We start from the raw sequence: 69867 nt of genomic DNA, 5'->3' as shown, positions 1-69867 counted from the left end.
TGCTTTTGCGCTCCCACTAAACTTCTTGTAAACACAAGATTCTTCGTCATTCCTGATGAAGCCAAACTCTTTGACCACTTCATCAAAACGAATGTTCCAGCTCCTTGATGCTTGCTTCAGACCATAAATGGCTTTCTGAAGTTTGCATACCTTTCCAGCATCCTCATGAATGACAAAACCTTCTGGTTGTATCATGTATACATCCTCTTTGAGGTTTCCATTTAGGAAAGCCGTTTTGACATCCATCTGCCATATTTCATAGTCGAAATAAGCAGCAATTGCTAGCAATATCCGAACAGACCTAAGCATAGCTACGGGCAAGAAAGTCTCGTCGTAGTCCACTCCTGGAACTTGCGTGAACCCTTTCGCGACAAGTCTAGCTTTGTGGATAGTAATGTTACCATCCGCGTCCGTCTTTCTTTTGAAAATCCATTTACAATCAATCGGCTTTACGCCTTCTGGAAGTTCCTCCAAGTTCCAAACTTGGTTTTCGTACATGGATTCCATTTCAGATCTCATGGCTTTGTGCCATTCTTTTGAGCTGGGCCCCGCCATCGCTTCCTTGTAGTGCGCAGGTTCATCGTCTTCAAGAATGAAGATTTCGTTATGAAACCACTCAGGTGGCTGGATAGCCCTACCTGATCTGCGCGGTTCAGTTACAACATTGTCTGAAGTCTCCGCATCACATGCGACAACTTCCGGATCGGTTGTAGGGATAATTAGCGGAATTTCTTCCGGTTCCTTAGCCATATCAACGGTTGCCGAAGATTCACTAATCTCATTAAGTTGTACTGTCCTCCCACTCACTTCTTTAGTGAGAAACTCTTTCTCAAGAAAGACTCCATGTTTTGCAACAAACACTTTGTTCTCGGAGGCGTGGTAAAAAGAATACCCAACTGTCTCCTTGGGATAACCTACAAAGTAACATTTGTCTGATCTGGGATCAAGTTTGCTTGGCTGTAAACGCTTTACATAAGCTTCACAACCCCAAATTTTGAAAAACGACAGGTCGGGTTTCTTCCCGTGCCACATCTCATGTGGTGTCGTCTCAACAGATTTAGACGGTGCTTTGTTTAGTGTGTGAGCAGCAGTAAGTAGTGCGTGACCCCAAAAAGATATCGGAAGATTTGTAAGAGACATCATCGACCTTACCATGTCCAACAAGGTTCGGTTACGTCGTTCCGATACTCCGTTTCTCTGTGGAGTTCCGGGAGGCGTAAGTTGTGAAACGATTCCACGGTCACTCAGATGTTGGCCAAACTCATGACTAAGATACTCGCCTCCGCGATCAGACCGCAGAAACTTAATCTTTTTGTCACGATGATTTTCTACCTCATTCTGAAATTCTTTAAACTTTTCAAAGGTTTCTGACTTATGCTTCATTAAGTAGATATATCCATACCGACTTAAATCATCAGTAAAAGTCACGAAGTAGAAATACCCACCCCGTGCGGCTGTGTTCATTGGACCACATACATCACTATGTATTATTCCCAATAATTCATCCGCCCGTTCAGGATGACCCGTGAACGGCGTCTTGGTCATTTTCCCCATCAAGCAAGCTTTACATGTGTCAAATGATTCAAAATCAAAGGACGGTAAAACTCCATTTTTATGGAGTCTTTGCATGCGTTTCTTTCCGATGTGGCCAAGCCGACAGTGCCACAAGAAAGTGGTGGTGGTATCAGCCTTCTTAAGGCGTTTAGCATTCACGTTAAAGACATCATTTCCACATTCAAGATTTAGTATGAAAAGGCCCCCAACAATGGGTGCAAATCCATAAAACATATCCTTACAATAAAGTGAACAACCATTGTTCTCAGACTTGTACGAATACCCATCGTGTACTAAACATGATCCGGAGATAATGTTTCTACACAACAGTGGAACAAAATAACAGTTACTTAGTTCTAAGATAAATCCTGAAGGGAGACGTAGAGGCATAGTGCCGACGGCTTGAGCGGCGATCCCAGCGCCGTTCCCGACGCGCATCACGACTTCATTCTTTGCCAGCTTGCGCACCTTCTGAAGCCCCTGTATCGAGTTGCAAATGTGAGCAACCGATCCGGTATCAAATACCCAAGACTTAGAATTTTCGCTAGCAAGCAAAACGTCAATGACATTAACTTGTATAACAATTATACCTTTTCCGGTTTTCCCGGTCTTCTTATCTTCCAGATACTTCTTGCAGTTTCTCTTCCAGTGTCCTATGCCCTTGCAGTAGAAGCACTCAGTTTCATTCTTGGCTCCGCCCTTAGAGTTGCTTTGGGAGCCGGTCTTACCGGCGCCGTTGCCCTTCTTTGGCTTGCCTTTCTTTTTGAAACTAGCGGTTTTATTCACAAGCAACACTTGCTTGCGATTTTTCCGCAGTCCTCCTTCTGTAGTTTTCAGCATGGCGAGCACCTCTTCCGGTGTCTTCTCCATCCCTGTCATGTTGTAGTTCATGACAAAACCGTCGTAAGACGGGGGGAGTGAAGAAAGCAACATGTCCATCATATGGCCAGGTGGAAGTGGAAATTCCAGGGCTTTAAGCCTTTCAGAATAGCCAATCATTTTGACCACGTGTTCGCCAACTGAACTACCCTCAGCCATCTTGCATTCCATCAAAGCCTTCATGATATCAAATTGTTCAGACTTTGCGGTTTCCTTGTACAGAGCATCCAATTCCCGGACCATATCACGGGGTTTGTGGAATTCAAAACGTTTTTGAAGCCCTGGACTCATGCAAGCTAGCATGAGGCACTGCACTAAGTTGTGATCATCATCCTTAGTGGCCCAGACATTTTGTTCATCTTCCGGGGCCTCTGCCGCCGGTTTAGCTGGAAGAGCAGTTTCAAGCACGTACAATTTCTTAGCGCTCCTGAGGACAATCCTCAGGTTACGGACCCAGTCCGCATAGTTGTTTCCAGTCGTAGCTAACTTCTCTTTCTCTAACATCGAGCCTAAGTTGAACGCGGTGTTGCGAGCCATTTGATCTACAACGGAAAACACAAGTTTCACTTAGACTTTGTTTATAATGAAATTTGCACTAGTGAATAAACATTTTTATTCTAAAATGCACTCCCACTCAAATCAATATCTCTCAAAATTGATTATGAGTGATTCAAGATCCATGTCTTGATTGTTCGCCATTGGTGTAACACCACTGATGACAAAAATCTTAACCGGTAGGACAACTTGCCAATCACATCACTATATGACTCTTGTTCATCTTTCGATGCGTGTGTGCCGAGCTCATGACGGTCATGCCTAAACGTCAAGACAACCAAGTGATCTCGCTGCGAGGTCTCAACTCACCCGCCTCACACTTCTCTAATCGTTCGTACCCGTGTGACACGGCGCACCCCGAAAAGATAGGTGCCGTGACGGTGCTATACTTGGGAGAACACTATCTACTTGATATCTTTAAGTGAGAGATCACCCTAATAAAAGCGACTATCGCGCAATCAAGAAGGGTGCATCATAGGGGATAAACATCTCAGGCAATTCATAATTAGCATGATATGGTATAGCCCTTTCTGACGGAGAAGTCTTTCAATTCTTTGTCTTCGACATTTGCGTCGGTGTTCACCTTCGTGAAGATTGCCACCACCTTGTCGATGCACCAGATAATATTGCTATCTCTATAGCTAATAAAATAAGTGCATTACTTAAGGTTGACACGCAGGTCATTAAAGTGCAATCATATGGCTCCAGCCATCATGCCGAATCATGACACGCAGGTCATGTTAATTACATCATATAGTCATCTCATACATAATCAAATTGAATATGAGCATTGCTATACCACATCATATGCACATCCTGCAAAACCAAGTTAGACGCCTCTAATCAGTTTATGCAAAATTTTATTTTACGTGGCTTCTAAGGTTTTGACTTAAACCGCAGCTACCAACGTTTTATCATCAAGTATGATTATTCAAGTTGCTATATTAACATCTCGGGGTGTATGAAACACGAGATAATTAAATCTCGAGCCCCATACTAAACTTCGTCATACGCATGACCCCCGTGCAGATCATATCTGCAATGCCCTTTCATCTGTGAATTTCATCTTTCTTTTGACTATGGCAGAACCCAAAGAACTGATAGCACTTCCATGATAATCAGGATCACGGATTGCCAGAACTTTGTCAAATCCTACCATGTTGTCTCGAGATTGAGCAAACGCAAATTCTAGGGAAGCAACAAGAACGTCGGGTAACTGATTTCATCTGTCACCCGCATAAATAATTTTCGGCAATATATCTCATCTATTCCAAAATTATATTATGCAATACCCATACATCTCCATGTATTCTAGATCGTAACCTGCATCTACGTATAGCACGGCTCTTGATGCCACTGTTGGGGAACGCGACAGAAAACGAAAATTCGGTATAGCGAGCACGCCCAGGACCACTATGGAGACTGCATACAAGGTTTGATCTGTTCCGTACCGACTCGAAGCGCAGCAGAAGAAGAGTCGGTGGAGATCGTTGGTGCAGATCCCCGCAGCTAGGATTTACAACCTCCCAACCGCAAGGATGTACTCCCTCGCCGGACAGCCCTTCGGGAGGCGGTCGGACAGTCCCCCGGACGATGTCGCGGACAGCCCTTCGGGAGGACCCTCGAAACTCGAACGGAGACTCGGACAGCCCTTCGGGAGGACACTCGAACAGCCCCTCGGGCAAAAGACTGAAACTACAACCTCTCTACGGGGTTGCACACATACGGTGCCAGCTATCCGGCAGGGCTTCGCCGTCCAGAACTAGTTCCTGCCGAAACCCAGACAGCCTTACGGCTCTACGAAACTCTTTTCGTGGGAGGGAGAGAAGAAGCCAGATAATGCATGGCATGTGTATGAGAGCAAGGGGATGAGCTTTGGGCTGCCCACTCCTCCTCTATTTATAGGAAAGCCAAGGGGTAGGGATGGCCCACAAAAACCCAAAATGCCCATGCAAATGTCACACATGAAGGGCATAATGGGGAGGGAAGTGGAGCTCCATGGAGCCCCACACATGTGGCCGGTCAACCCCCTTGGGGGCCCCCATGAGGAGCATGCTTGGCCCCCAAGCCCTTCTAGAAGCCTTTTGGAAATATCCCAAAAGGTGACTCACCATAAAATATCCCAAAAAGCATTTTCACTATTCACGACGACATTTTTCAGCGTCCGTTCGAACTGAAAATATTTATGTGGGCTTAGAACATTTCCAGTACCCACCATAATAATTTTCAACGCGTTCCGAAACAATTCCGGTTTTAGTGATTTTCATCTGCGAAACGCATCTGAAGTGGCTCCGGCAGCTCCGGAACATTTCCGGTTTTTATCTCAGAAAATTCCAAAAAGCTTCCAGAATGATTCTGGCACCCTCCAAGAATTATCAGGCATTTGCCGAAACCAATTTGACTTAATGGTATATCCCGAAACAACTTTTCGGTATCATTGAAACTCATCCGATGACCTCTCTCTGCGGTACGATTCCGCTGTCCGAAACTTTTCCGGTGTCCAAAACTTTTTCGGTGATTTTCTCTCAGACTCCCTGTCTAGTATTCAGCAGATAGATGACCCTTAAGTGTGTGACCCTATAGGTTCGGTGAAGTATAGACATGACCTGGAACCTCTTTCGATCAATGATCAACATCGGAGCCGTGGACACCCGTATTGACCCCTATACCCACACGAATGAATATTCGAGTGAACCTCCAGTTGCCTTAAGCTATTCCTGTTGCTTCGCGATATGTCACAAACACCCGAGGTGAGATTTATTGCATTCCTGTGGATCAACAATTTGTCCACCATGCAAGTTACCTCGTTACCGGTTTTGTTCTCTTTTCTCCTTTCCGTGTTCCGGCATCCCAGTGATCAAATCACAATGTGTCTGGCCAGACGATGATGGACACCGTTACACCGAGAGGGCCCGAGTATATCTCTCCATCGTCGGAGGAGAAAATCCCAATCTTGAGCTATCTCGTTACTTGCCATACTTTTCCGTGAACCCGTAAGCCGTCGTAATAGCCACCCAGTTACGGATGATGTTTAACATACCCCAAAGTTCACGAAGCAAGTATGAAGGAACTCGATACTCTCATGGTCTAAGGAATTATGCAAACATTGACTTCTTTGTGTTATTAACCATTAACTTGTGACGAATGTATCTCATAGCATAACATCAAATTGGGTCGATACAACACAAGTGTTCTACTAATAATTGTGCCCTCAAAATTACCGGCATAGTCATGCCCATGATCAGGAAAACAGGATCATCATGCAATACTTGAGCCAGTCATAGAGGCTTGACTAGGAATACATTTTACCGTTTATTATCCCACACGTGCACATGAGTTTCCCTCCAAGCCTCGTTTTATTTGCAGACTCGAGAATCATTGCAGTTATAGCATGGAACATAAACCTTCATTACAAACCAGGAGATACAAAATAACTGATATTACTGCCTCTAGGGCATATCTCCTACAATCTATTCACAGGGTCTGCTGTCAGTGTTTGCATTATGTCAGATCAGAGTGACAGTCAGAACAAGTTAGAGGAGCAGGTTCACTTGAGTGAGGGCACTAGTCCCTCTAGTAGCTAAGATGATGGCAGCAGGAGCACACCCAGCAATCTGCTAAAGGCTACCACAAGGGCCAGCAAGAAAAGAACCTTAGAGTCAGAGGATGAGGACTATGTGGCTGAGGAGGAAGAAACCATCTCAAAGAGGAAAGTCCTGAAGAAGGAATATGGCACAGCTGCTGCCACAAGCCAGGGATGAAGCAAAAGGTTCCTGCCAAGAGAGCTCCGATGCCTAAAGCCAGAGCATCCACTCAAGAGACTTTGGGATCTGCACCCAAAGAGCAGGTTGTGGCAGAAAATAAAAGGAAAGAGAGGGTCAAGAAGACCACTGCCAGAGTGCTTGGGAGATCTTCAATCATGAGAGACTCTGAAGAAGAAGAAGAGGAAGAGGATGCTGCACCAGCACCTAAAGCTCAAAAGCTTATGGGAGATGCCATAAGATCAGGGGCTGCTCCATCTAAGCCCAAAGGAACTCCTAAGCCAGCTGCTCCAAAACCCAAAACTACACCCAAGAGGAGCACCAGGAACATCCCAGCAGCAGAGAAGAACAAGACCCCAATGCCTGAAGCTGCAATGGAAGAAGAAGATGATTCTGTTGTCTTGAGGAAATTGAAGCCAAAAATTCCAGATCACAATGATGCTCATCCAGTTGCAAAGAACATGAAAGTCAAGAAGGACTTTGGTCTAAGGCTATGGAGAGAGTCTGATACATATGCCACCAGGAGAAGGACTGCTGTGGACTACAGGTTCCATACAAAGGAACATCAGGACTTCTATGAGACCATCTTGCTTGACAAGAAGCCCATAGTGTGTGACATGAGATGGGTCGATTGGTCATTCATTGAGGAAAATGAGGATCACTTCCCTGGTGTATATGACAGCTTCAAGACTTGTGGAGTTGATGAGTTTGTGGCTCAGAAGCTCGCAAAATGGAATGATGAGCTCATCATGCAGTTCTACTCCACGACTCACTTCTACCCAGATGGAAGTATTGTCTGGATGTCTGAAGGTACGAGGTACCAGTCCACAATTGCAGAATAGGCTAAGTTGATCAATGCCCCAAAAGAGAGTGAAGATGACTTGGATGTCTATGCCAACAAGAAGAAGGATCACAACACCATGGCACACATGTACAAGGAGATCCCAGATGCTGCTCTTGAGACACACAAGTTTGGATCTGTACATTACCTTCTGTCAGGCTTGCTAACTATCAACTGGATCCTCAGGCACACTCTCTTGCCAAAGTCAGGTGATCACAAGATGATCAGAGGCCATGCAATTAACTTGCTTCACATCTTTGATGTCCCACAAAAGTTCAAAGTCATGAGCCTAATAGTGGAAACCATAAAGAGGACAACTGCAGATCAGAAGAGGAGTTGTGGGTATGCCCCACAGATCCAGGAGCTGATCAACTCCAAGATGGGCACTGGCACATATCTGCTGGACAAGGAGCATCTGCCCATCTACCCAGACTTTGAGGACAACATTATGGTGATGGATGAAAATGAACCATCTTCTGTGCACGCACAAGCCAAGCAGGAGAAGGCAAAGGCTAAAAAGGCTGCAAGGATGCCAACTATTGAAGAAGCATCTCACTACCTTCTGAAGAGCAAGCAATATCAGCTTGGCTACTTGATTGCCTCCACTCTAAGGATTGAGAAGGGACTGGCCACCTTGACTCAAAATCAGGAGAGTTTGGAGAGGATCGTGGAGCAGAAGTTCTATGACTTAGATGTGAAGGTCACTGAGATCCAGTCAGTCATTGAGAAACTTCAGGATGAAGTGGAGGAGAAGAAGGGCAAGACAACCACTGATGCTTTTGCTAGAGTGCCCAGAGGTCAGAGGTCTGCTGCAGTGCCTATTCTAGACACCAGAGCTACTTCATCTGCACCAGCTACAGCTTCAGTGCCACCGGCTCCAGCATCTACTCCACCAGCTCCATCTACATCGACTGATGCCTTCGTTCTTGGAGTTTTGTCTACACCACCACCTAAAGACCAAGCCTGAGTGTCGATCTAGCACTATGCATTTTTATGAACTTTTTGGTAACTTGTTGCCAAAGGGGGGGGGGATGTATAGATCATAGGCTTCGAGAGAGAGAGAGCGTTGCTTTTTATTCTCTTTTTTTGTTTGGTGGTTAAACTTCGTTTATTTGCTTGGTTGAGATACTTCGTACTTTGTGCTTGCTTAGATGATCATGTGTTTGATCATATGCTACCTTAATGCTTGTTGGATGACATTATCCTTTTATATGATCATTCATTTTGCTTGGTGATGAGTGCATGTATTTTAATTATTATCATTTTGAGCACTCCACCAAGATGTATGTGACATGGAAGAGTAACCCATGATCCTAACTCTTTGTGCATTTGCAGTCCAAATCAAATCTTAAACTATGCACAAATTTAGGGGGAGCTCTTGCTTTTCACATACTTCTCAAAGCGACAATGTTTTTCACTCTTATTATCATTTGTCGAAGCTTTGATCTATATGTTGTCATCAATTACCAGAAAGGGGGAGATTGAAAGTGCAACTATCCTTGGTAATTCCTAACACACATAGCTCACTGAGCTAATGCTATTTCAAGATTAATATCTCAGGAAAGCTCAATGATTGGCATGGCATGGATGAGAAAAAGTGGACCCCTCAAAATGCTAAGGACAAAGGATTGGCTCAAGATCAAAGCTCAAGACTCTACATTTTCTATTTTAGTGATCCAAGATCACATTGAGTCTATAGAAAAAGCCAATACTATCAAGGAGGGATGAGGTGTTGCTTAATGAGGTTCTTGCTCAAATGCTTAGTGATATGCTCCAAAACCCTCAACTACTTTCTCACATCCACATATGACCTAAACCAAAATTCAAACTCGGCCCCGCCGATTCTTTTTATCCGGCGCCACCGAGTTTCAAATGTCATAGCCACTGCCACAAACCCTAGGCAAATCGGTCTCATTGATAGGGATCTCGGTCTCACCGAGATGGGATTGTAATCTCTTTGTTTTCCTTCGTAACATTTCGGTCTCACCGAGATGAGCGATCGATCCCACCGAAATTGCAATGTAAACTCTCTGTTTTCCCTTCATAACGTTTCGGTCTCACCGAAATGAGCGATCGGTCCCACCGAGTTTACCTGACCAACTCTCTGGTTAGCTTATTACCAAAATCGGTCTCACCGAGTTTGTGTAATCGGTCTTATTGAGATTACATTATGCCCTAACCCTAATCATATCGGTCCTACCGAGTTGCATGTCGGTCCCACTGAAAACCCTAACGGTCACTAGCTTTGCTGAATCGGTCCGATCGAGTTTAACCATTCGGTCCCACCGAGTTTGGAAAGTTATGTGTAACGGTTATATTTTGTGTGGAGGCTATATATACCCCTCCACCTCCTCTTCATTCGTGGAGAGAGCCATCAGAACAAACCTACACTTCCAACCTATATTTTCTGCGAGAACCACCTACACTTGTGTTGAGACCAAGACATTCCATTCCTACCATATGAATCTTGATCTCTAGCCTTCCCCAAGTTGCTTTCCACTCAAATCTTCTTTCTACCAAATCCAATCCTATAAGAGAGAGTTGAGTGTTGGGGAGACTATCATTTGAAGCACAAGAGCAAGGAGTTCATCATCAACACACCATTTGTTACTTCTTGGAGAATGGTGTCTCCTAGATTGACTAGGTGTTACTTGGGAGCCTCCGACAAGATTGTGGAGTTGAACCAAGGAGTTTGTAAGGGCAAGGAGATCGCCTACTTCGTGAAAATATACCGCTAGTGAGGCAAGTCCTTCGTGGGCGATGGCCATGGTGGGATAGACAAGGTTGCTTCTTCATGGACCCTTCATGGGTGGAGCCCTCCGTGGACTCAGGCAACCGTTACCCTTCGTGGGTTGAAGTCCCCATCAACATGGATGTATGATAGCACCACCTATCGGAACCACGACAAAATATCCGTGTCTCCAATTGCGTTTGAAGCCTCCAAACCCTTTCCTTTACATTCTTGCAAGTTGCATGCTTTACTTTCCGCTGCTCATATACTCTTTGCATGCTTGCTTGAATTGTGTTAAGATCGCTTAACTTGTTCAAAGTTGCTAAAATCTGCCAAGAACTAAAATTGGGAAAAGGCTAGATTTTTATTTGGTCAAGTAGTCTAATCACCCCCCTTTAGACATACTTTCGATCCTACAGCTATCTTCCGCGCCTCAACCACCTGGAGCGTTGGCAATGGCGACAAGTGCAAGTTCTGGACCGACTACTGGATCGACGGACGACCGGTGGCCGAGATCGCTCCTCAACTATTTCAAATGATCCCGAAGAGGCGACGGAAGATTCGCACGGTCAGAGACGGCCTATCCCAGTGTTCCTGGGTGCAGGACATCCATGGCGCTCTTGGCCCTGCCGCCATGGTGCAATACATGCAGCTCTAGCGGGCGGTGCGCCACATTCAGCTCATCGACTCCTCGAACACCATCTGATGGCGCTGGACTACCTCGGGCATCTACTCTGCCATCATGCTACCAGGCCCTCTTCCTTGGAGCTTGCGAGGAACCACATTGAAAGCTCACATGGAAATCTTGGGCACCACTTCGCGTCAAGTTCTTCATCTGGCTCGCTCTGCAAAACCGGCGCTGGACGGCGGAGCGTCTTGCTAGACACGACCTGCCTCATGAACCCGCGTGTGCCCTCTACGATCAAGAAGACAAAACGATGCAGCACTTGCTGGCTGTCTGCTCCTTCTCCCGCCAGGTGGGGCATGGTATTCTTGCTTGGGCTAGATCTCCTACGGACCTGCCGACCGTAGACACCGACTTCCTTGCGTGGTGGGCATCTTCTTGAGCCCTCGCGCCCGCTGCCGCGCGTAAAGGATTGTCCTTCCTCATCATCCTCACCGCTTGGTGGATTTGGAAGCACCGGAACGGCTGCACCTTCGACGGTGACCGACCCTCCGTCTCTCACCTATGCTCCACGCTCAAAGACGAAGCGCGTCTGTGGGCTCGGGCTCGCGCCACCGCAATTGGTAACATCATCCCACAGACCTAGGATAGGATGTTGAGGGGATGAGCAACACCATCTGTTTGCTTGACGACCACTTACATGCCTTCTTTGTGTACATGGCATAGTGTGTCGTCTTAATCTCATGCTGTAAACACTCTCCTTCTATCAATGAAAAGGTACGCATCCTTAGCGTATTCGCGAAAAAAAAATCGCTTTTGACTCTTCTACCCGGGGGCAAAACCGTAAAGTTGTCCACTCCGCTCCTGATTCTCTTTCCGGTCTCCTAGGGTTTAAAGAACTCGCCGAGCCCACCCCACGCGGCCCAGAGCCCACTAACTCCGTCTCGATCTCCTCGTCCCTTTATCCCCGGCTCCCCGCGCCGCCCTCGCCGGAGAGGAGCCCCTCCGCCATCCGCGGCAATGGCGTTCTCCTTCTCCTCGCCGGCGCAGCAGAACCCTTTCCAGACGCCAACGCAGCAGAATCCGTTCCAAACCCCAGCGCCGCAGAACCCATTTCAGACTCCGTCGCCGGCGCAGACTCAGGCGCCGGCGCAGTCGCCTTCGCCGTTCCAGTTTAACTTCCAGCAACCCCAGCAGCAGCAGCAGCAGCAACAACAACAGCAGCAGCAGCAGCAACAGGCCGCGCCGACGGCGCAGCCTCAGCAGCAGCTGATGCTGTATACAAAGGAGGGGAAGCCCGCAGGGTACAACACGAAGTGGGATGAGCTCCACGCCGACTCGCAGAAGGCGCTGCTTCAGATCGAGTATGGCTTCCCTAATTTTTCTTTCTATTTTCCGGTAAAAAAAAGTATGCTTCTTTTCTGTGTGATGAGTTGGGGCGTCATTGGTTACAATTTTTTTTGGTTAATCTCTTGGTTTGCTCCAATTGATTGGAATCTCACCCCTTGTTGTTTACCCAATTGTGCCATACCTCTATACTAGGTCAGCTTAGTGAAATGCACTGTCGTTGGGTTGGATGAGTGGAGTAGTTTTTATGTGCGCGTGTGATTCAAATTAAGACATTGCGCGATAAGATTGCGTTTTTCAAGTTTCCCAGGCATCAATTTTCTTAATTTGCTGAATTATTGTACTACTATTGTTGAGGGTTTCTGTTTGAGGTGGTTTAGTAGTGTCCATTATTGTTGATTTGAGGTATTGGGCGAAAGACAAGTGCTTTTGATGTTCTATATGATCTTATTTGCCAGTTAAGCTGGGTTGTTAAGCTGCTGCTTCTATTGGCATGGAGGTGGCAATTTTATGAGCTTAGGGTTACAGGAGTTTGTATCCTTCCATTATCTGTTTAGCAATTGGTGTCATACTGCTGCAGTCTACACTCTGAATTACCTGGAAGATTTTTGTGCTGAAAATACCTAGAATGTGGTTTGCTAACAATCAATCTTGTAGGGATAAAATACGGGAGTACAAGGACGAGAGTGAAAGGTTGGATCAGTGCAGTCGCCTTCATGACTCCTCAATCTCGAATGTCAATTTTGAGCTCGATGCAAGTCACATTGCTCAGGTTCGACTATTTCCCTTGCTCAAGTTTCTCATTGCATGGAGTGTATGTATCTTTGTTTTTGTCTTGTTCCATTGCTGAAACAATGAACTTTCACACATACTCCCTCCGTCCGCGAATAAGTGTACTTCTAGCTTTTGTCCTAAGTCAAAGTTTTAAAATTTTAATCAACTATATACAAAAGAATAGTAACATATATGACACCAAATTGATATATTATGAAAGTATAATTCAAAACGGACTAATACTAATTTAGTGCCATAAATGCTGCTACTTTTCCCTCTAAAGTTGGTCAAAGTTTTAAAACTTTGACTTAAGACAAAAGCTAGAAGTACACTTATTCGCGGACGGAGGAAGTATCCATTTGACCACTGGAAGATCAATGAGCTAGTGAAGTGCAATGGAGACAAATAGCATTGTGCTTATTCACCTTCAACTCTCAATTGGAAAAGATATTCGTCTGCATATTTGATATCATAAACTTGACCCAAGAAGAGAATTGTGTGTTTTGTCACTGCCTAGCGCCTATCTCACTTAAGCGCATGCATAGCATGATTAAGCGCTAGGCGGTATGTGTCACCTAGTAGTAGGACCTAGGCATTCCTTTTTTTCCCCACTGGAACAGAGTAGCCTGAATGTTGCGTATTATTTTGTACTAGTTCCCTGAATGATGGACATGTATCGTCTTAGCACAGAGTATTCTGTAATGGAATTTTCCCAGTAAGCAATATTAGCAAGACTGTAAGATATGCAATTTAATCGTTAGATGGTAAAGCTTAGTTCACAATCAGAAATTCCTCTGTCAGGAATAGTGACTAAACTGTCTCTTGTAAAAGAAAAAAGAACGTTTATATAGCTAAATTAATATATTGGCACAGAAATGTAAATAAGTTTGTGAAACAGTGCAGGCTAAGGGTTATACCTTAAGATTGGGCCAGCCATTATATTTTTGGAGTTCTGCAAAAGAAAAAAAGAGAGAAGAAAATTTGAAGTTAATATCCCATGTAGCATTGAATATTTTATTTCGAAGTAATGGTCCTTGTATTCCCTATGAAAGCAGTCCTCTTGGACACTGGCATGGTCTCCAAATGCAACTTCTGCCACTGTTTTTTTATCGTAATATAGTTGTAATACCCCACAGAATTACATATTATGGAAGTACCTTTTCATGACAAAATTCACACATACGATTTTCATCAAGTATCTAAGCAATTTAGAAGATATTGGAAGTTCTGTCTCGGCCTCTGTCCTCCAGAATGACATCTGTTTTAGTCCATAACTGTAAGCATATTTGTGGCAATAGGGAGTGTTATCTATTCCTAATTGGGTAATACATACGTTCATAAAGCACATGCTACCTATTCCTAGAACATCCCTCCTTGGGCAGATAATTATTCATTTGCTTTAACAGGAACTCGCAGGGACTGCAACCGTAATTGAGAGAGAGAAGGTATCTGTTCAGGAGTTGATGACTGTTGTCAATGAAATGATGTGGAACACAGAATTTGCTATTCGCTCATATATGATGTTGAGACCAAGGTTCCTCAAATCAGCCACAGGTTCTTCAAATCCTTCTGGACCTGCTGGAGCTCTGCCCAATCAGCCTGGACCAACCAATGATTTCTATAGTGGCGTCCCAAAGAGGCCTTCCCTTTTTATGCTGCAAACTGTCAACAAGTTTGAGAAGTATCTTGACGAATGCTGCAAGTGGATTACTGAACTAGAGCAGCTGGTTCAAATCGAGAGCAATAAAAGATCATCTTCTTCTGTGGAATCTCTACCAAAAGTTATGTCGAATGTGCATGACTATTTCATCTATGTCGCTTCAAAGGTAACATCTTATTATTCATCTATGTTACTTCTATGGTGACACCTTGTTTATACGGAAATGAGAAATCTAACATGTACTGTTCAAATTAGTATTTTTGAAGTTGCGAACATGATATCTGTCATTTATTGTTGATTATTAGTGCCTATATATAAGGCAGTTAACTGATGAATTTTCTAGTAAAATCAAATAGTATATGGACAATATAAGAGGGGGAAAAGTTTTTGTTATTGTGTCGATGGAAACTGAATATCTGATGTTACTTTCTGTACAGGTGGAAAATCTTCATCAGTATGTTGTGTCGATGAAAACTGAATATCTACATGGTCAGCGCCGTCTGGGCAATGCAAATGATCCATTTCTAGAGGCAAATAGAAGAGAAGCAGCCAAAGAAGAAGCAGCTGCCAAAAGGGTCCATCCGACATTGCACTTGCCTGCTCCTGTACAGCCCACAACACAAGTTGCTTCACCAGCAACAAGCCAACCACAGCAATCTTTGCTCCCTTCTGGAGGAACTTCCTCGAGTGCCTTCACAGCTTTTAGCATGCCGGCCTCTGCTCCATCCACTTCAAGTCTCTTTTCAACACCAACAACTTCAAGTCTCACAACTAACCTTTTCGGTACAACTGGATCAGCCTCGCTGTCCACACCATTTGGGACATCCTCCACTCCCACTCTTGGATCAACACCAACTCCGTCTGGATTTGGGGGTATCACCCCATCTTTTCCTTCAACACCTGCTTTAACTGGAACTTCACTATTCTCTACGCCATTTGGAGGTACTCAAACTTCCTTGTGATGTATGTTACTTGATGTTCATTTCAATTGACCTCTGGTCATGAGGGTAAAGGTTCTATGAGAAATGTCAGTTGCACACAGTAAAACCAAAATCGTTTTATGTGCTGTACTGCATTACTTTGATGGCTCTCCCAGATCCGAATGGTTTGAAGTGTTTAGAAATTTGCATTACTTTGATGACTCCCATAGTTTTCGCTGCAATCTGAATGTATCCTTGCTGCAAATTGTTAGTATCAGCAGTTCAGCACCGCTGGGATCTTTAAAAATCTTGTACAGTATATGCTGCAAAACCGCTAATCTTGTTATTTGAGGCGACATGTTCTCAGTTGAACGCTGAATCCCTATGGTGATTCCCAGCAGTTTTGGCGTGTCTGCATTTTTCTTTCTTATGGCATATTTCCCCTCCAAGGCAGTACTCATCATCGGCAAATCCGAATGTATCGATCCGAGTTGAGACCCACCTACAGAAATTGATCCATCAACGGCTTTTTCTATAGTGGCAGGAAGTCTCCAACTCATGAGCAGCTAACTTCTTTTTCTGAGCAGCTTCATAAAATTTATAGACCTGTCAATTTCCTCCTGTGTACTGCCCAACACTAGACCACTATCTACAGCAGATTTTACTAGACTAGCAGAATCAATGGAATTGCAAATAGCATATCTGTTAGTTGTAGCTGCAATGGAATTAACTGTGTCATCTAAATGTTAATACCTTAGCGCAATCTGTTGATGACAGCACTAGTGTACGTGATCTGTGCATCAGTACTTCAGCTAGTTATAAAAAAGCTAGCATGTCTGCGCATACACTGACACTGCTTTACTTTACGTCATTTTTTAATTTGATTTGTTAGTATCGTTACTGCCCATGTCGTGACTCTATACTTTCAGTAGAACTAAACAATGTTTTCCCTTGTTAATTCATTTCTGTGATTTGTATGACATTCCATTTGTGTACCTACCTACAGGTGGTGCTACAGCTTCCGGGTCCAGCTTTGGTGGCACATCTGTGAGTAAAATTCCCATCATCTTACGACAGCATCCTTTGTTCATTAGCAGTAGTTGACAATGCCAAGCACAAGTTTTTTGTTTGTTTGTTTCACACACGATGTAGTATGCTGTCAGATCGTCAATCTCCTCACACCTTGTTATTTTTGTTCGGTGCAGAAAGGGAGGTCAAAGGCCCGAGGCCGGCGCTAGACGTGACTTGATCGGCCGTGAAATGCGGGCGGGCGCCTCTTGTATCTCCTGTCTACTGAGAAAAGAAAAAACTTGTAATTAATTTTCCAGGCAATTCTACCGGTGGAGCTTGGGTGACTATCTATCTTGTCAATTGCCTGGTACCAGATTCATTTGTCTAACGCTTGTTGTTAGCATCGTTCTGCCTGTGGACTATCTATCTCAGTGCTAACAGAGCTAAGCTTCCTATTTTTAGAGGCAAAGGTTGTAAACTTGTAATGGCACAACTAGTTTGTGATTGTCATTGCAGAACCTTGGTCTTGCAGCCTGTCTAGTGTTTTATTTATTTTGTCATCACTGGAGCATAAATTTTTCGGGGTTTCTTTTCGAGTCGGGCTGTTGGCTGCTGGGCTAGGAGAAAATTGACACTCCTTCCAGTGATTCTCATTGCTTATTGTTATGGTGATGATGAAGCTGCTACGACTTGTCTCGTTCTGGGGAACGGGCACGCAGGTCAAAGATTGTGTTATGTTAATTACTCTTATGTGGCACTCTGCGTGTGGTGTCGTGCATGGATGCGTGAATGCACGGCACCAGCACTTGAGTATGAAGCCTTTTTTCTTTTTCTCAATTCTGTTTCTCGTTTTGACTGGGACGTCCTGATGAGTGAAGCTCCCGCCTTTGTGCACACAAGGGGAGGAGGGTTGACACATTGAGAAGCTAGTTTTCAACCCAAGCATATGCATATCCATTTCCCATTTTTGAACGAACGAACTCGGCAGTGTTCAGCACGTCACGTAGGTAGTAGAGCTGGACAGTTTCTTCTTCTTTTTGAAACAAAACAAAGAGCTGGACAAATCTAGAAACCCTCGTGACCGGGAGAAGGTCCGCTGCTGTTCCTTCCGTGTAAGTTCTACTACTAGTCATTTCCATACAGGGAAAGGAAGATTCATCCGATGACCCAACCTCTGGTTGGTGCGTCTAACGTTTCACTACATCCGAACCTGTCTAGATTTTCACTGACACGCCGTTGTTCTTAGTACATCGTTGTGGCAGCAGCGGCACGGTGGTCACCTGATCGCGACGGATCCTTCTTCCTCCCTGATGAGAATCGTCAGCGCTTACGACCTCTGCTGCTCCCGGTTTTCCTGTTGCAGTTATCCGGTCGATTGGCAGCAAAGCAATTCTGATTGCCACCGTGCCCAACCAATCACTGGCCAGAGAGGCCTCACTCACCGTCACTGGGGCCGAGAAGCAGCGGGGCGATACCGATCACGTGGTGTAATAAAGCGACGAGCCACTACGCATAAACATTGCTTCACGTTACCGTCAACGGAGCTACACATAAACATCTGTACTCTGCCATCTGCAGCGGCGTTTCCTTCTCTGAGAGGTAGCGGCCTGGCCTGTCCGGTCTAATTTGTCTCCGTTAAACTTTCCAGTCGTTATCTAGGATCTTTTTCCTCTTCCGAAGGATCTCGATCTTGGCCATTCTCCTCCATGCTTCATTTTGGTTTGCAATTCTGTAAAAACCCAGAAATTATATGGGAAATGATAGTAGAAAATGCCATGGTTTGCTACACAACCTTTGGACAAACGAACGGTATTCTTTTAAACTGGTTTCCTACGCAACCTTCCCAGTGGCGGTGCCAGAAAAATTGTCTTGTGTAGTCAATATGAATTTGTGTGGTCAACTATATGAATTTACACAAATTTATTTCAATATTTCTACACCTATAAGCTAGTTTCACCCAAAAGCTGGGTAGTCAATTGACTACCCAGCTTGTACGTGGCTTCCCCACTGCACCTTCCTATAAAAATTGACTACCATTCGCATGTATCCGAGACATTTTTTTTGTCTCGTCTAAAAGTAAATCCAGCAGACTCAAATCGTCATGATAACTGCTAATGTGCTTTTAGTAATTAAAAAAACCACGAAAATAGAATCATCGTAATTTATGAGGCGCCCTCTATATCTGGCCTCTCAATCTCCAAATTTACGCCTCGGAGCCAACTTTTAAAGTGCGCTTCCTCCAAACCAAATTGTTTGGCACAAAGGAGATTTTCACGCGGGAATCGAAGAGGGATTGGAGGGAAATGATGTTTCATTGACGAGTGAGTCACATTAATACGGGTGCAACCAATACAAAGACGCCGAGTTTGCGCATCACCTTGACGGTCTTCATATGCACATGGAGCGCGCTCCATATCCATTTTGATGACGGTTCGTCTCTACCAGAGCTACTCTAATCAACCATTCGCACTTTTCATATTTTGCAGTTGTCTGCTTTACCTTGCATTCCTACAAAATCATCGTGTCTTTTTCTTGCTTTCTTACGTTTCTCGACCATGCGTTCCATAGACTTCCTAAAAATTGATGGTAAAAAAAAGCTCGATGCACGATTGCAAAGACAAACATATTATTTCCTCTCGCGGTTTCTCATTCAGTAAAAATGATGGTATAACAGTTAGTAATAAGTTTGCTCATTTCTCACTGTTTTCTTCTGTCGTTGAACCCATTTCCAATAGTAATTACCGGGAAAATTCTCAAAAATGTGCTTGGGGCCAGTGGATGTCCACCTCATCGTCAACAGTGAGCGCGCACGCGTCTATATACAGCACCCGCCCGTCGCCTCGCGCTTTCCCTCCCCCGCAACGCCCACATCGCCGCTTACCTCATTGACCGCCGCCGTTGACCTCGCCCTCCGGCGAGGCCAACTCGCCAAGCACTAACCCCCCCGCCGCCGCCGCCTGACCCCGCCGCACCTCCCCCGAGCCAGCGCCGCCCGACCCACCGGCCTCTCTCCCGGCTCGCCGCGGCCTCGCCATCCCCCGCCCAGCCGCCCCGCCAGTCGAACCCCGGCGGCATGGTCTGCAATCAGTAGCCGATCGCGTCCCCCGTTGCTCGTTCTCCCCCGACCGCCCAATCCAGCTCTTCTCGGTAACACTACGGCTCCTCTGCTTGGTCGCCATGGCGATCCGCATCACCGTCTCCTACTCCGGCTACGTGGCGCAGAACCTCGCCGCGTCGCTCGGCCTCCGCTGCGGGTCCTCCGCCTCCGCCGGGTGCCGGTTCCTCCAGGAGGGGTCGTGGCGCCCCTTCTGCATCTTCACCTCCTCTCGCCACCAGCCCGACCGCCTCCGGGCCAGCGACGGTGACCGCCATGACGCCGCCGACGACCACAACCACCCCAAGCCTCAGGCCCTCGCTGCCGCCGCCGCTGCCGCCTCCGGAAGCCACTCTCTTTTCCCTTCGAGGCCCTACTCTTCGTCCAAGCCGCCGCCGCCGCCGCCTCTCGCCGTGGGGTTGCTGTCGGTGCTCGCCCAGGGTTCGACGGCTGGGATCTCCGGCGCCGCGTCTCTGGCCGGATCGTCGTCGATTTCGATCGGGCTGTTCAACCCGGCGCACCTCCTCCCGTTCTTGCAGACCGCGAGGTGGCTCCCCTGCAGCGACCTTGCCCCCTCCTCGTCTTCGGCGCCATCGTCCCCTCCTCCCTCGCCACCGCTGCCTTCGATCCGTCCCTCCAGGAAGACGTTCAGCGGTGTTCCACCCGCCGGAGCTTCCGCTTCTGCTTCTGGCGCGATTGCCCGGAACATCGGTGCTAGTGCCACAATGAGCAGGAGCAACTGGCTGTCCAAGTGGGTGAGCTCGTGCTCCGACGACGCCAAGACGGCCTTCGCCGCCGTGACCGTGCCGCTGCTCTACAGCTCCTCCCTTGCCGAGCCGAGGTCCATCCCGTCCAAGTCCATGTACCCGACCTTCGACGTCGGTGACCGGATTCTCGCCGAGAAGGTAAAACATTTTAGGGAGGATTATCTGATGATTAATTTGTCATTTTGCTCGCTCTACTTGGTTTCTGATCTTTGTTGTAATAATGTGATCTGTAGGTGTCATATGTGTTCCGGGAACCAGAAATCTTGGACATTGTGATCTTCCGTGCTCCCCCAGCTCTTCAGGTATGATGATTTCCACTCTCTCCAATTTAGTGTTTCCATGGTTCATCATACTGGTGAATTTGATGCTAATTTGAGTGCAATGTTATGGCAGGATATGGGGTACAGCTCCGGTGATGTGTTCATCAAGAGGGTTGTGGCCAAGGGAGGGGACTACGTCGAAGTAAGCTTTTATCCCAGTGGTAGTGCCTTGTGTTTGTTTCTTTGCGTTGCTACTAGTAATTTGTTGTGCTTGTGCTGCAAAAAGTTTGATTCTTTGCTCGAGCCGAGCTATAACAGTTGTTCACTTGGTTCTTCGATAGGTGCGTGATGGCAAGTTACTGGTCAATGGGGTACTTCAAGATGAAGAATTTGTGCTGGAGGCACACAACTATGAGATGGAACCATTGGTATGTTTATCTTCTGTGTCTAGTCTCTAGTGTCTCTGCCACCGCGTATCTTGTATTCTGTGAGCTATGCCATCATTGTACATTATATGATCTTTGAACATTTAGGCCTTTTTGCGGTTGTTTTGCTAAATTGAGCTGAATTCTAGGACCTGTAGTTTGTTAGTAGAATACGGAGTATTTACTAATGCAAGTAAGATTATTCTGTTAGTGTCTAAAGAAGAAATCTTTGTAACAAACTTTTATACCTACGAGCGAATATAAATAAATAAGCGCTTATGAAAAGCCACCACAATGACAAAAGGAGCCTTAGCTGACATGATCCCATTGAAATGTTTGATTTTTGGTCAAAGCAAACAGAATCTGAAATTTTAGAATGAATTTGGCATTAAAAGTATCAATTGCGCCGCATACCGGCCCACTAGTAGCAGAGAATATTTCACCCAGCGTTGCATATCTCCTTGCATATTCATACATGACAATGCCTATAGAAATGCCAGCCTCTCCGATTTCCGCGAACTAATCGCTGCTGTTATTCTTGCAGCTTGTGCCGGAAGGGTATGTGTTTGTGCTGGGAGACAACCGTAACAACAGCTTAGACTCCCATAACTGGTATGCTCCGAGCTCCATTTTCATCCCATAAGCTTCAGCTACATAGTAGAATCCAGGTTTGATTACTTTTGTGATCTGTGGTGTTTCAGGGGGCCGCTCCCGGTGAGGAACATACTCGGCAGATCCGTGTTCCGGTACTGGCCACCGTCGAAGATAACGGATACAAGATACTACCAACCCGATGCGGCGCTCTACGCGGTGGGGATGTCGTGACGACACGTGCCTCCGGCGATGCCGTGGCAACCAATCCTCTTGTTTCATCGAGAGTTTGTATTTAGAACTGTGAATGAATTCCCGTTCCGTTCGTTTTTCGCTGCCTACTGGCAGGCGCTTGTTAAAAGACCACGAAAAGCTTGGTTATGTGTAGAGACTAGAGAGCAGCTGCTGAGGGAGCATTCATTCATTCATTTTGCTTCAGAGCTGGACGATTTTTGTTCTGCTTCCAGCAAGCTGGCTGGGAGATGTAAGGTACAGTATATTTGAAAAAAGAAAAAAAAATGTAAGGTACAGTATATTAGAAAAAAAAGACGAATGCAAATGCAATGGCCAGCTGCTCTGTGGTTTTTCGTGTGTGTACTGAAACAGCTTTTTTTTGCTTACTGTCGAAACTGAGCTGGCATTGTGATTTTAGTGTAGTGAAGTCTGAGTTTCATCTGAATCACGGGTGAATTACTGCACTCTTTTAGCGTGAGCTACTACCTCCGTCACGGTTTAGAAGGCGCGTTTGGAAATTCTCTGGGACCTAGGTGGTTATCTATTGGTTATGAGACGGGTTAAAAAATAACATTCGCACTATGCATGCATATAGAAATAGTATATCGGAGTACTAATTAGCTACTAGAAATAAATGCAATGCGCCCTAAACCTTGTCTATTGTGGAAACGCACGCAAATTTAACTATGTCTTCTAAACCGTGACGGAGGGAGTATTACATTCTCTATTTTATTTAATGGGAATTACATTCTCTTTTAGTATGACGTGAGTTGTGCCGCAGCCAACGATTACCAATGGACCATTGGGTCAACTCCATGCCCTTGAGCAAAACAGAGGGTCGGCCCATTCCCATCCCAGGACCCGACCCCTGGCCCGTCTTTTGGCAGCATTGCCCCTTTTCACGCTTCATCGTCAGCACGCGTGCGCAGCACCTGCGACGCCCAGGCCGATCGGAGCTCCCGAACGGGTCCCTGGCGCTCATGCACCCGTGCTCATGGGCCAGCCCAAGAAGAAGGCAAGTGCTCATGGGTCCTGGTCGCTCGATCATGCTTGATCGCTCAACCGTCGACTTTTTTTCTTTTGACGTTCCCTCAAGTTAGGGTTTCTCTTTCCTCTCGGGGCGATCTACGTCGCCGCCGTTGAGACCTGAATTTCCCTACCTCCGCCGTGGTCCGCGACCTCTGATCCTGGACAGGGGGCGCGTCTGGCGCTCACTGATCCGGGCGGACGTGGGAGGAGGAGGCTTTTAGGGTTCCTGAAGAAGGCCCGTTTGTCCTATTCGGGTTAGGGATCGAGAGCAGATGGCATCAGATGGTGCTTCGGGTTCTGATACGGCAGGCCGATCGGAGATAGACGGTGTGGCGTCACTGATGAAGGAACTTGGCCTGCGGGAAGAGGATCTCGACGACGTAGTTTTTGATGACAAGACCGCACCGCCAGAGGCGGCTCGTTGGATTGCGCTCGCGAAGGTTCACTGTCAAATCATATAGTCAATATTGGTTTTTCAAGAACATGAGAGCTGCATGGGATCTTGCCCAAGAGGTACAGTTCAAGCCGTTAGAGGATAACTTGTATACGATCCAGTTTTCATGCTTGGGAGACTGGGAGAGAGTAATCCAAGATGGGCCTTGGCACTTCAGAGGAGACGCTGTTATCATTAAGCCCTATGATGGTTTGGCGAAACCTTCTACTGTCCATCTTGATACTATTGATATTTGGGTGCAAATTCATGATGTACCCCCTCTGTATGCTCATCTAGTCCCATCTATGGCGGCAAAGGTGGGTGAAGTTCTATTTGATGAACCACTTTCGCAAGATTTTACGGGGAATTTCCACAGAGTATGGGTGAGGATCAACGTTACTAAGCCTTTGAAGAATGTTGTCTCTATGATACGGGAGGGAAGGAGGCAAATTTACAGATTGAAATATGAGAAACTACCTGATTGGTGTGCGGTTTGTGGCATGTTAGGCCACTTATTCAAGGAGCATGGTACAGGGATCCACCCTCCATCTGCACTTGTTTTCAAGGAGCTAAGGGCATCTTGGGTGATGCGGACATGCCAAGGCCCTGGGAGTGGCCGCGGCCGTAGAGGCGGACGTCGTGGAGGCCGTAGTGGCCGTGGACACAGTGCAAGATCCGAGCATGAGGCTGCCCACGCTGGGGGAGAGGAGTTTGACGAGGACAAGGATACACAGATGGATGAGGCGGAACGCAACAAGAAGAGGACGCAGCAAACCGTGATGGAGACCTCTCAGAAGTCAGGGGGATCTGTCATCGGGGATGTGCTAGCCTTGCCCCCGCCACAGACACCATTGAGCCCGCCACCGAAGCATGAGCTGAAGAGAGCGAAAACAGGAATGATAAATGAGAAGAGTACACAAGAGAAGAGCAACAATAAAGGCAGCAAATCGTCAGATGCAACATCGGCGGACTCCCAGGTAGAGTACCGCCGGGCACAATGAGTCTCCTCAGCTGGAACTGCCGCGGCGTGGGCAAGGCCGCGACAGTCTGAGAGCTCCGTGAGCTAGCACGGAAATTTGCCCCTACCCTGCTATGTATCGTGGAAACCCAGATTGATAGAGTTAGGGTAGAAAAACTAGCAAGTACTCTTGGTTACGATAATGCTTTTGCTGTTAGTAGTCAGGGCCGGAGTGGTGGCCTCGGAATTTTTTGGAACAGTCCAATAAATATTGAAATTCTTGGTTATTCAATGTATCATATTGACTGTAAGGTGGATGAACCAGGAAAGGAATCTTGGAGGGCCTCGTGTTTCTATGGAGAAGCACAAACGCAGCTAAGGTACCAGACTTGGGATACGATGAAGGGGATTGCGTCTTTGAGTGAGCTGCCGTGGATTTGTTTTGGGGATTTCAACAAAGTACTGCGTCCGGAAGAACATGAAGGAGTCGGAGAGCGAAGCAATGCCCAAATCCAGGGCTTTTGGGATGCAGTTGATATTTGCATGTTGGAAGATATTGGCTATCAAGGTAATTTTTGGACATGGGAGAAAAAGGTCACGGGAGGAGGCTACACTCGCGTCCGTCTGGATAGAGTGCTTGCATCAGCTGAATGGGTTGTCAGATTCCCGAATGCATATGTGAAACACCTCACAACGGCGTCAAGTGACCATTGCCCGATCCTGATTAATATGGAGGATACTCAAGCTCGTCCTCCAGCCAAGCCACCTTTCCGTTATGAGGTGATGTGGGAGACACATGAGGAATGGAATGATACATTGAGACAATGCTGGATCGGTGATCAGCCGGCGCTGAACCCGGAGGAGCTACAGACTAAACTTACTAATCTGGGAAGTAACTTGGGCAGGTGGAATAGAGAGACTTTTGGGAGTGTCCGAAAGGAGATAAAACAGCAGCTTGAGGAGCTTGAGCGGCTTCGTGGGGACCCAGCAAGAATGGGGCTGTCACATCGTGAGATTAAAGTCAACGAACGATTAGTTGAACTCTATCATTGTGAAGAGCTTATGTGGCGACAACGGCCGATAATTGAATGGTTAGCTTCGGGGGATAAGAATACCAAAATTTTCCACCTTCGAGCAAGTAGGAGAAGGAAGAAAAACATGATAAAGGCCTTAGTTAATGCGCTTGGTGTTACTGTTGAGGAGCCAGCCGAACTAAAAGAGATGGTTATGGATTTCTATAAAAGCTTGTACAACACGGAAGGGGTCACATACATGGAGAGGGTCCTCCAACATCTACCTGCTAAGGTTACACCTCAGATGAATGAGATGATAGTGGCACCATACACAAAAGAAGAGGTCAAGAAGGCTCTCTTTCAAATGGGCCCGACAAAGGCAGCAGGCCCAGATGGATTCCCAGCACAGTTTTACCAAAAACATTGGGAAATCTGTGGAGATGAAGTGACCACGGCTGTCTTGATGATAATTAAAGGGGAGGAGAGCGCAGAGTGTGTTAATGACACGGTGCTGGTGCTTATTCCTAAGGTGATGAACCCGACACTCTTAACGCAATTCCGTCCTATCAGTTTATGTAACGTCATATACAAAATTTCTTCCAAAGTTATTGCAAACAGGTTGAAACTTATCCTACCAGAGATAATATCAGAGGAGCAATCTGCGTTCGTTCCAGGTCGGTTGATAACTGACAATATCATTTGTGCTTATGAATGCCTGCATTTTATGAAGCGAAGCAAAGCCAAAACAAATAGTCATTGTGCGTTGAAGTTGGACATGATGAAGACTTATGACAGATTAGAATGGCCGTATCTCGAGGCTATCATGCTAAAATTGGGTTTTGTACAACAATGGGTACAGATCATAATGAGCATGATTAGCTCAGTATCCTTCTCGGTTCCGTTCAATGGAGAGAAGCTTGAATCTTTCAAACCATCACGGGGTATCCGACAGGGAGATCCGATCTCCCCCTATCTTTTCTTGATCGCAGCAGAGGGCCTTTCGTGCCTACTAAAAAACAGTTCTCAGTCATCTGCGCTTGAGGGGATTAAGGTGGCAAACACAGCTCCCGCTGTCAACCACCTCCTCTTTGCAGACGACAGCCTGTTGTTGTTCAAGGCTAGTACAGAGGGGGCAGAGGAGGTATCTAACCTTTTGGAGGTATACTGTAAAGCATCGGGTCAGCGAATCAACAATGAGAAGTCGTCTATTTTCTTCAGTAAAGGATGTCCATAACATATGAGAGATAGTATCAAAACGATCTTAAATGTTCATAATGAGTCACTGAACGAGCGTTACTTGGGTATGCCAACGGATGTGGGACAATCCAAGATGAATACGTTCAAATATCTCAGAGATAGAGTTTGGGAGAAGGTTAAGGGCTGGATGGAGAAGCTCTTATCGGCAGGGGGGAGAGAAGTCTTGATTAAAGCAGTGGCCCAAGCCTTACCAGTCTATTCCATGACATGTTTCAGGCTGCCTAGGGGTCTCTGTGAGAATATCTCCTCCATTATCAAACAATTCTGGTGGGGAAGCAAAGCGGGGAAACGTAAACCAGCATGGGTGGCATGGGATATTTTGACACAGCCAAAGCATCTCGGAGGTCTTGGCTTTCGGGACATGGAAGTTTTCAACCTTGCGTTATTAGCAAGACAGGCATGGAGAGTCCTATGTGATCCCTCATCCCTCAGTGCACGACTTTTGAAGGCAGCTTACTTCCCTCAAACATCTCTGATGGAGGCGGAGTTGGGTAGTAGACCTTCGCAAATCTGGCGAGCAATCCTTGATGGACGTGATATGATCAGGCAAGGGCTAATTCAGAGGATCGGCAACGGGCAGACAACAGAAATCTGGACACAAAACTGGCTACCACGTTCTGGTATGATGAGGCCGATAGCACCACTAATTCCCAACCCACCACAAATGGTCTCAGAATTGATGAATGTGGTTACAGCAAGCTGGAACGAGCAGCTCGTCAGGGCTGTCTTCTTGCCAATTGATGCTGAGGCTATACTATCAATCCCTTTGTGTACACAGAATATAAATGATTTCTGGGCCTGGAGCGGAGAGAGGAGTGGTTCTTTCTCGGTCAAATCTGCACACAGGCTTATCATCCACACGAAGACCATGAGGGAGAATTGGATTGAGGAACAGGACATTACATCTGTTGCAAATAACGTTGGTGGTGAATGGAAGGATCTCTGGAAAACAAATGTACCCTCAAAGATCAAGCTGTTTTTGTGGCGTCTGGCCCGAAGTTCCATTCCAACGGCAGATATATTACAGCATAGAAACATGGCAACATCACCGTCATGTGTGTTATGTGGGGCGAGGGATTCGTGGAGACATGCATTGCTGAACTGCTCGATGGCACGCAGTGTTTGGGCGCTGACTGATGAGGCCATCTTGGATCAGATAAGCAGTTTTGACAGGAGAATGTACGGGACTGGCTTTTTGCTATGAGGAAGGCTTTGAGGAGCGATCTTTTTGTCCAGTTGACGGTCACACTTTGGGCTATTTGGGCGGCAAGAAGAAAGGCCATCTATGAGGACATATTTCAGAGCCCGTTCTCGACTCACTGCTTTGTCAAATCTTTTCTGAATGATATTGAGATAGTGAAGAAGCCGAACAGTGCTGCAGTGAACTCTGCACCCGTGCGACCGAGACAGTGGATCCAACCCCCTCATGGCAGATTAAACTGAATGTTGATGCGGCCACTGGACGGAGATCGAGCTTTGGGACGGCTGCTGCAGTTTGTAGAAACCGAGAGGGAACTTATCTGGGAGCTTCGGTAATTGTGTTCAAGGGTATATCTGACCCAACTACCCTAGAAGCGCTGGCAGTCCGGGAAGCAATGGCACTTGCACAAGATCTGCACCTGCAGGCGATCCATGTTGCAACTGATTGCGAAGGTATTGTAAACGACATCAGTCAGAAGAGTAGTCCGAGCTATGGTGCTATTATTCATGAGATCATAGATTACACTCGTAGTTTTCAGTCATGCAATATAGTGCATGAATTTAGGAGCTCGAATTTCGAGGCTCACAATGTAGCGAAGCACGCTTTGAAACTGGGGGTAGGCCGCCATGTTTGGTTAGGCAACCCTGGTGAACTTCAGTTCGTCCCTGTAAATGTGGTGACGGTTTAATAAAAGCTTCGCTGATTGTCTAAAAAAAACCGTCGACTTTTGAAAAAAAACACGAAAGAAATTGAAAGGGAAAAAAGAGAAAAAAAATGCAAAAAATCATGAATTCGAAAATGTTCACGGATTTCGAAAAAAAGTTCAGAGAATTTGAAAAGAAGTTCGTGAATTTATAAATGGCTCATCGGATTCAAAAAAAATTTGTGCATTCTGATTTTTTAAGAAAAGGTAAAAAGAAAAAGATAAGGAAAAAAAGAAGAAAAGAGAAAAAAAAGGATATAAGTAGCCACAACAAGTGAGCTGTCACAATTTTTTTGTTTGTTTGAGGGGTAGTAAGTTGTCACAAGTGGTTAGTGCAGTCTAGGCACAAAGAGGAGGTCACGAGTTTGAATGAAATCAACCCACGCCTGACTTTTCTTCTGCAGGGGAGCAGAAAAAAGGGAAAAAAAGAATGAAAAAAATAGGAAGGGGGGGGGGGGGGTTGTGCGCCGGTTTGCGAGATGTGAAGTAACGGCCGCTGTATAGGAAATGCTCAGGCCGACGAGACACGGGAGAGGAGAGGCAGACAAGACACGGGAATGTCCCGTTTATCCGCAATCATCAAGGAACAAATAGGACATGCTCTCGTCCCGTAGTCGTGGTGACCATGAGACATGAAGCACCACACCACACTCCGTACTCGTGGCCACGGCGGCAATATCCTGTCCAGTGTTCCTATAGGTGGGTCGTGCTTTCCCAAGAAACAAACAAACAAAAAAAGCAATCGTGGCGCACCGGCTTGGAGCTGGAAAGAGGTGACCCGTCCCAGTTCCGTGATGTGGACACGAAAATTCGGACAAGGGCGAAAGAAAATAGAGCGAAAGGCAGCGAGGGGTTCCGAGTCAGCGCCCACCGGGCGGGAGTCCTCGAATGCCATGGCATGGGTGCCACCAGATATAGCACCGTCACCGTCACCGTCGGCTCGGCCGCAAAAGCAGCATCGGCGAGGAATTTTATGTCGAGCAGCAAGCAAAGGCAGCTGCACTCACCCTTAGGATCTTTTCCGCTGTCAACCACTTGCTACTGGCGGCCTGCCCTTTGCTTCCTCCGCTCCACATGACCACATCTTTGGAGTTCTTTTTTTTTTTGAGGCTGCACTGCTGCGCACTTGGTTCTCCCTATTCCCTCTTCTTTCTCAACTTACTGCGTACTTTGGTCATTAGCTGACCCTCGTTTCAACTCGGCTCAAGAATAATACTCAAGGAGTAATACGTTTGGTCATCAACCGAGCTTCGTTTCAGCCCGGCAGAATTAAGAATATAATTTGACACCGGTGGCACCATGACAGGTGTAAATCGTAGGTTTTATGTTTCGCAAATGCGCATTCTTGGATGAAGTCTGAACCCAATAAAGCTGGAACTGTCCAAGGAGAAAATAAAAGGTCTGCTTCTGTGGCGTAAAAATGGAAAACTGCGTGTACACTTTCGAATTTTCTTCTTTTGAGAATCGCAGTACGTATGTAGACGCTCACGACACGCACTGCACTCACCCTTATAAGCACATGCACGTAATCCTACCCCTTTAAGCATCTCCAAGAGAACGAGCCGGATAATTGTTCACCGTGGTAATGTTGCCACGAAAATTTGTAGAGTACATCCATACTACATCCTACAATATAGCTCTGTGATTTTCATTTTTTTTTTGAATTTGTAGAAGGTAACATAGTCTTTTTCCCAGACTAAGTTCGACTAAGAGGATTACACATTACTTGACTGGATTCGATCATCATAGGACCTAGATTCAGATTGATTTAATTACCTTTTTTTAGGGGTAGATTCATCTAATTACCTGCATTCCATAGAAGCTAAGAAGGGCTTAAAAGTCAAGATCCCTATGAAACGCTGAAAACCCAGTCCCTGCACTCAGAACCACAATGCTGAGTAGGACAACACATTTGCCTCATGTCTCCTTTTCATTGCTTACCTTTTTGACCAAATTCAGATAACTTTCTTGCTTGCTCCTTCCTTCCTTCCTTCCTTCAGGAATGTTCAGTACTCCACCATTCAGAAACTTGGTTATCAACCATGTACTATAAAGGCATCATAGGATATGACTTCAGGGTGACTGATCTAATAATAATTCACATTCCATCCAAGCTAAAAAGGCCTTTAAAGTCATGATCCCCATGATGGCTGATGAAAATCCTACCCCTGCACTCAAAACCAATGCTGAGTGTGAGTAGGACACACATTTCCCTCCTCTTTCCTTTCCATTGCCTCCTTTTCTGTCCAATTCGAGATAACTTTCTTCCTTTCTCCTCCCCTCCTTCATTAAAAGGAAGCCAGGAACAACATGGCTCTCTCTCCCCCTCTCACTTATGCATCTCTGCACTAGCCATGGTTCACACATCGAAAGCCTCAGCACGGCGCTGAAGTGCCGATCATGGCCGCCCGTTCTCCTGCCGCCGCAGGGTTCGAAAACGAGTGCAGAGAGATCCATGGCGCGTGCGACGAGCCGCGCCGCCTGAGCCGCCTCCTGGCTCACCGGAGCGCGTCGGAGAGGCAGCAGATCAAGGTGACGTACCGTGCAATGTTCGGCGAGGACCTCGCCGGCAGGCTCCACAAAACCCTCACGGCCAATCAGGACAATGAGGTAATAAGATAGACAAAGGGCATAACAGGTAGGCAGACTGGCAGAGCGTCTCAACGTACTCTGCTTTCAGTCTCACATGGCCTCCCTCTCCAGCTCTGCAACCTGCTCTACCTGTGGATGCTTGACCTGGCGGAGCGAGACGCGATCATGGCGAGGGACGCCATCGAGAGCGGCGCGGCGGCCGATTACCGCGCCCTTGTCGAGGTCTTCACGCGGCGGAAGCAGGACCAGCTCTTCTTCACCAAGCAGGCGTACCTGTCCAGGTTCAAGAAGAACCTGGAGCAGGACATGGACACCGACCCCTCGCACCCTTATCAGAGAGTATGTCTGCCCTGTCCACGTCCTGCTTCTCGTTCTGGTTTCAGTCATTTTTCTTCCGTTTCTACCTGGCAAAGGTAGCTCACTCCTTTGCCGGGTTTCCCCCTCGTGGTTCGAGCAGCTATTGGTAGCTCTGGCAACCTCCCACAAGTCGCACCACGATGAACCCAGCCGGCACATCGCGAAGTGCGACGCCAGGCGATTGTACGACGCCAAGAACGGTGGCGGCACGGGATCGGTCGACGAGGCCGCCATCCTCGAGATGTTCAGCAAGAGGAGCATCCCACAGCTCAGGCTGGCGCTCTGCAGTTACAAGCATATATATGGGCATGACTTCACCAAAGTAAGCAAACTCAATGGCAGTCTCTGAATGTGAATCTTGGCCAATCATGAATGTGTATGTATGCAGGCACTGAAGAAGAATTTGGCTGGTGATTTTGAAGAGTCTCTGAGACTTGTTGTCAAGTGCATCTACAGTCCTTCCAAGTATTACTGCAAGGTGAATAACAGAAACGCAAGCAGTGCTGTACTTGAATTTGTACTAGCTACATCGCTGGTCCCTGACTCATTCTTCTGTTCTTGGCCTTGTCAGTTACTGCAGAGAAGCATGCAACGCCCAGAAGCCCATAAAAGGTTGGTTACGAGGGCTATCTTGGGCAGCGACGACGTCGGCATAAACGAGATCAAGTTGGCGTTCAAGAGTAACTTCGGAAAGAACTTCGCAGATTTCATCCATGAAAGCTTACCACAGAGTGATTACAGAGAGTTTCTTTGGTTGTGGCAAGGGGGCCGGTGCCCAGTAGCATCATAAAATTGGTACTTGCATTTTGTTTTGTAATAGTGGTAAGTTGAACATGAAGAGTGGCAGCAGTGCCATCTTATCTGAACTTGGGATTAGGTGAGAACATGCTATCATTTATCTGTAACATAATTGCTTAACATCCATTGTGGCAAAATTATTATATTTCATCTAGTACTAAATAGAACATAGAATGTATGTATGCTGCAGAGGAGTATATAATCTCAGATAAGCTTCTTCTTTCGGAAGTACCGTTTTAGATGCACCAGCTGCATAACTGAAACACAAATGCAAACACCGAGCGACATCATGCTCAACCATAAGACCCTAGCATTCGTCACCTCACTGACATCTCTCATGTCGGATTCTCTGCATCAAGAACAATATTTTTAGACGGAATAGTTACGTCTTTTGGCATCAACAAAATTGATGAAACACGACCGGAGAAGTGCATTGGACTTACTTGGTCCTCAGCACGAGCAGATTTTCATAGATTGTTTGGACAGATTCATCAAGCTTAAACAACTCTAGCGCAACTCCCTATTCAGGAAAGGCACTGTCATCCAAACGAGGAAAACAACGAAATTGAAAAATGATGGGTATACCATCATAATTTCATGTACTTCACCTCAATCTTTTCCTTTTTAGCAATAGCATCCCAATCTTTTGCCGCGATACCAATTTTCCAGTCAAGATTTAGTTTCATCACCAAACCCTTGTTATCACCGTCAACTGTAAAGCAAGCCAAGTAATTTCCTGCTTCTGATGTGGTAAATGCAAACTGGTCCACCGTAACCTTATCTTTCTTGTGTATGGTATCCCCAAAAGGGGATGTGATCTGCAAGAATTATGTACATCAAAACGGATACAAATGAGTCAAGAAAACAGAAATTGGAGTCAGTTCCAAGAAATTACAAGGGGAAATAAATATACAGTTAAAACTGAATGATAAAGCGTGGAAGGAAGCCTAGTGACGGGATTTTTTTTGGAACTCTACCGCCCTTGCACACGCACACTGCATAGCTACAGGAATATAACGTATGCAATAATATCATGTGATGCAACTATGGAACCAAAGTTACAGCTAATAGAATAGTAGAAGGTGTCAAGGTGGATCATAATTCCAATGCCTCCCAATTCGCAAGTACTTATTAGTTCTTCCTATTCCTAGTTATGACTCAGACTGAATTAAAATACTGCAGATTCTCTCTATTTATGATCTTCTGTTTCCTTCAGTAAAGCACTAAAACATCAAAACCATGTGATTGTAAGGCATGATATGGCACATGCTTGAGAATTCAGCCCTAGTTTAGTGGCTGGAATTCAAGGTGCTGAACCCACCCACCCGTGTCGGACTCAGATGGGTTGCTATCCGCGTTAATTTGCAGAGAGGTCTCACTTTTATATAACAGTGGACTTACCCCTTTAGCCAATGTATTTTTGATATGGAACATGCAGGAAAAGGAAAATTTTGAACTATCAACTCCAATTTTCATGGGTACAAGGTGAAAACCAAAATCAAACAAAGGTAATTTCGAAACAACACATATAATTCAATGTCGATGTAAAACTCCAGATATAATAGAAAAAATGGATAAGGCGCCAGGACAAATCAAATCACCGTTGTGCCCCATTATGTATTCTATTTCAGTGAATTCAATGGTTTTTTTTGTGACCACAGTGAATTCAATGTTGAAGGATGATAATGAGCCCTGGTTGAAAGCAAAACACACCTTTGGTAAACTATGGATCATATAGAATGTTTAAATAATTCCTTATATTCCTTTTATGTGTACACGCACAATGTGAAATAATCACATGTACTAGTATCTTTGAAAATGAATAAAGGTACCAAATGTTTTTCAGTACAACCAGCACCTGAGCCCCAGATCAATGTAGAGATATGCCAATGAATCAATGATTTCCAAACTGTTAATAGCCACCGATGACTCGTTCCAATTTTCTGACGACTTTACCAACCGATTCTACCCCCGGTGACTCGTTCAATATTCTCATCTGCATTCTGCAACTTTGCAAAGGATCCTCACCATGAACAGATCAACCCAGTCGCTGTAAATTCATTGCTTTCTCCCTTTTCCGATCGAATATACTACTTACTAGAATGTGAACCCAATCCAGCCACTGTAAATTTGAGCTATCAATGAAAGCGGCAGCAGTCCTGCCATGTTTTTCCAAATAAATGAGGGGAGATGGTTCACCCGCGACTAACCCAACCCTCATCATTCATTTCGCAGTGTTGAACGTTAAATCCTTCCATTTTATAACCTCCCACATTGCATTTATGCACCGATCGTTCGGGCGGAGTATGAAATGTAAATGTACGTAAATGAATTACCTTGACGGAGACGGTGGGATGGACCTGCTGGTGCTCGTAGAGGACGGCGTAGTCGCCGATGACGACGACGTTGGACCGGATCTCCTCCGCCACGCACTTGGTCCCCGACGGCGCGATCTCCAGCCACACCGCCCTGGCGCCCGTCGCCATCCACCACAGCACCGCCGCCGCCGCCGCCGCCCACGCGCCACCTCGCGCCATTGTCGCCTCTTCCTGCTGGTCACACTTCCCTCCCAACCTCCTTCCTCTCCCAGATTGTTTTTTGAGGGAACACCACACCAATGGCTCCATCCTTTTTCGGCCCAGTAGGCCCATTAACACGTGAGGCCCCATTGGGCCAGATTAATCAATGCTGAACATCATCACATTACGCGGAGGAACCGAGTCCGAGTCAAAGCCCAACATCCTATCCAACCCCTCTCGGTGCAAAAAGAGAAGAGGAAATCGGCAGAAAGAAAAGGCGAGAAGGAAGGAGGCAACGAAGCGAGGGGATTCCGCGGAGTTGGTGGAGGCGAGGGTTTGGTGCGGCCATGGAGAACCTGGCGATGCTGTGGGGGATCATCGGGCCGGGCGTCGCCGGCGCGCTCTTCGGCGCCGGCTGGTGGTTCTGGGTCGACGCCGTTGTCTGCAGCGCCGTCCAGGTCTCCTTCATCCACTACCTGCCCGGTAACCAGATCCCCTCCCTCCCGCTTCCCCAGGCTTTGGTGATTCGTGTCGCGGCTCCGAGGTCGGGAATTGACCGGTCTCTGTGGGCGATTTGCAGGGATCTTCGCGTCGCTGGCCGCGCTCATGTTCAATTGCGTCGACAAGGATGCCATCGGGAACGACTACTACTCGTCCTACGGGGATGATTCCGAGTGGAGGTCAGATTACTGCTCGATTTGGCACCAGTTGATCGAATTGATCGCTGAATTCAAGATACTGTGTAGTATTAACCAAAGATTAGGTTACTGAAATTCCTAGTGGATGATTGGATTGAACCCTGAATATATACACGTTAACTGCACGACCGAAAAGTTAGTTATGTTTGCAATTATAATGTCACACACTGAATTTATGATGTGTTTGTTGGGTGTGTCTAGGGCACATCTAGATGTGCTCTAGTTATTGCACATCCAAGTGAGTGAATCAAACATAAAGAGGAAAAGAAAAAAGAAAAAAAGAAAATATCCACACGAATCTCGACGTAGGATCAATGACATAAGATTTAGATGTGCAATACTTATGGCACATCTAGATGTGCTTTAGCAAAACTGGTGTTTATTTTAGTTGACCAATTGGTTCTGGATGAAACCAAACTGATTAGGTACCTTGACTATTCTTGTGTCAAAAGAGAAAAGCCATGATATCTTGGACCTAGGTTAGGTTCTTAAGTCATCTCAGGCCTGACCATATGTTAAGGGCTGACTGATCTGATTACATAAGTCTGAATGGTTTAGCGAAGTCATATTAAGGCTTCTTTGGGTGGTCATGGATGTGCTTGGACCAATTGATTCTGGATGAAACCAAACTGATTACGTACCTAGGCTATTCTTGTGTCAAAAGAGAAAAAGTTACGGTGTATTTGACCTAGGTTAGCTGCCCAAGTCATCTGAGGCCTGACCATATGTCAAAGTCTGACTAATCTTATTATGAGTTTAAATGGTTTAGAGAAAGTCATATTAAAGCTTCTTTGGGTGGTCGTGGATGTGCTTGACACCTAAGTCTGTAAGTCAACAGTGTGACCTCTCTTTTGATAGTTCTAACAGCTAAAACAGTTACTATATCTCATGAGGGTAGCACCGGTTTCTCTATTGCTAATGATCCTCATTATTTCCCTATTAGCACTGCTCATCAATCTTCATTGTATGCTACTCTATTTCTATCATATTCCTGTTTCCCTTGACATTTAATTTAACATGTGTCAAACACCTACATATTTTGTTACCGGTTTCTGTTACTGTGGCTTGCCTTTCAAGCCGAGCTTTTTCCATGATGTGCCAATATGGTACAATCCCAATGGGGTTCAAAAAGAAACTCTTATTGGTTGAAACTCTTACCAGTTTCTGTTACTTGTATGCTTATTTGGATTTATTTCTGAATTATAGTTGTACTCCCTCCGTTTTTATTTAGTCCGCATATTGGCTTTGGTCAAAGTCAAACTTTGTAAACTTTGACAAAGTTTATAAACAAAAATATGAACATATACAATAACAAATCAATATCACTAGATTCATTATTGAATGTACTTTCACATCATATAAATTTGTTATGTTAAATGTTTATATATTTTCTCTAAACTTGGTCAAACTTTATAAAGTTTGACTTCAGTCAAACCTAATATGCAGAGTAAATAAAAACGGAGGGAGTATATATTAATTTCTGTCGTTCAACTTTCTGCTGCGTGACTGCCTGAGTGAGATAAAAAAAAAGTGCAGTTTCACCTATTTTCTTCTAAATATCATACGTGCATAAAAAATTGATGTTGGTAGAGGTGGAAAGTTAGGACTTCAAGTGTCTACTGTTGTGAAGCCCATTTTTCTAAAATTGTAGACCCGTGTATAACATTTTTATTATATCGTGGTTAGTTTCTATGTTGTTATCTTTGTAAATATTCATTGGGAAAGATCAGAATAATTTATTCCAAACCTATAGTTGCAATCTGACCAAGATCATAGTTAGAATGCTTGATTAAGTTATTTTTATGGCTCTAGGTTTTCGAACTAATCTCTTTGTATAATATTTTATATGTTGGAGTCAAAGGAATACGTTTAATTTTCCTGAACTGATGTGCTGCACATTCTGCAAATATTTTAAGCTTCATTCCAGCCATACAAAGCCAATGCAAGGATTAGCTAAAACTTCTTCAAGAAATTTGAAATAAGCCACATGGTTCTTTAAGGAGGAAAATAGTAGGAGAGGCTCCTATTGTGGTATGATATATAAGTAAAGATATTTACGACATGGGTTGAGCTATGACATACTCCCTCCGTCCCGAGTTACTTGTCTTAGATTTGTCCGTATCTAGTCACTTTTAGTGTTAGATACATCCACTAGGCAAATCTAAGACAAGTAATTTGGGACGGAGGTAATATAAATAAAGATATTTACAACATGGGGTTTAGCCCTTATAGAGGAACATAGAAAATAGGAACATTACACTGTCAACAGAAGTGAAAATATAATCAGTAAGTGGGATCCTTGGCCTTAGCAGATGAAGCCACACGGATATCTTGCAACAAGATGAATCTTAAAATGTAGGCACAGTCTACGCAAGCCCGGAATGTTGAAGGTTTACTTGTTTATTAGGTTCAAGTGCAGGGGTTAAGGGTTTTCATTTTATGGCATCTATTCATTTATGTTGTGCAGAATCTCAAACTCGTTGTTGAGATGCTATCTCAAACTGATGAAGTGCTTTTGACCAAAAGAACGTTGTAGTTGCAGCATGTTACTATGTGATTGCACTGATTCATTCTGCCTCTTTGTGTCTTTCATTAGAGTATAAGTAGACAAATAATGGGTGCTCGACAACTTCCTTTTACACGAAGCAATTGCTTAGGAACCTTAGTGTACAATCTGCGCCGTTTCCCTCTCTACTTTAGATCTTAGCACCCAATCAGTATGTCTGTACTAAGGATGAAGGCCTGTATTGGGAGTTTCTCTAGGGTTGGTAAAGCGAAATGGACGCCACCCTAGCCCATTGAGTGCTGGGTACAGTAGTTTACTAGCAAATGGGATTTAATGTGCAAGAAGGATTTTCTCCTGTCCTGAGATACTACATTGTATTGTTCTAACAAGGGTTTCTTAATGCGCAGGGTGAAGCTCTGGCTTTTCGTCGCCTATGTAGTTTCTTTCGTCTGCCTGGCTGGATCAGTGGGTTTGTTGGTGCAAGACGCCCTGACAGACAAGGGCCCTTCTGTGTGGACTGGTGTTGCCGGCGTCCTGCAATGCGTTTTTGTGTTGATAAGGTATATCAGCAACTTCGTCTCTGCCTCCCTCCTTGATTCACTTGACCAGTATGCGTGTCCTGACGTCGCATCGCCTTTGCAGTGGGTTGACATACTGGACGTGCCACACCGAGGACTAGGAAGGGTCAAAATGCTGTGAGCGGACTGGGATGGATGGTAAAACTTGTCGCGAAGACGTCTGCTCTACTGCCCGTGTGTGGTCCTGTGTAAATTAACGTTCATTCCAGGGCGCGATTACTGCTACGATAAAAAAAAAAGGTGGGATTACTGAGTGTCTGTTGTGTGCATAGCTGACTGCTTCCTGAAATGGATCCGTAGCATCAGTACTACTACGTGTTTATTATCATAATTTGTTGTGAGCCTGTGGTGCTTGGTGGCTCGAGAGGTTAGCATTGAGATTGGATCACGAGCAAATCGTTATTACTGTCAAACCTCCCTATGAAAATTCAGTTGACTCCATTAAAGCTGCTGCTGGGCGGTTGCCGCTCGCACATTCTTATTTCTTGGTGAGCGCAAGACAGTAGACCAGCATAATGTCACCTTAAATCCAGATGCCGTTGCAGGCTGATTCTTTTGGTGCCCGTAAACAAAATTTGTCAGTCGATCTAGATCGTGTGACGTCGGTCTCCTGAATGTACTCTTTTCATAAAAAAAATGGCATCTCGGACTCCTTGGACAGCACTAGATTTTGCAGGTAGCCTGGCACCTTGTTTAGACTACTCTAGATTAGATTGCGTGGGGCCTGGCTGCCGCCCACCCTGCCGGACGAGACTTCGGGATCGCGCGGCAGGCTGACCCCTGGCCCGCCTAAAATATGTGCCGACAGCAGCGGAGAAGTAGAAGGCGAGGACCCCCCACGTGTCGCCTCCGTCGAACGATCCATCACCGTCGCGCTTCCCCGCTCGTCCTCCCGGTGATGTCACCGGTGCCGTTCCGCCCGTGGCGCCTCGTGTGCTTTGTTTGCGCTGCAGTGCAGCCCTGATCGGATCCAGCTTGGTCGCTTTCCCCAAAGCTCAGGACCGGGATATCGCGTTGCTTTGGTAGTGCCAACCGCGTTTGTTTCTTCCTAACCAACTTCCATCTAGGAAGGAAAGAGGATGCGAACCTACTCGGACAGCAACTGCTACGAGTGTAAGTACCGTCACGGGAAATCCGTCGTATGCAGAGTGGATTTTTCGGCCAGGTGATCCAAAATCGTTGGTGATGATGAGCTGAGAGAGCAGTCTGTCTACCAAGGGCGACGATAAAACAACGGTGATCCAGACAGCGTGACGGGCGCCCCACGGCCTGCCGACGTGCGCGCCTGGTGCGCCCTCGCGTACACGTAATCGCGCGGGCGAGCGAGCTCGTAACGCGCCGCAGCGCCCCCGGCCCTGCGCCCGCGACGTGACGCCCGGGCCACTCCGACCCGATCCTCGGCGCACTCCTCCCCGACGTGAGGCCCTAAAATACGCCGAGAACAGAGGACAAGTCGAGGACTCCGTGGCATCTCGTGCGGTGCACCAGCGCTTCCCCCTGATCGGACCAGACCAGACCAGCCTCATCGCTTTCCCCAAAGCGCAGGGCATAATAACCGATTAACCGGACCGGGACCGGTACGCGTCGACGTCGCGCTCTTGGAAGTGCCGACCTTCCGTTCGTGCTGAAGGACTTCCATGGCCCAACGAAGAGTACCGAAAACGACGTGGGAAGCTTGTCATCAGTGCTCCCGAATTATCCTCTCATTTTTTTCCGGCAGGACGTCCGCTAATGATGAGCACTGAGCACTCTGCCAATACTCACGTTAGCCAGGGCCGGTGCGAAAAGGTAATGTGACGAGGAAACGCACGGCGGCTGGCCGTGGTGGGCGCGCGCGGAGATGCACTGGAACCGGGTGCCGCGTTGACTCGGGAGACGCACCGGGCGCCACACGGCCCCGCGTCGTCGCGTGCCCCCCACCCCACCCCACCCCACATACTCGAACGTGATACGGACCCCCCGGCAAGTCCGCCGGGCGGCCGCGACGTGTGACGCCCCCGGGATCCGAACCTCGGTGCCAACGCGGCCTGCCGCCGGAGCGATGGATGATCGTGGATGTACAGATCACGGATGCCCACACGGCACGACCGGTCGGCCGCGCCGGCGATTTGTGCGTTTAGTTTTCCGCCCATCGTTGCTACGCCGGCTGGCTGGCTGGCGCAGGACAATTGCAAATACTACTAGCTATCAATATGCCGATTTTGACTCGTTTTCAGGGCCTATTTGATATGATACTCCCTCGATCTCATATTAATTGTCGCTGAAATGGATGTATCTAGATGTTCTTCATCTTGAAACTATATTTAAAGTATTTCAATCCATAGGAGTTCTAATATGGTGCCGTCAATTCTCGGTCATTTATGACCAGAGTTGTTCGACAACATTTAGAATAGTCCCTTCCAGCGTGAAAGTGTTCTTCTCAGCTCGAATTTATATGAGCTCCGATGAACGGTAAAATTCAAACATAATGATTTTTGTGTGTGTGGGGCAAACTCTGACAAATGTTTTCAATGCTTACAAAAATTCATCCTGAAATCACATTCATGGATGTCATGAGAAAAAATATCAACACTCCAAAATTCTCTTGAAAATAACTTTCTGGAGCATCGATTTTGTTTTCTTTGCCACGACTTCCATGAATGCTATTGTATGATGAACCTTTACAAGCATCGAAAACATTTGTCAAAGTTTGCAACAAAAACACTCAGTTTTTTTTGGTTTTAACAAATTTTAGAGCTCGAGCTCAGTTAATCCGCGTCGCTTCTAGAGGTCGATTTTTGCCTACTAGGCAAAAATACCGCAAGTTCTAAATTTTATCTCGGACAGGGATTTCTATAATTACTATGAAATTCATAAAAGAAAAAAATCGGGTCTATGTTCAACGTTTTTTTTCTCAAGAACAAGGAAAACTATTTTGTTTGGGTGAGAATGAATTGACTCGAGCCGGTGCAGGGCCGCAGGTGTCCGTGACGACGATCATCCCCCAACGATGGCAAGACGAACGTGACAATCGCCTCCCGTTGTCACCGTCTCTGAGAAAAGAAAAACAGCCGCCCTCTGACCCCCGTTCACAGCCCAGCCTTGTGAACGCAGCATTTTCCTTTCTTTTCTTTTCTGAACTCCGGCCATTAAAAAGATTAAACTAGTCTTCTTCTTCTCCGCCTGTGTGTTTCCCTCCCCCGGCTTCGGTTACTTCGAACCTTCATAAAGGCCGGCCTCGGCCTCTCGCTCCCGGCACAGCACAGCAGCGCGCGACGCGTTCACCAGACCAGCTCCACCTCCAGGCGATAACGTACACACGTACTACGCCGGAGAGGGTTGGGACGGAGGTGGCCGGGAGGAGGATGAAGGCCAAGGGCGGCGCCGCCGGCGGGGAGAGGAGGCCGGTGCTGTCGAGGACCATACTGCTCCTCTGCGCCTGCAGCTTCGGCCTCGGCATGCTCTTCACCGACCGGTGAGCCCCTCTCCTCCCCTCCACCCCCTAGATTGGTTTCCGTCTGACACGCCGTGGGCACCCTTCTTGGTGGGGTTCTTGGATGCATCTGCTCGCCGTTTGCGGAGCGATGCGGCGCCCTGCTCGCCGCAGGCCTGTGGCTGACGCATGTTCTATGGCGTAGGTTCGGAGCGATGCCGGACTTGAAGAGCCCCGTGGTGGCGCAGCGGCGGCGCCAGGAGGAGGAGCTGCAGGTCGTTTCTGAAGATTTTGTCGCCAAGACGGTACGTTAGGGCGGCTGACTAATCGATGAACCCCTTCTATACTTATTTACTCCCTCCGTCCGCGAATAAGTGTACATCTAGCTTTTGTCTTAAGTCAAAGTCTTAATACTTTGACCACCTTTCTAGGAAAGAGTAAAAGCATTTATGGCACCAAATTAGTATCACTAGATTCGTTTTGAAATGTACTTTCATAATATATCAATTTGATGTCATATATGTTATTACTATTTTCTATAAAGTTGGTCAAAATTTTAAAACTTTGACTTAGAACAAAAACTAGATGTACACTTATTCGCGGACGGAGGGAGTATGTTGATGGAACTTATGCTTGGTTGCATTTTAAAAAGTACTACTAAATGTTTGTAAACTTTGGCATCATTAATTTTAACAATGCAGAAACGACGGTAAACACCCATTGATACTTTGATAGGGATCGTCTGTTTTTGGCACCTGGTTTATTTCAGAAAAAAGAACAAACAAGGTTTATCAACATAAGATAAATCAGGTTATCTTTTTTACAAGAAATAGGTGCAGAGTGAAAATGGATATTTAAATGAGAAAATCCTGATGTTCTTCAGTTTCCCCTTTGGTGTGCAATTCTGTGAACACCTTTATTATTTATTTCAGAAACCATCTGACGACAGGGACGTCATGGGGGAAGTGGCCAAGACTCATGAGGCCATACAGTAAGTTGACATCAGTCTTGAAAATTGTTCCGGAACTCTCTGCATTTTTATATTTTTATTAGGGGCTAATTGGAACATATCATTTTTGTGTCTAGATATTTAGACAAGTCGATCACCACGCTACAGATGGAGCTGGCAGCGCGGCGCAGCAGGCATGAGCTGCTTGAGAGTGCGGATGGCGTGAGGCAGGAAAGGAAGAAGGCTTTTGTGGTGATCGGGATCAACACCGCCTTCAGTAGCAAGAAGCGCCGGGATTCTGTCAGGGAGACGTGGATGCCTCAAGGTTCATTACTTTGCAATGCTACCTGATTGTCGAGATGATTGTCTCCCTTGTTTTAGCCTAGCTGTTGCTTGCTGGATTTCTTGTTCTTAGTTAGAACCGATGCAGAGGAATGTGTATTTAATCGGCTAGAATGGTGGTGTGCAGCTAGCGAGGAAATTACAGAGAAATGTGCAAGTACAGAATCAAGGGACCAAATAGGATCATCCATTATCATAGCAAATATAATCAATTAAATATGATTATTTATCATTATAGCAATTAGAATAATCAAATAGGTTTATTTATCATCATAGCTGCCTCGGGTCATACATTTTGTTTGTTGCATGTGTACTTTCTGCTAAGAGTTGAGCTATTTAGATTGGGGTGGGGTGGATCATTTAGTTGGCTGACAGTTATTTCACCACACATATCTCGTCATTATTTATCAGGTGAGAAACTCAAGAAATTGGAAGAGGAAAAGGGAGTCGTCATTCGCTTCATGATCGGTCATAGGTAATGTAACGGACACAATATTTTATAACTTGTTGCCAAAATATCGTAAGATGAGGTTCCGTAAAAGAAAAATCGTAACACAGAACAGATACATTGTAAATATCTCCATGGAAAGCTTACATATTTTAGCCAAGAAAAGGATTCCGCAAAGCCTCAGTTTCTTGTTCTGTTTTGATTTTTAGAGATTTCTGTAGTTATTCACTTTCTCAAATTCCAAAAGACAGATTTCATTCAAGCTTCAGTAGATTGTGTTACTATTTTTTCAGAACACATACTGTGCAGCCTTTTCTTTTTAGATTGTATATTTCCATAAGTCTAAATGTAGTAACATGTGTTTATGCTTTCCAGCCCGGCATCGAACAGCGCCCTTGATCAGGCGATAGACGTGGAAGATGCTATTCATCATGACTTTCTTAGGCTGGTATGGCATTACTCTCCAAACACTGAATTGCATCATTTCTTTCCCCTTTCTGTTAAACGACAATCAGCCAAATCTTCTTGACATCATCGATTTGAGGTGTCAACAGTTCAACAATGAAATTAATTCTGACATAATTCTCAAAGATTTTTTTTGATTCTGACATCCATCCGCGCATGTAGGACCATGTCGAAGGTTACCACAAGCTATCTGCAAAGACCAAGACATTCTTCTCCACTGCTGTGGCATCATGGGATGCTGATTTTTATGTCAAGGTGGATGATGATGTCCATGTCAACCTAGGTATGCTGTTGTATATATAAATATACCTTATGAAATCCCAATCATATTGGAGAGAACTAAGTGATGTATTTTGTACAGGAATGCTCCTCACAACCCTTGGGCGGCACAAATTGAAACCCCGTGTCTACATTGGCTGTATGAAGTCTGGACCGGTTCTCTCCGACAAGTAAACTTTCTGAAAACACTATCTAGCTATTACAGTCGAAGTATCAGTGCATCCTACTATTTTATAAGTACTGAATATCACTGCTCTTCTTCAGAAGTTCGAAATACCATGAGCCCGAGTTCTGGAAGTTCGGAGAAGACGGGAACAAGTACTTCCGCCATGCGACCGGGCAGATATACGCCATCTCAAAAGACCTCGCCACCTACATCTCAGTCAACAAGTAAGATTAGAGAACAGATAATGCTCATTCAGACAACGTTTCCATTCGATGATTAGCAACTGACGCCGCCGTGTTTTCGTCGTATCACCCAGGCCCCTTCTGCACAAATTTGCAAACGAAGATGTGTCTCTGGGAGCATGGTTCATCGGGCTAGACGTGGAGCACATCGACGACAGGGACATGTGCTGCGGAACGCCGCCAGGTCAGTTCCTTTCAGTTGTTATTATCTACACCATGCACGTCTCTGAAGATTTGGCACTAACATTTCATTTCTGGAATGGCTTCGATATCTCAGACTGCGAGTGGAAGGCGCAGGCAGGGAACGCCTGCGTCGCGTCGTTCGACTGGAGGTGCAGCGGGGTCTGCAACCCGGTCGAGCGGCTCAAGGACGTGCACATGAGGTGCGGCGAAGGAGACGAAGCGATCTGGAGCGCCTCATTCTGAAGAGGTCCTAACGAGTATTCAGAGTCAAGAGGTTCCGTCCGGGTATAGATGTAGACAGTGCAGATCATAGCTGCCTGAAGGCTCCCCGAGTGTGAGATCAGACCGCAGCGCGATTGGGTGGGAGACGACAAGAGAAGAGATTACTTGCATATTATCTGATGATGAATGAATGAAGGAACAAACAGGAGGAGAATACCGGACGGACGCACCTCTTTTTTCTTCTTTCTCTTTCTCTTTTGTATCTTGTAGGGATAGAGGTGATAGTCATATACAGATGAAGGGGCTTGTTTGGGCGTACATAAACATAACTGCATTCAATTAATTATTTCATTTCGTCTACTAGTAGTATGTGATCGTCCTTGAAGCAGTTGAAAGTTGAACAAAGCTTGGCCTTGTGTCTAACGGAAAGATCATCGTTGTCTGCGCCGTCGTTTGTCTTTTGTAGTGCGTGTGCCAGAGTTTAGGACGCTGGCATCTTCCTAACCTCCTTCCACGGCGGGAGATAAGTTCACACCTGCTTTTTCGTTTTTTGCCGGCTTTCTGTTTTGTTCAAAATCAACCTATGGATCAGATGCAAAAATGTAGGGAGGACAGCTCATCTCGTCAGGCCTCTCCCCCCCTAAGGCGGCGGCGCCGCGCCGCCCTCAAGGAGTCCCCGCCCTCAGCCCTCCCCCTCCATCGCCTCCCTCTACCGCCGCCGTCGCTGATGACACTATGGGGCGAAGCCCCTGTGGTGAGACAGCGCCGGCGGCGCAGTCCTCGGCCGGTGGTAACGCGTGGGGGCAGCAGCGTCCATCTCCCTCCTCTTCCAACGGCAGTGCGCAGCAGGTTGCACCTCGTCTCGACAACGACAAGAGGAGACCCCCCTGAGTAATCTTCGTGGCACGAGGACGTCCGGGTCTCTTGGCCTGGGCATGGTGGTGGTGGCTGCCTTCTCCACCAAAGGCGGTTGGCCAGGCTGGTACTGACGGATCTTGGATCCCACTATTAGCATCGGCGGCGAGTGGGGGAGACATAGTCGCCAATGAACCGAGCCGACTCCGGTCATGGCGGGCGATGGCGGCGTCTACGTCGTTGCCTTGATGAAGGCGTCGTCAAGCAACTATCGTCAACCTGCTCGTGGCGCTCCGGAAGAAATCCTAAGATCTCTGGATCGGATGATGGCGGCGCTGCGGTGTCGTGTTCCCTATTGGGAGCATCGTTTGTGGAGCGACTCCGGATGGAAGAGGCGTGAGGTAGTGTGGCGTGCCCTCTCTCGCGTTGACGACGGCGGGTCTCGGTGGCATGGAGCAGCGGGGTCTCGTCGGTGGGCGTGTAATGATAGACGAGCGCATGATGGTGGCGTTGTCTTGCGTCGTGGTGGCGTTGACGGGAACTAGACCGGGCAAGGTAGATGCAACAGTACATCACCGAAGATGGATCGGTGGCAGGTGGCTGCGGCGGCCTCATACCCGGCAGGCGTCCAGGTTGAGGAGTGTGCCGGACTGATGGGTGCCCCATACCCGGCAGGCGTCCTGGTTGGGACCTCAGGTCTTAGATGTTAGGTTTGGCTGCAAGGTCTGTTTGGTATTAGACCCAGACTATCAACATCCCTATATCAATTGGATAGGAGTAGCGACAGATATTGCCTAGACAGTGGCTTTCGTCTTACTGTTGTATGACTTTGTAAGGTCTTGTGTGAATAATTAATAAAGTGGCTGCATGCATCTCCAGATGCAGAGGCCGGGGGGTCCTCCACCATTTCTAAAAAAAATGCAAAAATGTCATTAACTCCCAGTAAGTATATGTTGAAATTTGATATTCAATGGCCTTGACCCTAACACCGAAACAACCTAAAACCCTTGACCCTAACACCGAAACAACCTAAAACGTCTTTCTGTTACACGATAATATAAGAGCATCTCCAGCCGTTAGCCCCCCAGGAGGCGCCTAAAATCGTCGCCTTGGATGAGCCGACGCAAAAAATCGGCCTAGGGGCGAGTTGGTCCCCAGTCGCCGGCCCCAGGGCCGCCCCCAGGCGCGTTCAAAAAATAAAAGTAGATAGCAAATTTTGGCAAAGTTCGGCGAAGTTCGGCTAAACACGACAAATTTCGTCCAACTTGGGTGTTAGGACCCCGATTCTAAGTCACACCGATCTAGCATGTAACACATCATATCACTTTGTGGCCTCACACACGGTATTCCCACGGGTGCCACCTTACCTGGCCCGGGACCATTTGCGCATTTTGGCTCACGTATATGATAGTGTCGCTAGCATCCATATGACAGAGAACCCGGGCCGACATGACTAGTCGTGAACCCAAAGTGGCACTAACTTACGGGGACATGCATACATGAATCAACATCGAGCATGTCGGTCAGCAGCGTGCGAATCCGGGCTGTAGCACTGGGCTAACAGGACTCCGGTGAACCGGGCTATAGCAGTCTAGGCAGGACTCCGGATGTCACCGCGTGACATTTCCCCGAAGGGACAGACACATGAACGAAGTGAATCACATGCCGGCCAGTCAAGTGTTCCGGAGCAGTAGTGCTGGGCTAGCAGGACTCCGGTGAACCGGACTGTAGCGGACTACTATGGCTCATGGAAGCACAAGACTATATTTCCCCATAAGAGAGGCTACCCAGGATAAACAACTAGGTTGTCGGATCCCACACATGCCAAGCATTTCAATCATACATACAATATGCTCGATATGTGTAAATACAACATGGCATCACAACATAACTCTACGACTCAAGTATTTATTTATTAGGCTCCGAGGAGCGAGATATTACAAACATGGGTCTCATGACCCAACATTTAGAGCATACAAGTCAAAGCACATGTGGAAGCTTAACATGTCTGAGTACAGACATCTACAAATGAAAAAGGCTGAGAAGCCTGACTATCTACCAGATCCTGCCGAGGGCACAAGATCATAGCTGAGGTATCAAGCTAAACGTCAAAGTCCACACGGAACTACTAGCGAGACTGACGTCTCTCTGCAAAACATAAAATAGGCAAACGTGAGTACAAATGTACCCAGCAAGACTTACATCAGAACTAGCTACATATGCATCAGTATCAACAAAGGGGGTGGTGGAGTTTGACTGCAGCAAGCCAGCTTTGACTCAGTGGCTATCCTAAACTATGACTGCAAGTAACTCTTCTGAGGTGGCGTACGTGAGTCCACATATTCACCATATCAATACACCACTATGGATCCGCTCCCGTCTCTCTACGAAAACGCCATCCATAGCATTCACGCTTATCTTGCGCATTTTAGAGTATCCACTTTCACTTGTCTATGAACTATACAGGCAACCCAGAAGTCCTTTACCGTGGACGCGGCTATTCGAATAGATCATTTATAACCCTGCAGGGGTGGTACTTCTTCACACATGTTTCCGTCACTTAGCGTCTGCACACAACATGTGCTCGGCAGAGTTCAAGCAAAAACCGACGTGGGTGTAGACCACGACCTAACTAACCACACAAGTCTCTAGTCCAGGTTTATCGCCTATTCGGGTTCCATCCGCGAGGAGATCCGGACGGGGTTTTTCTCACAGCCCCAAACGATGTGTGCAGGGTTCTCGAGACACCAAACGGGCGCCCGATACACCGGGCCATGGTGTATCTACCGCGTCATAGCCCACCCCTAGGGTCAGCGCTACGCACGGCCTCCAACACATATCCTACAAACATCAGAAACTAGTTGCAACTCCTGGACAGAGAACAAGGGCGGTTAATAAGTCGAGAGCGTTAATTAAGGATCCCAATGAGTGGTAGTAGCTATTCATGGATCACAAACACAGAACTCAGTTCCTGAGGACGGTTTCAATGAGACAACCCACCATGCACTCCTACATGGCCTCTCACCGCTACCTTTACCAAATCATGTTCACACACTTAGCTCACACACAGTAGGACATGTTCATCACCATTCCAATTCATCCCCGATGAATCAGACCTGACTCAACTCTAAGCAGTAGCAGACATGAAAAACAAGCATGAATGAGTAGGCACATCAGGGCTCAAACAACTCCTACTCATGCTAGTGGGTTTCATCTATTTACTGTGGCAATGACAGGTCATGCAGAGGAAGGGGTTCAACTACCGCAGCATGTAACAGTTGAATTGTTGTTGTCCTAATGCAGTAAAAGAGAGCAGGAGCGAGAGAGTGGGATTGTATCGGAATGAACAAGGGGGTTTTGCTTGCCTGGCACTTCTGAAGATGATATAGCTCTTCATCGGTGTCATTGATCACATCGTCGAAACATACGTCTACCAAGGGGGAACAATCACCGGCAAACACAGAAAGAATATAATCAATGCAATGCACAATATGATGCATGATCATGACATGTCAATATGTTGTGATTTGAGCTAATGCAGCTAAGAATAGAAGGGTTTGAGTTGATTTGAACTCAAGGTTCAAATTCAGATTCAAGCTATGAATTCAAATAGTGCATGATCATGTTTTGAACTAAACAGTGAGGTTAAGTTGTTTAAACAAGCATGAAACCAGTACAGATGGATAGATTGGATTTTTCTGATCATTTTTCATATATAAATTATTTCATTTGGAGTTACGATTGAATTTCTATCATTTTTAGAAGTTTATACTATTTTTCTGGAATTTCCTGGTTTATTTTAATCCAGAAAATGTATTATTGCATCAGCACTACATCACTGCGACGTCAGCAGGTCAACTGGGTCGTTCCAGGTCAAACCTGACCAGTGGGGTCCACTAGTCAGTGACTCAGTCAACTAACATGGTTAATTAGCACTAACTAACAGTTAATCTAGGCTAATTAGTCCCTGGACCCACACGTCAGTGACTGTGGGTTTAAGAATTAAGTTAATTAAACACTTAGCTAATTAATAGGGGCCAGGGCCCACATGTCAGCGGCTAACCTAACTAACCTAAATAGGATTATCACTAACTAACTTAGTTAGCCAGGCGGGGCCCGCATGTCAGTGAGAGAGAGGGTTCAAACCCCTGGTCAGACGGGGTCAAACCCCGCCGGTCAAAGGGGTCAACCTGCCGGCGTTTAGCCGCCGGCGTGGCCGGACGCAACAGAGAGAGTCAGAAACACTGCTCCGGCCACAGTTCAAAGCGCAGGTGGACGCTATGGGTACCTGACAGTGTGGCGCGTCCAACGGTGGCCTTGGACGGAGCTGGGGTGGCCGGAAACGACGACAGCGACGAGTCGGGCGGTGGCCGGAGCTCGGGTGTTTGCGGAATCGGCGCTGTGGTGTGCAAACGAGCGCAGCGAGGCGCTGGGGAGACTTTACGCGCGGCGGTGAGCATGTTGGGCGCACGCCCGGGACCAAATGGTCACCGGAGCGTCACCGGCGACGAGCGCAGGCGCCGACGCATTTCAGCCGCGGTGGGGAACGGAGCTAGGGGACGAGGGCGAACGCTAAAGAAGAGGGGAAAAGGAGAGGAGCTCACGACGGAGTCGATGAGCAGGTCAGTAGCTCGGGGGAGGCGTCAGAGCGAGCGGGGCGGCGAGAGCATTCTCCGGCGGGCGCGGTGAAGATGAGCTCGAAGACGATGTTGCAGAGCTCCTGCGGTTGAACGGGTTGGCGTAGACGATGCAGGAGTGGACGACGGTTCTTCTGGACGCATTGACAAGACGAGGGGTGGACGGTGGCTGTGGCTACGGCGAGCGACGGCGACGGTGGCGTTCGGCCGTGCACGTGAGAGAGAGACAGAGGGGAGGAGGAGCACGGGGAGAGTGAGAGAGAGCTAGAGGGGTTGTGTGGCGCCCTTAGCCAGCTCCAGGCGGTCGGCGGCAAGCAGGAGGTGGCGAGCTACGGGCGCGCGCGCGTCGGGCACACGCTCTGCGTCCGACTGGCACGAGGTGTAAGACGCCTCTACCCCTGGTGGGCTGGGCCGGCCTACTGGGCCGCCAGGTGGGCTGCAGGTAAGGTTTTTGTTCTTTCCTATTCTTTTCTAATTCTGTTCTGTTTTCTATTTTGCAGGTTTGTTTTGAATTTGGTTTGAAACCAATTCAATTTTTTTGCTTCTGAAAATATTTTTAGGAGCTAAAAGAATTAAACCAATGCTCCACAAAATATTCCAGAATTATTGGACCTATATTGATTTAATAGTAGATATAAATCCAATTCAAATAGCTATTCACTTAATTCAAATGCCCAAAATAAATGTTTCCGAGACACCAAAAATATTGGTTTGGGTTTTACTTCTTGCCAATATTTCCAGAGGATAACAGGAATATTTTCTTGGACTTATTTGAAGCAATTTTATCTTGATCATTTTTAAAAGGATTCCGAGGCTTTGAAAAATCCTCAATTCAAATTTCATTTGAATTTAAACATGATGCAACAACCAAGCTAGTCCAAGGCCAAGGTAAAGCTAGGGATGTGACATTGGGCATATATTTCGACAAAGTTCACGGATTTTCATTACATAGCAAATATATAAACTAATCTAAAAAAGAAACTGGCTGAACGCCGAGTAGTCGCCGTTGTCGCCGCCATCGTCACCACCGTCGTCATCGTCGGCCTTCTCCTCCTTGACGCGGGCGCCCCTGCTGGACCCAGCGTCGCCATGCGGACTGGTGGCGGCGGCGGCGCGTCATCGTCGTCGCTGTCGTCGATGACGACAACTCCTCCTTCGTCGCGGCCCCGGCGGCGCTCCGCGAAGCACCGCAGGGCGGCGCACTGGCGCTCCCTCGCCATCTTCAGGGAGTCCTGGCGTGCCCATTCAAGGGCCGCGTCGTCGTCGAGCTCGACCTCGCCATGCTCCGTCTTCACGGTGAGTGCTGTTCGCGGAGAGTGCGGCAGCCGAAGCCATTAGCCACCGCCTTGTCTCCGGGGAACGCTCGGCCATCGGGAGAGGGGGAGGGAGAGGGAGGGGCTGGGCGGCGGCTCACGGGAGAGGGAGGGAGAGGGCTCGGCGGCGGCGCTCGGGAGAGGTAAAGCTCGGTGGCGAGGGCGGGGTTGGTGTGGCCACAGGCGAGCGAGGCCACCAGCTTATATAGCCGCGCCGCGCCCGTGTGTACGCATGCGAGGGAGGGGAGGCGTTGGCGCGTCGCCCATGAGGAATCAATGGCAAGGCTGACCGGCGGCAGCCTTGCCATTGATTCCCCGCGCGGGAAACCGAGGCGTTGGGGGAAGACGAGGCGTGGCGTCGCTGGCGCGGCTGGCCCGTGGCTTTTTCGCGCCAAAACCGCTCGCCCCGGCGCCCCCGGGCACCCCCAGCGCGCCGGGTTCGGCCTGGGTCCGCCGGCGCTGATTTCGGCCCAAGCCGGCGAAAATCGGACTCCTGGGGGCGCGACTAGGCCGTTTTTTCGGCACCGGCGCGAAAAAATCGCCTGGGGAGGCCTCCTTGGGGGCGCGGCTGGAGATGCTCTAAAAGGCTCATGTATTGGAGGGCAAACGGTGCATCTCCAAACTAGGTGTATTTCCAAAATCTCGTGTTGAGGTCATTGCCCATCGAGAAAGAACATCTCGGAAGATTTCAACCTTAACTCTCATCAACCTTTCTAGGACGAATAATTCGACATCTTTGCTGAAACTTGGGACATGGTCTTGGACCAAACATATTTGTTTTGCGGCAACTCCTGCCAACAAACTTACCCGGCAAGCAAGTTGAACAACCATTTCCAACAAGCATCTGTTCTTGATTTCAAGGTACTCAATCCCAAGTTACCCTTGATCTTTCAGCCTACAAAGAACATTCTACCGCCATATGCATTGGCTTCGTATTTGATTTACACTGCATCACCATTCGCCATGATTTTTATGCGGTTAGAGCGGGTGGGCTTGGGAGGTTTTTACCCAACATGAATGTAAGCATAATCTTCGGACTGAATCACCACCTTCCTCGATATAGGCACATTGATGGCGACCTTGAGGGTGACCACGGCGGCGTCCGTGCTCGTCGTTGGGGCTGGCCCGTCCTTGCCGCTCTCCTTGGCTGGTGCCGCCCTCCCGCCTTGCCCGCCCTTCCCCTGCTCGCCGCTTCTCCCCCGCCCAGCGTCCCCTCTCCCCGCCCCTCCCCTTGTCGTGGCCTCGCCTGGTCGGGCTTGCTGGACGGACTGGGCGGTCGAGGAGGACCTGGCTGAGGCTGCAGCTGTGGTGGCTGGCCGTCCTCGTCGGGCGTGCCAGTTTGGTGACCGGCTCGCGGAGGTGGCCGCGCCGGAGTTGGGGCTGCCGCTCCCGTCGTCCTTGCCTCCCCTCCTCCCCCTTCCCTTGCGGGTGCGGCCTAGTGCCCGCCGCGCACCACCTCCCCCACCGTCGCCTGCTACGCGCTGACTGGCTGGCCGACGCGGCGGTAGGGCCCGAGCCAGAGCTTGGGGGGTGGCCGGAATGGCAGATGTCAGCCACGGAGCGGTGTCTTGGTACTGCCCCTCATCGGCGTCGATCCCCGGCGTCTGCGCCTCGTTGCGACCCTCGCCGGTGATGGACGGTGTGGTTCCCCGAGGGCCAACGTTCCGTGCGTTCCGTTCATCCCCAGTGACCACCACGGCGGCTCCGGCCGGCAGTTCCTCGGCAGCGGCGGTGTGGGTGAGAGAAACCCTAGCCCCTTCCCCTTCCTCTGCGCTGGACGGGATGGGCCATCCCGGACCTATTGGGCCGGCTGGGACGGGGGAGCCATCTGGGCCTTGGCGGCCTGTCTCTCTCCCTTGGGCCTCTGGGCCGCACACCCCCCCTCGCAGGCCTCGGCCCAGGTCCAGCTGGCTTGCGGGCACCCACCCTCTTTAGGGTTGGCTGCTGGACCGGCGCCCGCCTCCTCCCCTCGCCTTCCCTCTGCGCCTCCACCCTGCGTCGCCTCCCGACCCCCCCCCCTGTGCAGCGCGCGTGTGCCTCCCCCCTCCCTGTGTCGGCCCCCCTGCGCCCCTCTCCCTCCCGTGCGACCCAGCCCACCATGGTTCGGGAGACGGGCGATGGCGCGCCTCGACCCAAGCGTAGGGCGGGTGCTCGGGACCCGCAGCCTCCCCCGGAGTCTTGCCGGGCCTCGCCGGAGGGCTCCCGCTAGGAGATCGAGTTACAGGAGGATCTCCTCCGCTCCAAGGGTCCGGCCCCGGCTGGCAGTGGCGACTGGCGCGCCGAGCGTGGCCATGAGTGGTCTCCGGTGGAGTGGCGGGGCCGCGGACGAGACCTTGACCATCGCTCCTTCCCTCGCAGCTTGCGCTCCCCGCCGCGGTCTGACCGTGCGCCGGCGTCTCCTCCGCGTCGCCAAGCCCAGTTCCCCCTGACCGGCCCCAACTCCAACAACAACCGCAATGGCCGGGGGGCGTTTGCGAAGAAGAAGAAGAAGAAGCGAGGTAACCAACCTCAGCCGGGTGGCCCGGCCTCCTCAGTCACCAACCCAACGGTGGAGGCGACCCCTCCCTCCACCATGGCCGCGGCCACTTGCTTCAATTGTGTGGTGGCCGGGCACTGCCAGGGGGATTTTCCTAAGGCGTCAACCTGCTTCCTCTGCAAGAAGACGGATCATCCCGCCGCCCTCTGCCTGGATCACCAGCCTCCCGGGACGCTGGGGCTGTTTGGCTACGTGTTGGATGACCTGGGCTTCTTCCAGATGGACCTCCCCGAGGCCCGGGCCCCTCCGCCCATGACTGCTCTCATCTCGGTCTTGGATGGTCAGACGACTTCCCCGGCCATCATCTCTGAGGAGCTTCGCCACCTTCTCAACCCGGATTGGGATTGGGAGGTGACCCCGATCTCGGACCGGGAATTCACCACGGTCTTCCCAGACCCGGCCAGCTTTTGCTACAGCACCCACAGCGCCAGACTCACGCTCGCCATCAACCAGCTCTCAGTCTGCATCTCGGTGCCGTCTATGGACCCGCTCGCAGTGGCCACCCTCTCCATGGTGTGGGTGCATATTCATGGACTCCCTCCCCCCTGCTCGGGATGAGGGTGTCCTCAGTGGCTTGTCCCGTTGATGTCTACTACACAACCTTCTTCTTGTAGACATTGTTGGGCCTCCAAGTGCAGAGATTTGTAGGACAGCAGCAAATTTCCCTCAAGTGGATGACCTAAGGTTTATCAATCTGTGGGAGGCGTAAGATGAAGATGGTCTCTCTCAAACAATCCTGCAACCAAATAACAAAGAGTCTCTTGTGTCCCCAACACACCCAATACAATGGTAAATTGTATAGGTGCACTAGTTCGGCGAAGAGATGGTGATACAAGTGCAATATGGATGGTAGATAAAGGATTTTGTAATCTGAAAATATAAAAACAGCAAGGTAGCAAGTGGTAAAAGTGAGCACAAACGGTATTGCAATGCGTTGAAACAAGGCCTAGGGTTCATACTTTCACTAGTGCAAGTTATCTCAACAATAATAACATAATTGGATCATATAACTATCCCTCAACATGCAACAAAGAGTCACTCCAAAGTCACTAATAGCGGAGAACAAACAAAGAGATTATTTTAGGGCACAAAACCACCTCAAAGTTATTCTTTCTGATCGATCTATTCAAGAGTCCGTAGTAAAATAACACGAAGCTATTCTTTCCGTTCAATCTATACAAGAGTTCATACTAGAATAACACCTTAAGACACAAATCAACCAAAACCCTAATGTCACCTAGATACTCCAATGTCACCTCAAGTATCCGTGGGTATGATTATATGATACCATCACACAATCTCAGATTCATCTATTCAACCAACACAAAGAACTTCAAAGAGTGCCCCAAAGTTTCTACCGGAGAGTCAAGACGAAAACGTGTGCCAACCCCTATGCATAAGTTCACGAGGTCACGGAACTCGCAAGGTGATCACCAAAACATACATCAAGTGGATCACATGATATCCCATTGTTACCACAGATAAGCACGTGCAAGACATACATCAAGTGTTCTCAAATCCTCAAAGACTCAATCCGATAAGACAACTTCAAAGTGAAAACTCAATTCATCACAAGAGAGTAGAGGGGGAGAAACATCATAACATCCAAATATAATAGCAAAGCTCGCGATACATCAAGATCGTATCACCTCAAGAACACGAGAGAGAGAGAGAGAGAGAGAGAGATCAAACACATAGCTACTGGTACATACCCTCAGCCCCAAGGGAGAACTACTCCCTCCTCGTCATGGAGAGCGCCGGGATGATGAAGATGGCCACCGAAGAGGGATTCCCCCTCCGGCAGGGTGCCAGAACGGGTCTAGATTGGTTTTCGGTGGCTACGGAGGCTTCTGGTGGCGGAACTCCCGATCTATTCTGCTCCCCGATGTTTTTAGGGTATATTGATATATATAGGTGAAAGAAGTCGGTCAGGGGAGCCACGAGGAGCCCACGAGGGTGGGGGCGCTCCCAGGGGGCAGGCGCGCCTCCCAGCCTCGTGGCCACCTCGAAGCTTCCTTGACTTCAACTCCAAATCTCTTGGATCACGTTCGTTCCAAAAATCACGCTCCCAAAGGTTTCATTCCGTTTGGACTCCGTTTGATATTCCTTTTCTGCGAAACACTGAAACAAGGGAAAAACAGAAACTGGCACTGGGCTCTGGGTTAATAGGTTAGTCCCAAAAATAATATAAAAGTGCATAATAAAGCACATAAACATCCAAAACAGCTAATATAATAGCATGGAACAATCAAAAATTATAGATACGTTGGAGACATATCAGCATCCCCAAGCTTAATTCCTGCTCGTCCTCGAGTAGGTAAATGATAAAAACAGAATTTTTGATGTGGAATGCTACCTAACATATTTATCTAAGTAATTCTCTTCATTTTGGCATGAATGTTCAGATCCATAAGATTCAAGACAAAAGTTTAATATTGACATAAAAATAATAATACTTCAAGCATACTAACTAAGCAATCATGTCTCCTCAAAATAACATGGCCAAAGCAAGTTATCCCTACAAAATCATATAGTCTGGCTATGCTCCATCTTCACCACACAAAGTATTTAAATAATGCACAACCCCAATGACAAGCCAAGCAATTGTTTCATACTTTTGGTGTTCTCAAACTTTTTCAATCTTCACGCAATATATGAGCGTGAGCCATGGATATAGCACTATATGTGGAATAGAATGGTGGTTGTGGAGAAGACAAAAAGGAGAAGATAGTCTCACATCAACTAGGCGTATCAACGGGCTATGGAGATGCCCATCAATAGATATCAATGTGAGTGAGTAGGGATTGCCATGCAACGGATGCACTAGAGCTATAAGAGTATGAAAGCTCAAAAAGAAACTAAGTAGGTGTGCATCCAACTCGCTTGCTCACGAAGACCTAGGGCATTTTGAGGAAGCCCATCACTGGAATATACAAGCCAAGTTCTATAATGAAAGATTCCCACTAGTATATGAAAGTGACAACATAATAGAATCTCTATCATGAAGATCATGGTGCTACTTTGGAGCACAAGTGTGGTAAAAGGATAGTAGCATTGCCCCTTCTCTCTTTTTCTCTCATTTTTTAGGCCTTCTCCTTTTTTATGGCCTCTCTTTTTTTCGTCCGAAGTCTCATCCCGACTTGTGGGGGAATCATAGTCTCCATCATCCTTTCCTCACTGGGACAATGCTCTAATAATGATGAGCATCACACTTTATTTACTTACAACTCGATACTTAGAACAAAATATGACTTTATGTGAATGCCTCCGGCGGTGTACCGGGATATGCAATGATGCATGAGTGACATGTATGAAGAATTATGTACGGTGGCTTTGCCACAAATACGATGTCAACTACATGATCATGCAAGCAATATGACAATGATGAAGCGTGTCATAATAACGGAACGGTGGAAAGTTGCATGGCAATATATCTCGGAATGGCTATGGAAATGCCATAATAGGTAGGTATGGTGGCTGTTTTGAGGAAGGTATATGGTGGGTTTATGGTACCGGTGAAAGTTGCGCGGTACTAGAGAGGCTAGCAATGGTGGAAGGGTGAGAGTGTGTATAATCCATGGAATCAACATTAGTCATAAAGAACTCACATACTTATTGCAAAAATCTATTAGTCGTCGAAACAAAGTACTATGCGCCTGCTCCTAGGGGGATAGATTGGTAGGAAAAGACCATCGCTCGTCCCGGACCGCCACTCATAAGGAAGACAATAAATAAATAAATCATGCTCCGACTTCGTCACATAACGGTTCACCACACGTGCATGCTACGGGGATCACAAACTTCAACACAAGTATTTCTCAAATTCACAAGTACTCAACTAGCATGACTCTAATATTACCATCTTCATATCTCAAAACAATTATCAAGTATCAAACTTCTCATAGTATCCAATGCACTTATATGAAAGTTTTTATTATATCCCTCTTGGATGCCTATCATATTAGGACTAAATTCATAACCAAAGCAAATTGCCATGCTGTTCTAAAGACTCCCAAAATAATATAAGTGAAGCATGAGAGTTCACCTATTTCTTAAAAATAAAACCACCGCCGTGCACTAAAAAGATATAAGTGAAGCACTAGAGCAAATGACAAACTACTCCGAAAGATATAAGTGAAGATCAATGAGTAGTCAAATAATTATGCAACTATGTGAAGATTCTCTAACATTTAATAATTTCAGATCTTGGGATTTTATTCAAACATAAATAAAAACAAAAGAAAATAAAATGACGCTCCAAGCAAAACACATATCATGCGGTGAATAAAAATATAGCTCCAAGTAAAGTTACCAATAGACGAAGACGAAAGAGGGGATGCCTTCCGGGGCATCCCCAAGCTTAGGCTCTTGGTTGTCCTTGAATATTACCTTGGGGTGCCTTGGGAATCCCCAAGCTTCAGCTCTTGCCACTCCTTATTCCATAGTCCATCAAATCTTTACCCAAAACTTGAAAACTTCACAACACAAAGCTTAACAGAAAACTTGTAAGCTCCGTTAGTATAAGAAAATAAATCACCACTTAGGTACTGTTGTGAACTCATTCTAAATTCATATTGGTTTAATATCTACTGTATTCTAACTTCTTTATGGTTCATACCCCCCCCATACTACTCATAGATTCATCAAAATAAGCAACAACACGATGAAAACAGAATCTGTCAAAAACAGAAGAGTCTGTAGTAATCTATATCATTAGAATACTTATGTCACTCCAAAAATTCTGAAATAAATTCGTGAATCTGATTAATTTGTCTATTAATCATCTTCAAAAAGAATTAACCTTATCGCACTCTCCAGTAAAAAATGGCAGCTAATCTCGTGAGCGCAAAAGTTTCTGTTTTTTACAGCAAGATCGCAAAGACTTCACCCAAGTCTTCCCAAAGGTTCTACTTGGCACAAACACTAATTAAAACATAAAACCACATCTAAACATAGGCTATATGAATTATTAATAACTAAACAGGAACAAAAAGCAAGGAACAAAAATAAAATTGTGTTGCCTCCCAACAAGCGCTATCGTTTAACGCCACTAGCTAGGCATGATGATGACAATGATGCTCACATAAAAGATAAGAATTGAAACATAACAGAAGCATCATGAAGCATATGACTAGCACATTTAAGCCTAACCCACTTCCTATGCATAGGGATTTTGTGAGCAAACAACTTATGTGAACAATAATCAACTAGTGTAGGAAGGTAAAGCAAGCATAACTTCAAGATTTTCAACATGTAGAGAGGAAACTTGATATTATTGAGATACGTAGAAGCATATGTTCCTATCTCATAGTAATTTTCAGTAGCATCATGAATGAATTCAACAATATAGCTATCACATAAAGCACTATTTCCATGATGCATAAGCATAGAAATTTTATTACTCTCCACATAAGCAAAATTCTTCTCATTCAGACTAGTCGGAGTATCATAAGAAACCCGAATACTATAAATGGTTTCCACATTAAAAGAGTAATGTTCAAAAAAAGGGTAATCATAATCATGACAAGTTTTATAAATATAATCATCACTACTTTTTATAGAATAAGTGTCATCACAATAATCATCATAAGTAGCAACTTTGTTCTCATCATAATCAATTGAAACCTCTTCCAAAATAGTGGAATCATTAATAAATAAAGTCATGACCTCTCCAAATCCACTTTCATAATTGTCACAATAAGATTCAACACCCTACAAAATAGTGGGATCATTACTTCCTAAAGTTTACACTCTTCCAAATCCACTTTCATCAATATAATCATCATAAATAGGAAGCATGCTATCATCATAATAAATTTGCATATCAAAACTTGGGGGAGAAAAAATATCATCTTCATCAAACATATCATCCCCAAGCTTGTAGCTTTGCATATCATTAGCATCATAGATATTCAAGGAATTCATACTAACAACATTGCATTCATGCTCATCATACGAAGATTTAGTGCCAAACATTTTATAGACTTCTTCTTCTAGCATTTGAGCACAATTTTCCTTTTCATCGTTCTCACGAAAGATATTAAAAAGATGAAGCGAATGAGGCAAACTCAATTCCATTTTTTGGTAGTTTTCTTTTATAAACTAAACTAGTGATAAAACAAGTAACTAAAAGATTTGATTGCAAGATTTAAAGATATACCTTCAAGCGCTAACCTCCCCGGCAACGGCGCTAGAAAACAGCTTGATGTCTACTACACAACATTCTTCTTGTAGACGTTGTTGGGCCTCCAAGTGCAGAGGTTTGTAGGACAGTAGCAAATTTCCCTCAAGTGGATGACCTAAGGTTTATCAATCCGTGGGAGGTGTAGGATGAAGATGGTCTCTCTCAAACAACCCCGCAACCAAATAACAAAGAGTCTCTTGTATCCCCAACACACCCAATACAATGGTAAATTGTATAGGTGCACTAGTTCGGCGAAGAGATGGTGATACAAGTGCAATATGGATGGTAGATAAAGGATTTTGTAATATGAAAATATAAAAACAGCAAGGTAGCAAGTGGTAAAAGTAAGCACAAACGGTATTGCAATGCGTTGAAACAAGGCCTAGGGTTCATACTTTCACTAGTGCAAGTTATCAACAATAATAACATAATTGGATCATATAACTATCCCTCAACACGCAACAAAGAGTCACTCCAAAGTCACTAATAGCGGAGAACAAACAAAGAGATTATTTTAGGGCACAAAACCACCTCAAAGTTATTCTTTCTGATCGATCTATTCAAGAGTCCGTAGTAAAATAACACGAAGCTATTCTTTCCGTTCAATCTATACAAGAGTTCGTACTAGAATAACACCTTAAGACACAAATCAACCAAAACCCTAATGTCACCTAGATACTCCAATGTCACCTCAAGTATCCGTGGGTATGATTATACGATACGCATCACACAATCTCAGATTCATCTATTCAACCAACACAAAGAACTTCAAAGAGTGCCCCAAAGTTTCTACCGGAGAGTCAAGACGAAAACGTGTGCCAACCCCTATGCATAAGTTCACGAGGTCACGGAACTCGCAAGGTGATCACCAAAACATACATCAAGTGGATCACATGATATCCCATTGTCACCACAGATAAGCACGTGCAAGACATACATCAAGTGTTCTCAAATCCTCAAAGACTCAATCCGATAAGACAACTTCAAAGTGAAAACTCAATTCATCACAAGAGAGTAGAGGGGGAGAAACATCATAACATACAACTATAATAGCAAAGCTCGCGATACATCAAGATCGTATCACCTCAAGAACACGAGAGAGAGAGAGAGAAAGATCAAACACATAGCTACTGGTACATACCCTCAGCCCCGAGGGAGAACTACTCCCTCCTCGTCATGGAGAGCGTCGGGATGATGAAGATGGCCACCGGAGAGGGATTCCCGCTCCGGCAGGGTGCCGGAACGGGTCTAGATTGGTTTTCAGTGGCTACGGACGCTTCTGGCGGCGGAACTCCCGATCTGCAATACTCCCCGATGTAGCGAAGGTTGTTCGGAGTTCCGAATGTGATCGCGCACATGACGAGGAGTCTTGAAATGGTTGAGACATGAAGATTGATATATTGGAATCCTATATTTGGATATCGGAAGTGTTCCGAGTGAAATTGGGATTTTACCGGAGTACCGAGGGGTTACCGGAACCCCCCGGGGGATTAATGGGCCATAGTGGGCCTTAGTGGAGAAGAGGAGAGGTGGCCAGGGCAGGGCCGCGCGCCCCTCCCCCCTTGTCCGAATAGGACAAGGAGAGGGGGGCGGCGCCCCCCTTTCCTTCCTCTCTCCCTCCTCTTTCCCCTTCTCCTAATCCAACAAGGAAGGGAAGGAGTCCTACTCCCGGTGGGAGTAGGACTTCTCCTTGAGCGCCTCCTCCTGGCCAGCCGCACCTCTCCTCCTTGCTCCTTTATATACGAGGGCAGGGGGCACCCCATAGACACAATAATTGATTTGATCTTTTAGCCGTGTGCGGTGCCCCCCTCCACCATAGTCCACCTCGATAATACTGTAGCGGTGCTTAGGCGAAGCCCTGTGTCGGTAGAACATCATCATCGTCACCACGCCGTCGTGCTGATGAAACTCTCCTTCAACACTCGGCTGGATCGGAGTTCAAGGGACGTCATCGGGCTGAACGTGTGCGGAACTCGGAGGTGTCGTGCGTTCGGTACTTGATCGGTCGGATTGTGAAGACGTACGACTACATCAACCGCGTTGTGCTTCCGCTTCCGCTTTTGGTCTATTAGGGTACGTGGACAACACTCTCCCCTCTCATTACTATGCATCACCATGATCTTGCGTGTGCGTACGGATTTTTTTGAAATTACTACGTTCCCCAACAGTGGCATCCGAGCATGATATGCACGAGTAGAACACAAGTGAGTTGTGGGCGATATAAGTCATACTGCTTACCAGCATGTCATACTTTGGTTCGGCGGTATTGTTGGTTGAAGCGGCCCGGACCGACATTACGCGCACGCTTACACGAGACTGGTTCAACCGCCGTGCTATGCACACAGGTGACTAGCGGGTGTCATTTTCTCCAACTTTAGTTGAACCGAGTGTGGCTACGCCCGGTCCTCGAGAAGGTTAAAACATCACTAACTTGACGAACTATCGTTGTGGTTTTGATGCGTAGGTAAGAACGGTTCTTGCTCAGCCCGTAGCAGCCACGTAAAACTTGCAACAACAAAGTAGAGGACGTCTAACTTGTTTTTGCAGGGCATTTTGTGATGTGATATGGTCGAAGCATGATGCTAAATTTTATTGTATGAGATGATCATGTTTTGTAACCGAGTTATCAGCAACTGGCAGGAGCCATATGGTTGTCGCTTTATTGTATGCAATGCAATCGCCCTGTAATGCTTTACTTTATCACTAAGCGGTAGCGATAGTGTGGAAGCATAAGATTGGCGAGACGACAACGATGCTACGATGGAGATCAAAGTGTCGCGCCGGTGACGATGGTGATCATAACGGTGCTTCGGAGATGAAGATCACAAGCACAAGATGATGATGGCCATATCATATCACTTATATTGATTGCATGTGATGTTTATCTTTTATGCATCTTATCTTGCTTTGATTGACGGTAGCATTATAAGATGATCTCTCACTAAATTTCAAGATAAAAGTGTTTTCCTTGAGTATGCACCGTTGCCAAAGTTCATCATGCCCAGACACCACGTGATGATCGGGTGTGATAAGCTCTACGTCCATCTAAAACGGGTGCAAGCCAGTTTTGCACACGCAGAATACTCAGGTTAAACTTGACGAGCCTAGCATATGCAGATATGGCCTCGGAACACTGAGACCGAAAGGTCGAGCATGAATCATATAGTAGATATGATCAACATAGTGATGTTCACCATTGAAAGCCACTCCATTTCACGTGATGATCGGTTATGGTTTAGTTGATATGGATCACATGATCACTTAGAGGATTAGAGGGATGTCTATGTAAGTGGGAGTTCTTAAGTAATATGATTAATTGAACCTAAATTTATCATGAACTTAGTACCTGATAGTATCTTGCTTTTCTATGTTGACTGTAGATAGATGGCCCGTGTTGTTGTTCCGTTGAATTTTAATGCGTTCCTTGAGAAAGCAAAGTTGAAAGATGATGGTAGCAATTACACGGACTGGGTCCGTAACTTGAGGATTATCCTCATTGCTGCACAGAAGAATTACGTCCTGGAAGCACCGCTGGGTGCCAAACCTGCTGCAGGAGCAACACCAGATGTTATGAACGTCTGGCAGAGCAAAGCTGATGCCTACTCGATAGTTCAGTGTGCCATGCTTTACGACTTAGAACCGGGACTTCAACGATGTTTTGAACGTCATGGAGCATATGAGATGTTCTAGGAGTTGAAGCTAATATTTCAAGAAAATGCCCGGATTAAGAGATATGAAGTCTCCAATAAGTTCTATAGCTGCAAGATGGAGGAGAATAGTTCTGTCAGTGAGCATATACTCAAAATGTCTGGGTATAATAATCACTTGATTCAACTGGGAGTTAATCTTCCGGATGATTGCGTCATTGACAGAATTCTCCAATCACTTCCACCTAGCTGCAAGAGCTTCGTGATGAACTATAATATGCAAGGGATGGATAAGACAATTCCCGAGATCTTCGCAATGCTAAAGGCTGCGGAGGTAGAAATCAAGAAGGAACATCAAGTGTTGATGGTCAATAAGACCACCAGTTTCAAGAAAAAGGGCAAAGGGAAGAAGAAGGGAAACTTCAAAAAGAACAGCAAACAAGTTGCTGCTCAAGAGAAGAAACCCAAGTCTGGACCTAAGCCTGAGACTGAGTGCTTCTACTGCAAGCAGACTGGTCACTGGAAGCGGAACTGCCCCAAGTATTTGGCGGATAAGAAGGATGGCAAGGTGAACAAAGGTATATGTGATATACATGTTATTGATGTGTCCCTTACCAGAGCTCGCAGTAGCACCTGGGTATTTGATACTGGTTCTGTTGCTATTATTTGCAACTCGAAACAGGGACTACGGATTAAGCAAACACTGGCGAAGGACGAGGTGACGATGCGCGTGGGAAATGGTTCCAAAGTCGATGTGATCGCCGTCGGCACGCTACCTCTACATCTACCATCGGGATTAGTATTAGACCTAAATAATTGTTATTTGGTGCCAGTGCTGAGCATGAACATTATATCTGGATCTTGTTTGATGCGAGACGGTTATTCATTTAAATCAGAGAATAATGGTTGTTCTATTTATATGAGTAATATCTTTTATGGTCATGCACCCTTGAAGAGTGGTCTATTTTTGATGAATCTCGATAGTAGTGATACACATATTCATAATGTTGAAGCCAAAAGATGCAGAGTTGATAATGATAGTGCAACTTATTTATGGCACTGCCGTTTAGGTCATATCGGTGTAAAGTGCATGAAGAAACTCCATACTGATGGACTTTTGGAACCACTTGATTATGAATCACTTGGTACTTGCGAACCGTGCCCCATGGGCAAGATGACTAAAACGCCATTCTCCGGTACTATGGAGAGAGCAACAGATTTGTTGGAAATCATACATACAGGTATATGTGGTCCAATGAATGTTGAAGCTCGTGGCGGATATCGTTATTTTCTCACCTTCACAGATGATTTAAGCAGATATGGGTATATGTACTTAATGGAACATAAGTCTGAAACATTTAGAAAGTTCAAAGAATTTCAGAGTGAAGTTGAAAATCATCGTAACAAGAAAATAAAGTTTCTACGATCTGATCGTGGAGGAGAATATTTGAGTTACGAGTTTGGTTTACATTTGAAACAATGCGGGATAGTTTCGCAACTCACGCCACCCGGAACACCACAGCGTAATGGTGTGTCCGAACGTCGTAATCGTACTTTACTTGATATGGTGCGATCTGTGATGTCTCTTACAGATTTACTGCTATCGTTTTGGGGTTATGCTTTAGAGACGGCCGCATTCACATTAAATAGGGCACCATCAAAATACGTTGAGACGATGCCTTATGAACTATGGTTTGGCAAGAAACCAAAGTTGTCGTTTCTGAAAGTTTGGGGCTGCGATGCTTATGTGAAAAAGCTTCAACCTGATAAGCTCGAACCCAAATCGGAGAAATGTGTCTTCATAGTATACCCGAAGGAGACTGTTGGGTACACCTTCTATCACAGATCCGAAGGCAAGACATGTGTTGCTAAGAATGGATCCTTTCTAGAGAAGGAGTTTCTCTCGAAAGAAGTGAGTGGGAGGAAAGTAGAACTTGATGAGGTAACTGTACCTGCTCCCTTATTGGAAAGTAGTACACCACAGAAACCGGTTTCTGTGACACCTACACCAATTAGTGAGGAAGCTAATGATGATGATCATGAAACTTCAGAACAAGTTACTACTGAACCTCGTAGATCAACCAGAGTAAGATCCGCACCAGAGTGGTACGGTAATCCAATTCTGGAAGTCATGCTATTAGATCATGATGAACCTACGAACTATGAAGAAGCGATGGTGAGCCCAGATTCCGCAAAATGGCTTGAAGCCATGAAATCTGAGATGGGATCCATGTATGAGCACAAAGTGTGGACTTCGGTTGACTTTCCCAATGATCGGCAAGCAATTGAGAACAAATGGATCTTCAAGAAGAAGACTGACGCTGACGGTAATGTTACTGTCTACAAAGCTCGACTTGTCGCAAAAGGTTTTCAACAAGTTCAAGGGATTGACTACGATGAGACCTTCTCACCCGCAGCGATGCTTAAGTCTGTCCAAATCATGTTAGCAATTGCTGCATTTTATGATTATGAAATTTGGCAGATGGATGTCAAAACTGCATTCCTGAATGGATTTCTGGAAGAAGAGTTGTATATGATGCAGCCGAAAGGTTTTGTCGATCCAAAGGGAGCTAACAAAGTGTGCAAGCTCCAGCGATCCATTTATGGACTGGTGCAAGCATCTCGGAGTTGGAATAAATGCTTTGATAGTGTGATCAAAGCATTTGGTTTTATACAGACTTTTGGAGAAGCCTGTATTTACAAGAAAGTGAGTGGGAGCTCTGTAGCATTTCTGATATTATATGTGGATGACATATTGTTAATCGGAAATGATATAGAATTTCTGGATGGCATAAAGGGATACTTGAATAAGAGTTTTTCAATGAAAGACCTCGGTGAAGCTGCTTACATATTGGGCATTAAGATCTATAGAGATAGATCAAGACGCTTAATTGGACTTTCACAAAGCACATACCTTGACAAAGTTTTGAAGAAGTTCAAAATGGATCAAGCAAAGAAAGGATTCTTGCCTGTGTTACAAGGTGTGAAGTTGAGTAAGACTCAATGCCCGACCACTGCAGAAGATAGAGAGAAAATGAAAGATGTTCCCTATGCTTCAGCCATAGGCTCTATCATGTATGCAATGTTGTGTACCAGACCTGATGTGTTCCTTGCTATAAGTCTAGCAGAGAGGTACCAAAGTAATCCAAGAGTGGATCACTGGACAGCGGTCAAGAACATCCTGAAATACCTGAAAAGGACTAAGGATATGTTTCTCATATATGGAGGTGACAAAGAGCTCATCGTAAATGGTTACGTTGATGCAAGCTTTGACACTGATCCAGACGATTCTAAATCGCAAACCGGATACGTATTTACATTAAACGGTGGAGCTGTCAGTTGGTGCAGTTCTAAACAAAGCGTCATGGCGGGATCTACATGTGAAGTGGAGTACATAGCTGCTTCGGAAGCAGCAAACGAAGGAGTCTGGATGAAGGAGTTCATATCCGATCTAGGTGTCATACCTAGTGCATCGGGTCCAATGAAAATCTTTTGTGACAATATTGGTGCAATTGCCTTGGCAAAGGAATCTAGATTTCAAAAGAGAACCAAGCACATCAAGAGACGCTTCAATTCCATCAGGGATCTAGTCTAGGTGAGAGACATAGAGATTTGCAAGATACATACGGATCTGAATGTAGCCGACCCATTGACTAAGCCTCTTCCACGAGGAAAACATGATCAGCACCAAGGCTCCATGGGTGTTAGAATCATTACTGTGTAATCTAGATTATTGACTCTAGTGCAAGTGGGAGACTGAAGGAAATATGCCCTAGAGGCAATAATAAAGTTATTATTTATTTCCTTATATCATGATAAATGTTTATTATTCATGCTAGAATTGTATTAACCGGAAACATAATACTTGTGTGAATACATAGACAAACAAAGTGTCACTAGTATGCCTCTACTTGACTAGCTCTTTAATCGATGATGGTTATGTTTCCTAACCATAGGCATGTGTTGTCATTTGATTAACGGGATCACATCATTAGGAGAATGATGTGATTGACATGACCCATTCCATTAGCTTAGCACCCGATCGTTTAATATGTTGCTATTGCTTTCTTCATGACTTATGCATGTTCCTATGACTATGAGATTATGCAACTCCCGTTTACCGGAGGAACACTTTGTGTGCTACCAAACGTCACAATGTAACTGGGTGATTATAAAGGTGCTCTACAGGTGTCTCCAAAGGTACATGTTGGGTTGGCGTATTTCGAGATTAGGATTTGTCACTCCGATTGTCGGAGAGGTATCTCTGGGCCCTCTCGGTAATGCACATCACTTAAGCCTTGCAAGCAATGCAACTAATAAGTTAGTTGCAAGATGATGTATTACAGAACAAGTAAAGAGACTTGCCGGTAACGAGATTGAACTAGGTATTGAGATACCGATGATCGAATCTCGGGCAAGTAACATACCGATGACAAAGGGAACAAACGTATGTTGTTATGCGGTCTGACCGATAAAGATATTCATAGAATATGTAGGAGCCAATATGAGCATCCAGGTTCCGCTATTGGTTATTGACCGGAGACGTGTCTCGGTCATGTCTACATTGTTCTCGAACCCGTAGGGTCCGCACGCTTAACATTACGATGATCGTTTCATTATGAGTTTATATATTTTGATGTACTGAAGGTTGTTCAGAGTCCCGGATGTGATCACAGACTTGACGAGGAGTCTCGAAATGGTCGAGACATAAAGATCGATATATTGGACGACTATATTTGGACACCGGAAAGGTTCTGGGTGAGATTAGGACAATACCGGATCACCGGGAGGTTATCGGAACCCCCCGGGAGGTATATGGGCCTTAGTGGGGCTTAGTGGAGAAGAGGAGAGGTGGCCAGGGCACGGCCGCGCACCCCTCCCCCTAGGGCGAATAGGACAAGGAGAGGGGGACGGCGCCCCCCTTTCCTTCCTCTCTCCCTCCTCTTCCCCCTTCTCCTAATCCAACAAGGAAGGGAGGGAGTCCTACTCCCGGTGGGAGTAGGACTCCTCCTGGCGCGCCTCCTCCTGGCCGGCCGCACCTCCCCCCCTTGCTCCTTTATATACGGGGGCTGGGGGGCACCCCATAGACACAACAATTGATTTGATCTTTTAGCCGTGTGCGGTGCCCTCCTCCACCATAGTCCACCTCAATAATATTGTAGTGGTGCTTAGGCGAAGCCCTGCGTCGGTAGAACATCATCATCGTCACCACGCCGTCGTGCTGACGAAACTCTCCCTCAACACTCGGCTGGATCGGAGTTCGAGGGACGTCATCGGGCTGAACGTGTGCTAAACTCGGAGGTGCCGTGTGTTCGG

General features: G+C 46.5%; 6 protein-coding genes across 6 annotated transcripts; 5 read left to right on the top strand and 1 right to left on the bottom strand.

Annotated features, from left to right (window-relative positions):
- The first annotated feature begins 11856 nt into the window (after positions 1–11856).
- Positions 11857–17218, top strand: LOC123103945 (nuclear pore complex protein NUP58). The gene is made up of 6 exons (XM_044525645.1): positions 11857–12310; positions 12951–13065; positions 14474–14893; positions 15165–15669; positions 16654–16694; positions 16853–17218. The coding sequence occupies exons 1-6, from the start codon at positions 11967–11969 to the stop codon at positions 16883–16885; spliced, it is 1458 nt and encodes a 485-aa protein (XP_044381580.1). The 5' UTR covers positions 11857–11966; the 3' UTR covers positions 16886–17218.
- A 2293-nt stretch (positions 17219–19511) lies between these two features.
- LOC123103944 (thylakoidal processing peptidase 1, chloroplastic) lies at positions 19512–22375 on the top strand. Its single transcript, XM_044525644.1, has 6 exons — positions 19512–20657; positions 20753–20821; positions 20913–20981; positions 21121–21207; positions 21749–21816; positions 21906–22375. The coding sequence occupies exons 1-6, from the start codon at positions 19836–19838 to the stop codon at positions 22027–22029; spliced, it is 1239 nt and encodes a 412-aa protein (XP_044381579.1). The 5' UTR covers positions 19512–19835; the 3' UTR covers positions 22030–22375.
- An 8461-nt stretch (positions 22376–30836) lies between these two features.
- On the top strand, positions 30837–32537 carry LOC123103941 (annexin A13). Its single transcript, XM_044525640.1, has 5 exons — positions 30837–31233; positions 31327–31554; positions 31673–31894; positions 31961–32050; positions 32144–32537. Exons 1-5 carry the CDS (start codon positions 31024–31026, stop codon positions 32360–32362), a joined length of 969 nt encoding a protein of 322 aa, XP_044381575.1. The 5' UTR covers positions 30837–31023; the 3' UTR covers positions 32363–32537.
- On the bottom strand, positions 32414–34971 carry LOC123103942 (transmembrane emp24 domain-containing protein p24delta3). Its single transcript, XM_044525641.1, has 4 exons — positions 34707–34971; positions 32979–33188; positions 32814–32890; positions 32414–32719 (listed from the first exon to the last, which is right to left on the bottom strand). Exons 1-4 carry the CDS (start codon positions 34905–34907, stop codon positions 32575–32577), a joined length of 633 nt encoding a protein of 210 aa, XP_044381576.1. The 5' UTR covers positions 34908–34971; the 3' UTR covers positions 32414–32574.
- A 125-nt stretch (positions 34972–35096) lies between these two features.
- Positions 35097–39049, top strand: LOC123103943 (transmembrane protein 50 homolog). Its single transcript, XM_044525642.1, has 4 exons — positions 35097–35372; positions 35470–35569; positions 38501–38653; positions 38736–39049. The coding sequence occupies exons 1-4, from the start codon at positions 35237–35239 to the stop codon at positions 38770–38772; spliced, it is 426 nt and encodes a 141-aa protein (XP_044381577.1). The 5' UTR covers positions 35097–35236; the 3' UTR covers positions 38773–39049.
- Positions 39050–41821: 2772 nt separating this feature from the next.
- Positions 41822–45826, top strand: LOC123103939 (beta-1,3-galactosyltransferase 7). The gene is made up of 11 exons (XM_044525639.1): positions 41822–42125; positions 42289–42388; positions 43016–43074; positions 43170–43357; positions 43786–43849; positions 44198–44270; positions 44450–44570; positions 44649–44736; positions 44831–44956; positions 45049–45158; positions 45252–45826. The coding sequence occupies exons 1-11, from the start codon at positions 42016–42018 to the stop codon at positions 45398–45400; spliced, it is 1188 nt and encodes a 395-aa protein (XP_044381574.1). The 5' UTR covers positions 41822–42015; the 3' UTR covers positions 45401–45826.
- Positions 45827–69867: the final 24041 nt, after the last annotated feature.

The sequence above is a fragment of the Triticum aestivum genome, chromosome 5A, assembly GCF_018294505.1.
Source record: "Triticum aestivum cultivar Chinese Spring chromosome 5A, IWGSC CS RefSeq v2.1, whole genome shotgun sequence".
In the NCBI taxonomy this organism is placed as follows: domain Eukaryota; kingdom Viridiplantae; phylum Streptophyta; class Magnoliopsida; order Poales; family Poaceae; genus Triticum; species Triticum aestivum.
Note: the sequence above shows the minus strand (reverse complement) of the source record. Positions and strands in the feature narration are given on the sequence as shown.

Coding starts and splice junctions, on each gene's coding strand:
- LOC123103945 (XM_044525645.1), top strand. CDS start 11,967: ATGGCGTTCTCCTTCTCCTCGCCGGCGCAGCAGAACCCTTTCCAGACG. Junction 12,311..12,950: donor AAGGCGCTGCTTCAGATCGA/GTATGGCTTCCC, acceptor TCAATCTTGTAG/GGATAAAATACGGGAGTACA. Junction 15,670..16,653: donor ATTCTCTACGCCATTTGGAG/GTACTCAAACTT, acceptor ACCTACCTACAG/GTGGTGCTACAGCTTCCGGG.
- LOC123103944 (XM_044525644.1), top strand. CDS start 19,836: ATGGCGATCCGCATCACCGTCTCCTACTCCGGCTACGTGGCGCAGAAC. Junction 20,822..20,912: donor GTGCTCCCCCAGCTCTTCAG/GTATGATGATTT, acceptor ATGTTATGGCAG/GATATGGGGTACAGCTCCGG. Junction 21,817..21,905: donor AGCTTAGACTCCCATAACTG/GTATGCTCCGAG, acceptor GTGGTGTTTCAG/GGGGCCGCTCCCGGTGAGGA.
- LOC123103941 (XM_044525640.1), top strand. CDS start 31,024: ATGGCCGCCCGTTCTCCTGCCGCCGCAGGGTTCGAAAACGAGTGCAGA. Junction 31,234..31,326: donor CGGCCAATCAGGACAATGAG/GTAATAAGATAG, acceptor CTCCCTCTCCAG/CTCTGCAACCTGCTCTACCT. Junction 31,895..31,960: donor ATGGGCATGACTTCACCAAA/GTAAGCAAACTC, acceptor GTATGTATGCAG/GCACTGAAGAAGAATTTGGC.
- LOC123103942 (XM_044525641.1), bottom strand. CDS start 34,907: ATGGCGCGAGGTGGCGCGTGGGCGGCGGCGGCGGCGGCGGTGCTGTGG. Junction 32,891..32,978: donor CTAAAAAGGAAAAGATTGAG/GTGAAGTACATG, acceptor TTTCCTGAATAG/GGAGTTGCGCTAGAGTTGTT. Junction 32,720..32,813: donor CTGCTCGTGCTGAGGACCAA/GTAAGTCCAATG, acceptor TTCTTGATGCAG/AGAATCCGACATGAGAGATG.
- LOC123103943 (XM_044525642.1), top strand. CDS start 35,237: ATGGAGAACCTGGCGATGCTGTGGGGGATCATCGGGCCGGGCGTCGCC. Junction 35,373..35,469: donor CTTCATCCACTACCTGCCCG/GTAACCAGATCC, acceptor GGCGATTTGCAG/GGATCTTCGCGTCGCTGGCC. Junction 38,654..38,735: donor TGCGTTTTTGTGTTGATAAG/GTATATCAGCAA, acceptor TCGCCTTTGCAG/TGGGTTGACATACTGGACGT.
- LOC123103939 (XM_044525639.1), top strand. CDS start 42,016: ATGAAGGCCAAGGGCGGCGCCGCCGGCGGGGAGAGGAGGCCGGTGCTG. Junction 44,737..44,830: donor GGACCGGTTCTCTCCGACAA/GTAAACTTTCTG, acceptor GCTCTTCTTCAG/AAGTTCGAAATACCATGAGC. Junction 45,159..45,251: donor GTGCTGCGGAACGCCGCCAG/GTCAGTTCCTTT, acceptor TCGATATCTCAG/ACTGCGAGTGGAAGGCGCAG.